The 61,880-nt window shown below is 30.8% G+C and overlaps 2 protein-coding genes across 3 annotated transcripts; one reads left to right on the top strand and one right to left on the bottom strand.

Annotated features, from left to right (window-relative positions):
- Positions 1–5,188: 5,188 nt before the first annotated feature.
- Positions 5,189–40,756, bottom strand: LOC129971146 (plancitoxin-1-like). 2 transcript variants are annotated; one of them, XM_056084642.1, is made up of 7 exons: positions 40,619–40,756; positions 24,646–24,829; positions 22,040–22,112; positions 21,804–21,959; positions 19,580–19,786; positions 16,333–16,592; positions 5,189–7,264 (listed from the first exon to the last, which is right to left on the bottom strand). In XM_056084642.1, the coding sequence occupies exons 2-7, from the start codon at positions 24,748–24,750 to the stop codon at positions 7,160–7,162; spliced, it is 906 nt and encodes a 301-aa protein (XP_055940617.1). In that variant the 5' UTR covers positions 24,751–24,829; positions 40,619–40,756; the 3' UTR covers positions 5,189–7,159. The 2 variants fall into 2 exon arrangements, with proteins under 2 accessions (XP_055940617.1, XP_055940616.1); XM_056084641.1 differs by lacking the exon at positions 40,619–40,756 and adding an exon at positions 26,230–26,696 and having other exon boundaries at positions 5,190–7,264.
- LOC129971144 (cytochrome P450 2J5-like) lies at positions 40,651–60,904 on the top strand. Its single transcript, XM_056084640.1, has 8 exons — positions 40,651–40,901; positions 46,248–46,372; positions 46,546–46,652; positions 49,626–49,927; positions 51,438–51,556; positions 52,505–52,760; positions 54,551–54,741; positions 58,390–60,904. Exons 1-8 carry the CDS (start codon positions 40,651–40,653, stop codon positions 58,566–58,568), a joined length of 1,530 nt encoding a protein of 509 aa, XP_055940615.1. The 3' UTR covers positions 58,569–60,904.
- The last annotated feature ends 976 nt before the right edge of the window (positions 60,905–61,880 follow it).

Raw genomic sequence — 61,880 nt, 5'->3', positions numbered from 1 at the left:
TTATTTTAACTCAAAATTATGTATTGATTGATTATATAGCTCAATTGTCAAAAAAGCTTTTAGAAGTGACATGAAAAATATTTTATATAATGTCATTAAATGTGACCGAGATTATCTACTGTTGTTAATATCAAAATGTTATTAAAAAATTCAATAACGAAAAAAGTTCTTAGCATTAAAAAAAAATATTTTATAAAAAGCTAATTGCCAAGTTTTAAAAACAGAAATCTTCTATTTATTCATCATTATTTAATGTTTGGGTCTCTTACAACAGAGAAAAATTGCTCGAAAGCATTTTATTGTGAATAAGTACTTTGAACGACAATATTACAAATTATCAGCAGTTTTGACGTTTCCCAAGTCCGCGGATTATCTAAAATCACATTATTGCTAAATGTAAACAGCTCCACCTTTCACCCCTTTTTGAAAAAAATCCTGACGCATGCACAAAGGCGTAGAGGGTTTTCGAATCCGTGAAAGAACAGTAGTGGGTGCGATAACTCCAAGGCATTTTCCGTCCATCCCATCTTACCCATCCTGCTTAAAGACTGGAATTTCCATAATATCTCGAACACTATAAATGTTCAACTAATTATTTAAAGAATAAATCACATGAGCGTTTTGTGCTTCATAATATAATGCTTTGGACATTTTTTCATCAACTCACTGAAATCTAATTCCGCACAAATTTAATTTGGTCTAATTCTATAAATATTTTTAATTTACAAAATAATCAATCAGAACTAGAAGAAGAAGAAAAAAAAAAAAAAAAACATCAACCAAATGATTATGGTTGACGGGGGAAAGAAAGGGACCTCCTCAAGTCTATGTAGTTATGAACCTGGTTAAATTTACTGACATATTAGAACTTCATACAGATGCTGTTGATCGTTGAAGTATTCTGAACCAAATCCCACAAAATAGTAAACAATTTAGTAGTAAAAGATGCCATTTAGGTAGACATTTATGATCCTATCACCCGCTTATTAACAATAAACCACTATTAGTAAGAGTATCGGTAGGTAGCCTTAAGACCATAAGAGACAATAAAAATATCTTATCAGCCTAACTAGCATATAAATAAATCATTTTTAAAAATCTATGGGAGTCTAATTACCACATATTCCTTTGAAAAGATTGATTTTTTTAATTAATCGATAAACACTTTTATATTACAAAGATGCAATTTTATCATTTTTATGCAATAATTTTTCTTTCAATAATTACAAAAATTTACAAACGAAGTTTCAAATAGACATTTTTTTTTTTTTAATTTTAAAAAGAAATTGGATTATCTAATGTTTTATAACAATAAAATACACAAATATTCTTACAATATATTTCTGATTTTTTAAGAACTTGAAAAAAAATATTTGAAATCTTATCAATTTACACCTTAGGTAAACTATTGATCATCAAATAAAGAAAAAGTTTGTTTAAAAAAAGTTTAGAATACTACTATTAAAATTCCAAATTATGGAATTCTTACATAATTAATTACATATTTTTACATAATTGCGGTAATTAATAATTATCCATGCATTAATTATTAATTAGGGCATAAATAACAATATATAACGTAGGAGGATAGGATATCCGAAATTAAAAAATAATTCATATTGAAATTATACTATTTAAAAAAATTAGAATGTAAAGTTAAAAAAGGATAAATAAAAATTCCATAGAACAAATTCAATAACTTTATTCTCTACCGCTATTTTGAAGAAATGTTTTGACTATTATTAAAAGCCACACAAGGCTTAAATGTGCAAGGGGGGAAAAAAAACAGTCAAACTCGCTGTTTGCTAATTAGACAATTAATTGGTTCGATTAATAGAATAGTTTATCTCAGACATACCTTGATAGAAAAGGGTGAAATAAATTTGTTTCTTTAATACTTTGAAGAAACTTCGTCTTCGGAGTAATAATGGCATGAATTAATCTCGACGATTACTGCATTGAATTAATTATTATACTAAAAATCTGTAGGAAAAATTAAATTCTAATTGAGTAAAAACATACAACTTTCTACATGCTTCACAAAAATAGTTGCAAAAATTTATTTTTAAAAAAATTGAAATTTTGAAATTTAGCCATTGCAGCGCTGCATTTGCCATCCTACGCATGCGCATTCACTACAAATTTCTGTTGCCACAAAAGCCATTACGAACGAATTAAACCATGTTTACGTCAGTTTATAAATATTTAAAACGTCTCAGTTAACTGAAAATCTCACCGGCATTAAAATACACCCTGCCATTCGTTGTCTGAATGTGAAAGAAGTTGAAATTCATCGAGAAATTAGTAAAAGGATGAAGAAAACTTTATGAACGAAGGAACGAGAAGAAAATGGATTACAGAATTTACAAATGGTCACACCGTTGATAAGAAATGAAGCGGATCATATTTTGTCGTGTAAACAGTCTCCCCAAATTGAAAATAATTGTCCTTCATCATGGTGATCAGCACCACGACGATAACCTTAGAGCAGCCGTGTGACACTGGTTAACCTTATAAAAATCAGGCGGTAGATTTTTATGAGGTAAGAATTCAAATAGTAGTACTATACGACATAGACGTTAATATTGGCGGAAATTTTTGAAAACTACAGCTTTCATCTAAAAATGAAAACTGATTTAAAAAAAGGAATGGTTATGGGTTTTTAATTTCAAAACCTTACTAATTAATAAAAAAAGAAAAGAAAGAAAGAAAAAGAAACTTCCTCTAAAAAAAGAAACTTCCATTCACTTTCTTATCTGAATCTTTTCCTATTGTTCTCATTTAAAAATAAAAGAACCTCGTGATTTCACTAATTTATTCAATTATCTAATAGATAAATTATTACCTAAAATATATTTGTCGTTTCTTAATTACTGCAAAAATAAATGAAGCACTTTGTTACTATGTTCAGTATGTAAAATTATACTAAAAAGATCCTTGTTCTTAAAACTTTTAGAAATATGTTAAAATAAAGAATTTTACACCATTTTTTGCATCGCAGTTGCTGTTTCTAGAAGGATCATGTAATTTTGAAGAGATGATACCCGGACTGGTACGCACTTCTCCAAACTTAGATCCATACTAGTATTTTTTTTTTTTTTTTTTTTTCTGAACTTGAACTAAGGAGATAAGGAGAAAAAAAAAGGGGGGGGGGGAGATTTGTGGAGAGAGTTTTCAAATCAAACTCGTAACAAGGCAAAAACTTCCCACTGAATATATTCATTGCGTCTGTGGTTCGGTTCATCTGTCTAATTAAATGACACATTCTTTCGATTTCAACTGCAGGAGAAAAGCGGTCATCTAATTAGACAGATAGCTCAATACAATTAGATAATAGGTGTGAATCACAGGCGAATCACCACGTTTTGAAGAATTCACAGTTGCTATTTCTGGAAGGATCATATAATTTTGAAGAGAACGATATCCGAGCTGGCACCCACTTCCTGAAATTTCAATCCATACCAGCAGATCCCCCCCCCCTTTTTTTTTTCTTTTTCTTCTTCTTCTTTCCGAATTTGAACGAAGAAAAAGAAATAAAAATTGTGGAGACAGTTTTTGAACCAACTATGTGACACTGTAGGATTTCCCACTGAAAACATGCTATACCATCGTTACGGTTGTAATTCGAATCATCTATCAAATTAGACGATACATTCTTTCGATTTCAACTGCAGGTGAAAAACGGTCATCTAATTAGATAGGTGGTTTGATAAATTAAATAGCAGGTGTGAATCACAGCAGCTAACGGTTGGGTAAATACGAATTAGCAGTAAGAAACGGGATACAATTAGTAATTAATCTGTATTACAATTAGTTAGCAACAGATGGGTGGTTTAATACAATTAGCAAGTGTGAATCACAAGCGAATCACGTACCAGCAGTATTAGCATGACCTCTATGCATTATCATTGTGGAATACTTACTTATGAGCTGGTGATGATTGTGTTTATTTTATTATTAATATGCAAGATATTCACTCTAATCGTAGTTCAACAGCCAATTTCTAAATCATTGGAGGTAGGCAATGATAATAGAGATAAGAAATTCAAAGTTATATAACTCGGTCAGTTTGGGTCGTTGAAGAGAAGAACTACCTTTTTTTAAGATGTTTGTATGTCATATGAATATTTTACTAAATAAAACCTATGAATTGTATAAAAGTTTAGACTTTGCAATTAAAGATAATTTATATTTTTTGAGAATTTTTCCCCGTTAATCATAAAAATATCTCCTTCTTTTCATAGATTTGCTTCAAAATTCTATTGATTTTAGGAAAAAAGCAACTTGCCAAATTTCATTTATCAAGCTGAATGCGCTTTGGCGTTCATTTATTCAACACCCAAGAAGCAGCTCAACTTTTCTATTTCATGAACAAACCCAAATAAATAAGCATCATTATTCCACTGAAATGATCTAAAGTCGTCTAAAGTATGGATTTTTAAAGAATTATAATTCGATCAGTTTTACAAGTTTTTTTACAAAGACAAGTTTTTTTTAAGTAAAAACTTAGAGTGCCAAATAATATGACTAAGAGGACTGAGGTTGTATAAAAACTTTTAATGTTTTAGATTTCAGAACTGAATTTATCAACTAAATAATAAAAGATATAATACTTTATGTCAGTTAAAGATTTTTCAATTAAAATTATATACCTACAATTAATGGTTAAATAACTATCTTTTGGATCATGATTAGAAGACACATCTTGTCTAAGAAAACAGGAGCATGGTCCGAAGAGTAGGAAAAATGAGCATCGGGAGTTTTTGGATTTCATAAAAATTGAATTTATTCAAATACATAACATGCATATAAATCTTATACAAAAAGCTACAAAATCTTTTAGTACTATACTGACATACTGCAATTCACGAGCAAAATATTACATTTAAAAGTAAATACTTGGGATAATGGTAGAAGTTGGTTTTTCTTTTTATGTAAATAATTCTTAGTTCATAAATCTTTACAAAATATATAACAAAATTTAATATACATTCTCCTTAATTTTTCGATGAATATAGAAATTGAATATTAATATAATGCACATTCACATGATCAACTAATATAAATATTTTTCTAATTTCAGAATTTTATTTCTTTTTATATAACAATATAAATCATATAATAGACTTTTTTTATAGAAATAACAAGAAAAAATTAAAAATGACAATATCATTAAATTTCCATAAAAAATGAATGGATACAAGATTTTTTAATAATAAGAAATTATTAAAACAATGATGAATATAATATTATAATTTCTTATATAAGTTATATAATAACGAAATTCGTAAAATAAAAAAATAACATGAATTTGTATAAAAAGGTCTTCATTTACACTTAAATAACGTAAAATTATAAAGCATACCACAATGAATTTTCTAAAAGGATACAACAAATATAAAATCCCTTAGGGGTTTTTTTAATTTATAATGAATACATAAGATTTATAATGAATACATAAGATTTATAATGAATACATAAGATTTATAATGAATACATTTATAATGAATACATAAAGATTGAACCGTATAGCACTCACATGTGTAACTACTGTACAGTTCAATATTGATTTAATTCATACAAATTTAATACATTTAATTCATACTAATTTATATGAATCCAATACAAACAGTTTGATGCTAATTTGTATGAATACTTCCACTATTTATAATAAGTAATATAGATTTTTAAAAAAAGAAATCTTTTAGTAAATTACAAGAAAAAAATTCTAAAACAGTCAGTCATTACCAAATTCCATGCTTGTCTGCTTCAAAATTTTGAAATGAAAAAAAGATTTATTAAAAACTTTTCCAGCAAAAAAAAAAAAAAAGTTTTTTAAGCAAATTTATTTCAAATAATTAATTAAAACTGCCAAATAACTATTAAATTCATTTCATTTTATGAATTAAAACTCCAACTAATCCTTTTCTTTTGGATGCAATATCTTCGATACAGTAAATAGATATAACCCACAAAATGATGTTATAATGTAAAATTTATTTTTCTTTTAAAATGCAATCATTATTACACTTTAATTATGAAAACATGATTTATAATATTCAATTCAATTAATGCTAAATTTACATGCACAAAATTATTTTTAAATACGATGAAATCTTTTAGATAAATTTGAATCTTATAAAGAATGAAAATATTTTTTTTAACTTGCGATTCTTTTATGTTGAAATGATAAGAAAATCTGTATTGAAAATACAGATTTTTTTTTAAATTATACTATTTTATTCAAATATAGCATTATATACCAAATATACCATTAAGAATTGAAATAATTTATTTCTCATAATATAATAAAAATTCATTTCTCTTAGTAGAATAAATATAATTTAATTCTAATATAACATTCTTGTGCTTGTGGTTTTAAAAAATAATTTTTTGTCACCTTTACATCATTAAATATTAAATAAATTAATAAAAAAAATGAGATTTCTTCATTTGAGAAATTATGCAAAACCAAATAAACATAAGCATAAAAAGCTTCTTGAAAAAAATTATCTATATAGCCATACAAAAAGGAGTAAGCCTTCTTAATAGATAATACTAAACTATGCTATATAGATTTTAATAATTATATGAAAAGTACAAATGAATCATCACTAGAGTAAAAAATATAATGACTAAAATCTCCAAATCATATATATGTTGCACACATACACAATCAATGAGTAATTAGAGAATATATAAATATATATAAAGACATCAGTACATGGTACTTAGTTCTAGTCATATACAAATAAAATGAGCAATCATTACAGTATAACACCAAGACTAAAATACGATAATCAGGTTCACAACAGCAAAACCAAACAAAAATAACAAGTGAGCAATCATTAGTTTCTTCAGAAAAAAATCTATATAGTCATACAAAAAAGGAGTAAGTCATCGTAATAAGATAATACCAACACTAAACTCTGCTATTTAGATTTCAACAAAATAACAGAACAAAAATAACAAGTAAATAATCATTAAACTAAATATATTGAGATACATTGACTAATATATAAAATAGATATATTGACTAAAATATGATATTCAGCTTCTCAAAACAATAACCATATAAAATAATAAGTGACAATCACTATGACTAATTATTATAAAGAAACATGACTAAAAGATGATGACCAATATTTCAAGGCATGTGTTATATCGGACAGCGATCTGAATCAGCGATCAGAGACTGATAAGCTCTTCTAATTTTTGCTGACTGAAAACACAAGGCACCACCTCCACGGTTTGCTTGGGAATCCTGAAATTTAAAAAGGGCATTTAAAGGAATTGCGATTTGATGCCAAGTTTTTGTCATAAATAAGAAGGCAATTTATTTATTAAGTTCTGATGGGCTATAAAAAAAAGACAAGGCATCAAATTACAACATTTATTATCAAAAAAATGGTTACTTTTCAGCTTAATTGCCTGAAGATGCAAACATTTGTCATATCAGTAAGCCAGATTTCCGATATACAGGGCCTTCGAATACAGGGTCTTAGAGCTCCTTTGAAATTCCTCTTTTATCTAAAAGATGGCCATCCTAGTCAGATCTTCAAGTCAAGGATATGATAATCAGTTAGTTCTAAGCTGTATTATCGATGAAGAAGTGAAGAAGGGCAAGCTGTTACTCACCTCCGACTCACTGGAGGGAGAGTTTGTGATGAATAGCTTATAAGCCAGTTAACAGCTACGCTACCCGAGCGAGCAACTGTTTTGGTATCATGGTTATGTTATTGGACTGCGAACCACAAGGTCCCAGGTTCTATCCTCGCGCATCACATAACCCCCAAAAGTCGATCACATGGTTCGAAAGAAAAGATGAATATTGGAAACCTAGAAAACGAGTATGCGAAAATGACGACTTTTAAAGGGATTGTGTTTAAACATTCTTGCTCCATACTCTTTCCTTTAAAGGAAACTGAAAAATTTTCCGACCAATGAAGAGCTTAAGACTCATCTCACATTGTTAACGGCAACGCTCTTCAAAGAGGAGATCAAAAATCTAGTCTGCTATATGACAAATACCTCAATCTTTATATCGATTAGATAAAAAAAAAAAATATCTATGTTTGTGCATAACTTTTGGTAATAAATTTTGTCATTTTGTTCCCAACTCCCTTTTTTTATGGCGCCACGGAACTTGAAAAAATAAACTGGTCCATATATAAAATTTAAAAAAAAAAATGCATAGATGCAAATGCATTTTTAGCAAATTGATACTTATAACAAAAATCATTGTAAAAATTTCATTCCCTGAGATCAATTACAAAATGTACAAGTGGTAATTTCTTACTATGATTATTCTAATAAATTATTTATTTGGCAAAATAAAATGATAAAGTCAGAATAATTGAATTAAGAAAAGAAGAATTAAGGAAGAATTGAATTAAGAAAAAGGACCATCTCCATTTTTGCAAACTTTATATATATTTGAAGAAAACGTAAATCAGCAATTTTCTTTATTTAAAGGTAATTACATGTCATGCAAAAATGTCTCCTTATATTTTTATGATTATACAAGACACCCAGAAAAAATATTACTGTAAGTGGAGATGGCCTGTTTTCAAAATAACTTGGGGTTTGTGAAAGATTAAGACCACTTTAAATTAGAAAGACATGCAATTTCGTGAAAAAATTACCTTTGATTAAAAAAACATCATTGTAAAACTTACTGAATTTACATATTATTACGAATTTATTTTGCGTCCCTGTACAGTAAATCTGTTTAAAAAGATAGTTTTACAAAAATTACAATGGCTGCTGAAATGGAGGCTGAATCTATGACTCCCGGCTTTGACGACAAAAATAAAATAACATTCGAAAATCTTACAATAGTTCCATTGGAAATCGAGGTCCAACGTCTACTCTAAAACATTTGACACCTCTCATTCAGCCTATATAAACTCAAGAGTCGGAGTAGTCAGTCTGTAGACGAGTCAAAAGATGTCAATCAGGTGAATCGACATCAAGTGAGTAGTTGATAGAAGTCTCTCTTTGGTATACTGATTTCATGCGAGTTCTCTCTAAGCTGTAAGGTTTGTTGCTGCTTGTGGACTGCTGTTAATGTAAATGCTGTTTTATTACGCTCAGGTGTGTTTTGCCTCAATGCATTCGTGTTTTAATGTGGAATAACGCATTTTTATCCATTATGGGATCAGTTCATGTGACGTAAAAGTCATCTACTTCCGCGTATCACATTTAAACTCTCATCCGCAAAGCTTTCGTCAATGAATCTGCCATTAACGTCCTCCGCACAGTATGAAGCGGGTCTTTAGTTTTTACATTTGAAGTTATAATTTTGTGTCATTTTCTTTCCTCTTATTATCTACTAGCCGCCTTTGGCGACCAGCCGGTTCGCCAATCTTAATGTTCGTTAAAATTTTCATAATTAAATATTTTATGCAATTCCTACTTTAATAGCTTCTTCATCAAAATATTTTAAAACTTTAAATTTTGATAGTCATATAATTCACTCATAGTATTATAAAGGCCTTCAGTCATAACGTAATATGTATCTCTCTAATTTTCTATTAGCACCCGTAGAATTTATGCTTTTAATTAAAGTGGAAAGAATTAATCTGCAATTAATATAATAATATTTTTTACTGAAACAAAATTTTTTTTTATAATCTGATTAATTTTTATTAATTTACAACGCTAGATACGGTAACGCAAATACGTGAGTTTTTCTAAGCCAGTTGGGGTAACGTTATGCAGATAAGAAATTTTTATTTCCTTTATTCTGTTTTATTTTAATTCAAAAGTATTTCAGAATTAATCTGAAAGATCGATTAATTAACAATGTTTAATTTTAAATGCATCAAACATTACGAAAATAAACAGAATCCTTTGAAATAATCAGCCGAAAAATCTTAAGCCTAGGCTCATTACTGTTGGGGGGAAAAAAATTGAACTCTTACTCATTTGGTGGTAGGGAAAATGAATAATTTTTTGTCGAGAAAGTTAGCTTTTAATTAATAATTAAAATTCTAATTAAAAATTCAAAAAAGGGACCCCAGGTGCACATTCCCGACCTCTAAGGTATACATGTACCAAATTTGGTAGCTGTAGGTCAAATGGTCTTTTCAGTGGAGCGCCAACACACACACACACACACACACACATTGAACTTGATATATAAGTATAGATGTTTTTTTAAAGCAAGCGAAGAGGGGAAAAAAACTATTCTAAAAAATTGGGTAAAGTAGGTGTTCTTATTAAATAAGTAATTTTTTAAAAAAATGAAACGAAAAAGGGGAAAAGTTATTCTATAAAATTGTGTAAAGCAGATGTTCTGTTTTAGAAACTTCTTTTCTCTTTCAGCTGTGTTGCCATAGAAACCGGCGCAAAGCTGTTTACACGTTTATGTTTATCTATTCAGATTTTATAACATCTAATCAGAGTAACGGTGAATATCAGTGTGTTCGTGTTCGTCAATAAATGTTAATTTTTTTAATAACATGATTAACGAAAACAGAGTCACTGAGCATTTAAACCTTATTGGAACTAAAAAATATCTTTCTTAATTTATGTAATATCTCAAGAATTTGTCGACAAAATTTTCTTAGATTCATCATGAGCAGATCGATTAATTAACAATGTTTAAATTTAAATGCATCAAACACTAAGAAAATAAAACGAATCGTTTAAAATAAACGGTTGAAAACAGGTTTTAAAAAAACTACTTAAAAAACGATGTACTTAAAACTATAAGCATATACAAAAAATATATAACTAACATAAATACAATTTACTTACAAAAGCATGCAACTAACCCAAAAATAATTTAAATCATCCATTGATAACGTTGTCATGGCAACAATCAGAACAGAATGCGCATGCGTGAATTTTCTTCGCCGGTTACGTAACGCAAATACGTGATTTTTTCTACGCTAGTTGGGGTAACGCTATGCGGATTAGAAATTTTTAATTTCCTTTATTCTGTTTTATTTTAATTAAAAAGCACTTCAGAATGAATCTGAAAGATTGATTCATTAACAATGCTTAATTTTAAATGCATCAAACATTAAGAAAATAAACAGAACCGATTGAAATAATCCGCCGAAAAATTTTAACCCTAGCCTCATTACTGTTGGGAGAAAAAAAAACTGAAGCCTTTCTCGTTTGGCGCTGGGGATAATGGAAAATTTTTTTGGCGGAAAAGTTGGCGGTGGGGAAAATGGAAGATTTTTTTGGCGGGAAAGTTAGTTTTTAATTAATAATTAAAATTCTAATTAAAAATTCGGAAAAAGAAACCCCAGGTGCACATTCTCAACCTCCAAGGTATACATGTACCAAATTTGGTAGCTGTATGTCAAACGGTCTGGCCTGTAGAGCGCCAACACACACACACACACACACACACATTGAGCATTGAGCTTTATTATAAGTATAGATTAAAAGGTGAAATACTATTGTGTTGCTGGATGCTTTAATGCAAAACACAAGAATGATATTGTCATGATAAAACGCTTTATAAGTTTCCTTTCAACAATCCAGACTCGGTGAACGTTTGGGTTGTTACCATTGGGATAGAAGGTTTAAAGCCTTCTTCGAAGTCGATGCTATGTTCCGATCACTTTGAAGAAAGTTCATTCAGCATGTATCTATTTACTAAATATAGGAAACTGAAACCCAAAGTTATGCCAGTAATTTAAAATACCTCTGAAGGAAAAGAGACCGATCTTCAGTGTTCTTATCAACATTATCAGAATACATCTCGATATGCGCAAAATAGTTTAAAACTGAACAGATGCGGTTTGTTTGGTATCTGTCACGTGCGCGTGAAATGACCTCATTGAAATTCTTGGACTTTTCATTATACACACATTGGAAGGAATTTCCCTAAAAATATAACAGACAAAATAAGTAAAAGAGAAATCCATTGTTGTTCAGGACTTCGTTCTTTATTGCTGTAGATCCATCATTTATTATTCCATTGTTGAAATTTTTTTAACATTACAAATCTGTAATGTTGCGTCCCAGTACAATTAATTCAATCACTGTAAAGACCGTTTTACGATCAGCTCTGTTGGCTGATGGGGTGCCGCGTCAGTGATCTCAGAGCCTGGAGACAAATTTGGCGACTCGGCGATGAATTTAGTGACAAAATAGATATTACAGAAAACTTCCAGAATTTTAGCAATTCAACCAATAGGAACCGAGATTCGTCTTATTGATCCAGAACTTTCTCTGCCCGTCTCCCGGGAACTATAAAAGGCCAGCAGTCTCAAGCTGCTGTGAGTAGTCAGTGAGTCGTGGATCGAGTCGTCGAAAGGATAACGAAGCAACGGCGGAATAGTCCAGCGAAGAACAAGCTTCGTGCGGAGCTCAAGCGATTGCTGAACTGAGCTGTGTGCCGAGTCCTGTTGTTTATTTCAGAAACAGCATCGTGTCGTGTGTGGAGCAGCCAGTCGTGCAGTAGTGAGTCGGCAGTTGGATTCATCTAAAACGAGGAGAACTATGGAGAATTGCAGACGTTTGGAGAGGCCGCAGAGTGAATTCCCTCCTTCTGCTAAATTCTGTCTGACAGCTTTGTGTGCTGTGGTTACCATTGCTATCAATTACTACTTGTGAGCTACTGTGTGTTGTAGTGTGAATCTGTGCGTTGCCTGTGTTCGTCTCGGCTATACATTTGTCGTCTGTGCGCATTCATGTCTTCGTACTTAATAACAGTCGTCGTTCATTATTGAGGCTTGCTGATTATTTTCACGCCATACACCCACTACTATCGAACCCGATGATTTAAGGACTTGGTGGAATTAAAATTCCTTAATTATATATAGGGGCATAACTTCTTTATGTCTTATACTTCTTACTACTGATACGAAGTTTTTCATGGCAGACAGATTATTTTCTAGATTTGGGATGGATGGCAGAAAGAAATCTAGTTCTTGTCTTCTTCAATTGAAATATTTCTTTCAAGATGTTATAAATATAAGACTCCATTACAGCAGTTTTTTTTTTTTTTTTTTTTTTTTTTTTACTGGATTAAAATTTTAAAAGTTGTGATAACCAAGCCCTATACTTCAAAACTTTCTACTCATTTCGCTTTCTGAACTTTCTACTCCTGAGAAAAAGTTCTTTCATAACTTTGGTTGCAGAGAACTTTCTTTTTAAAGAACGCTTAAAACTTGATGGTTACATTAAGTTTTATAAACAGTTATGTGTTAATATGTAGCATACCTTGTTTTGAATTTTCGGAAAATTCTATTAAATTTAGGTAGGAAGAGCATTTAGATGACCCGTTTTCAAAATGAGTATTGAAATGAGATCTATCTATAAAAGCATTAATGAATGAAAAATGTTCCGTTTTCATATGAAATATAACAGTCGATGTAAAAACGTCGAAACCACTAAGCAGTGAATTTATGAAAAATTGGATATCATCCCAGTCCAAAATGGCCTATTCAATTGAAGATAACAGAGATTAAATATGCGACTGATTCTTTTGAATCCTTTAAAAGTTCAAAAACAAAATAGGACAGCAGTATTTATCAACAGAAAGGCAAGCTTAATTTTTCCACGATCTGGTTTGCAAACAAATATTTTCACATGCCAGCGCACAGACTTTTACTAGTTAATTTTTTTTACAAGCCCTCTTTTATAAACAATTACAACCTTGCTTACCCAATATTCAATATACATATATATATAGCAGTGTAGCAATTGACAACTTCGCTCTTTATTGATGTAGATCCATCATTTATTATTCCATTCCCTAGTAGCACACATATATTGTTACGAAATTTCCAGGTTCGTTTCGATAGTGGGAGTTATATGGTGTGGAGAACGCTCAATCAGCAAGCGGCAGTAGAAAAAAGAATAACGAAGTTTATTTACACGAAGACACACAGGACAGCACAAAGACGACAACTATATACAGCACAGAAGAGATTATCTTCAGCCGAGACGTGCAGCATACAACAACATCATACAACAGACTCTACTGCAGACAGTAGCACACAGCTTAGTTCAGCACTAGCTTCACTCCGTCGCTGCTCCGCTCATCTCTGGAAGGCCAGTTCTTTACCGTCGCTTCCGACGACTCTTCGACTTCACTGGTCCACGACGACTCTTCTCTGTCGCTACCGACTACTCTTCGACTACTCAATTCACCACCACTCCCCGGCAGCTGCAGCTCCTTTTATAGGTCTTAGGAGGCGGGCTAGAAGCCTCTCAACCAATCAAGAACGTTCAAGGCGTATCTCCGTTCCTACTGGACGGATCGGGAAAATTCTCGATGTTTCGGGTATAATCTATTTTGGAGCCAAAGTCGCCAAGTTTGTCGCCAAGCTCTGGGACCTATTACGGAGCCGACTATGCTGGGAAGCAGCAGCACAGATTCGTAACAATATTGTACAGAATTTTAATTTTATGATATAAAACAGTATTCACAATATTGTTTAATATTTAATAATATATAATATCATATAACATTTCACAATATTGTGCTACAGACTGTGCTACCTGGGTTGTTGAAGTTTTTTATGAAATATATATATATATACAGGGTGTCCCTGAATTCATGAGCCAAACTTTAAGGATATGTAAAATAGATATAAAGAAGCATTTTTGTATAGCAATGTGAGGTCGAAAATGAAAAGTTTCGGCGGGAAAAACAAGAAACGCTGAGGAAATGAAGAGAAAGCTCTTTACTTGCATAATATTTCAATAAATGCACAAATGTGCCACCAACGACATCGATACAGGCTTGATAGTGTCTAGCAAATAATTAGCGTATACTTCTTCTACGATGCCAGGTGTTCCATGAACAATTGCAGCGGTGACTGAAAGTTTTGCAATGACGTTTTTATCAGAGTCATTGGCGGTCTGGTAGACACTACATTTTAGCCGTCTTGCTTGCACTTACACTCAAGAGCCAAAACATTATGACCACCTGTCAATAACGAGTTGGCCCACCTTTGGCGCGCAACACAGCTTCAACCCGCCTTGGCATGGATGCCACAAGTCCTTGGTAGATGGCCGGAGACAGATTGTACTAAATGTTTAAGCAACGATCACGCAAATCCGAGATATTGCGAATTGGTGGTCTTTGAACTCTGAGCTGCCGTCCCATGTCATCCCAAAGGTGTTCTATCGGATTGAGATCCGGTCAGTTAGGCGGCCAGGACATTAACTGGAATTCAGCATCATGTTCCTGGAACCACTCCAACACAATTTTAGCCTTGTGACAAGGGGCGTTGTCCTGTTGGAACATTCCATTTCCAGCTGGAAAAAACAGAGGCCATGTAAGGGTGTAACTGGTTCGCAATGATGTTCAGATACCCTATAGCATTCATGGTATGCTCTACCACAACTACGGGTCGCAGAGACGCCCAAGAGAACGTCCCCCAAAGCATAATACCGTCACCACCGGTCTGTGTATGACCTACTGTACATTGAGGGAGCAACTGTCCGCCTGGAAGACGGCGTATCTTGACACGGCCATCGGCGTGATGCATGACAAACCGTGATTCATCTGACCAGGCAACTCTCTCCCACTGATTCATGGACCAGTCACGATGTTCCCGGGCCCAGCGCAGGTGCAGTTGGCGATGACGCTTGGTTAGCAAAGGCACAGGAGTGGGGCGTTTGCTGCGTAGCCCCATATCCAACAGTGTAAGCTGAACAGTGTGCTCCGATACTATTCTACTTGGCCCTGCATTGTATTGGACTGTCAGCTGAGCCACTGTCTGGCTCCGTTTTTGCTTCACCATGCGAGACAGTCTCCAATGACCTTTTTCTTTGATAGCGTCTGGACGTACAACACCATGTCGCCTACTGCTGCTTTCACCGTCATTCATCCACTTTGCATAAGTACTAACAACTGTATATCGCGCACAACCCACGAGTCGTGCAGTTTCGGAAATATTTGTTCCGAGCCTTCGAGTCATTACAATCTGCCCTCTATCAAAGTCGCTTAGATCCGCAGCCTTTCCCATCACACACAGAAGTGAGTGAAAGAGTGATTCTTCAGACTCTCCAGCAGCAGTTAAATACCACTTCCACCTGATCACGTGACTTCCACGTCATCCAGGCGAATTCATTGCAAAATATAGGGGTGGTCATAATGTTTTGGCTGTTGAGTGTACTTACACTTACTTGCTCTACCTATACTTTTCATTTAAACACCAAATTGATATACAAAAATGCTTCTTTATATGTATTTTACCTGCCCTTAAAGTTTGGCCCGTAAATTCAGGGATGCCTTGTATAGGGCAATATGTAAGACAATTGACAACAAATTTTATCCGGAAAAACTACAACATACCAACAAAAACATGAAGACAATTTCAAAATAATAATAATAATAATAAATCATACCATTCTATTCATGTCTCCAACACAAATCCATCTTTTGGACGAACTTAAAGACACGGCCCACTTACTATGGTCCTCGGTGGATGAGAAGACGAGGTCTTCATTTTTTCTTCCCATTTTCACAGTCATTTTAATCTGAGAAATATCGATAACAGTATAACTGGAAGTGCAATTTGGCGGTAAAAATCCACCAGAGCCTCTCCGCCAAGTTTCTGTTGCCAAATCGGCCTTCAGTTCTGGAGCAATAATGCTGCTGTAAACATCTATGGAAGCAAAAGACCAAAGTTTCGATATAAATACTGCATATTATGAGACTACCAAACTTTTTAGAAATGAATAAATTAGCAAGTGTAAATGGCACTTAGAGTACTATTTTTTAGGCTTAAAAATTATAGAAACTCTCTAATGTTTTGACTCATTAGTGTTGCCTTAGATCGGTGCCAGAGGCATCTATATCCTTCCTCCTGCTACACTGGTTCCTTTACTACGCCACTGCAGAAGCTAGTATCGACTACGTAGTTCTAATTATAATCGAAACACATTTTTAACAAGAAAACATTCGAAATTTGTTACCAATATAAGCTTTTTTTTCCCTGTAGAATATGGATAATATTTACTGTAGATAATCTTTTCAAATGCTAGGAAAGGTTAAATTGCGATTTTGTAATCCGTTGCGATTAAAATAATATTTAACTAAATAAATGCTGTCGAGTTTTGCATTCAGGATCATAATATTATAAATATTAATATGTGTTTTAAAAACTAATTAATTTGAAAAAAAAAACTAAATTGGGTTTTTTGTGTGTGTGTGTGTGTGTGTGTGTGTGTGTGTGTGTGTGTGTGTGTGTGTGTGTGTGTGTGTGTGTGTGTGTGTGTGTGTGTGTGTGTGTGTGTTTCCTGTTATGAAGATTATATTCGTCTCGCCAATTATCATGAAATCTTCAAAAATATTTCTTGTAGAGCTTTTGAAAGTAGTATGTAAGATTCTCCATGTTAAAATAAAAATGCAGGAATAGTCTCAGCAAAATTGTTTCACAAATTTTTTAATAAAGATATTATCCTCTTTTCCCTGCATAAAATTGTAGGTAACTCAACAAATGCCTTCCGTGGCATTGGCAAACAACAATTACGAAAAGTTGAATGTTGACCTGAATCTAGCATTTTTATTAAATATATCCTATAATCCTTGCTTTTATTTTTTATTTATTTATTTTACCGATTAATTCCTGGCATGTAGATACTAATACTCAAAAATGGAATTTGTATTTTAAACGTGTTTCTTCCAACTGATTGAAATCAAAATTTGACTATAACTACAATTATAGTCATAAGATCAAATATCAGACTTCGTTTATTTTATTTAAGTCATTGTAATTTTGATTAATTGCTTTCACATGAATGCGACCATACCTACTGACAGATACAACACTTCAACATAGATCTATCGATACTTAGACAGATTTGGTTCAAAATTTAATAAGAATCTACATTTGAGATGCTAAAACTGTGTACTAAATTTTATTTCTCTAGGATCTTTGTTTTGCAACTATAGTTTCACTTATGTTATGAGTGCTATTTCACTAATTATTATTATGTTATTTCACTAATGTTAATAATATCGAAACAGTACTCCCTTCCTCAAAGATTGCACGTTTCGACACTTTCAGCTTTTTGCCCATTATCTGTTTGGGTAATCTGTGATTCTACAAATACTCTTCAGACAGAATTAGATTCCATAAATACATAGAGACAAAATTTGATAGCGCAAAATTGTATATTATATATATATATATATATATATATATATATATATATATATATATATATATATATATATATATATATATATTTAATAGCTAATTTCCGAACCATTAGAGATAGATAAAATTCGAATTGAAAGAATGTTTTTAATAACTGGAAAAATTATTTTGTTTTAATAAATAAAGATATTTTAGTACATGTTATGGATTTTAACTGTTTATGCAGTTCGTCAGTATTATTAGCCATATTTAGTAAAAAAAAAAAAAAAAAAAAAAAAAAGACATTTTAAAATATACGATTAAAGAATCTCATTGTTTTATGATTAAAATTAGCTGAGTAATAGCTATTGAATCTAAATAAGCATCATATACAGAATTTGTTTAAAGAAACAATTATATATATATATATATATATATATATATATATATCTTTGAAGCTGTTTCGTGGCCGAAGACAGAGAAGATCCTTTGAATTTTGCTTTATTTCATTTCAGGAGGCATAATTTAGGCACAAGTAAGAAGCGACGAAATACGTCAATCTACATCACAACACAAGAGAGAAAAGAGCGAACGAAATATCTATCTCATTGATTATAATATACTGTAAGATTCTGATAGGGATTTCTTTACACATATCGATTTAGGTAAGGGAATTATAGGGATCTTTTAAAATAATTTGTTTAGATTGACAAATTTTTATCCCTTCACTCGGAGCATGAGAACCGCTGATTTAAACATTTTACAGATTAAGATTAATTAAATAAAAAAGATGGAATCGGATCAGGAAATAAGAGAACATTTTAGAATTAATTTAATATAGGTTAAATTAAGATCAAAATTAGGAAATTAATTAGGATTTAATTTAGATTTAGAGATATAATTACATATACAAATACACATTTAGTGTTAACCCAACCGAAAAAGCTGTTTGAATATTATTGTTAAGTGTTTGGCTTTTCTAGAATTTGTTTTTCATCAATCAGAAGCATATAATCAGAAAATCAGAAACATATAAAAGTTTGCTAATAAGGTTTTTAATTTGCACAAAAATAAATGCGCAAATCAATAAATTTCCCAGTGTATTCCACCAAAACAAAAGAATAGGCCATTTATAACTCCTTGAGATTATGACATTGCTCCAAATCAAAAGTTTAAATCAATTTCTTAAAAGGACCAAAAAATATATAAGCAGATGAATAAAAATTAATCAAATGTTTTAAAATATCTGATGAAAAACACCCCCTTCCAAGTTAAAATTTCATTGAAAAGAATACTGAAAAGATGTAGAGCTTTTAATGGATTTTTCAACTGAAAATCTTTCTAATTTTCATCACAAGTGCCATCCTTCAAGCAAGTTAACTTTTATGACTAAAAACAGTTTTTTTTTTCAGTACTAAAAACTAACAAGTTAAATTTCTAGCATAAAAAAATCTTTAATTACGATTGAAAATTTATGAGAAAAATTTAAATACATTTAACTTTAGTCTCACCTTTTTTAAATTGGCCATCCTTAGCAAAGCTAATAAAAGACATTTTACCAGTACTTTTCAGAGGAGTGATTCTTTCAAAAGGTTCTTTCCTATTAAAAGAAGGTTTACTAGTAAATAAGGTTTTGGTTTTATCATCTAGAAAGGAAGCGGCGTCATCTGTAACTTGGCTTTCATAAATCTTTGGACTACAATGCAATAACTGATTACCTGGAAAAAATTACAGTAGAATAAGCTGACATTAAAAGTAATTATAATACCCAAACCTTGTATAATTTTACATTACTAAAGTAAATAAGGAAAATAATTTTCTAAACCTTCATATTATCTGATTTCAATGTTCTAGTTCCGTATCTCCCATCACTTGCTATTCCAAAACATCAATAATGTAAACAAATTAATTTTTATTTTATTAATTTATTTGTTTATCTTACGGACTCACAGACCAGTGGCCTACATATAGTAAGTAAAGCCCAGATCACACTATGATTTTTTTTCACTTCCAATCTTTCTCAGTAGCTTTAGTAAACATGTAAGGTGGATGATCTTATTTTTATTTGTTTATTTTTGCTCCTCTATCAGAGCTGGCTTTAAAAAGTGACATAAATGATTGGTTTCTGTCTTCATTATGCCCCAAAAGACTAGAGCTCTGGAATTCTATGTTCTCTTTGTCCATCCATCATTAAACCACAGTTTAATTGATATCCAATGATATATAATATTCTACAGTATTTAGTTCATTTTGTAGTTATTTCACTCCAATCCAATTTGTAATTACAATTATTCATGGAAATTTTCAAATGGCCATAGCTTTAGAAATGCAAATAACTGTAAAAATAAATGTTAATTTCAAATAATAATAATTCATAAAAACTTGAATTGAACTCTCATATTGAGCACTTTATGAATAACTTATAAAAAATTTGTAAAACACTCAGAAACACTAATTTTTTTAAATTCTGACATTATTGTGAAGGCCATAAAACTGAGTAAAAAAAAGTCATTAAAGAATTAAAAAGAAAATTGTATATGGGTAGGAATTATAATGCTAGATTTTATCAAAATGTTCAAAAATTAAATAAAATGATAATTATATGATAGTAACATATAATTCTGTGTTCATAACTAAAATATACATGGGTGAATTTTGTAACACATCATTCAATCTAGATTAAAACTTATCAATATATTTTCATACAAAAAGCATAAGAATCAAGTAAATATCTAAGAATGTAATATTTTATTATTTTGACATGATGTATTATATTACAATACATATACAACTGAGTCCACATTTAATGAAATCTCATTATTCTATTTAAAAATTTTATTATAAATAATATTAGTTGCATAGAAATTTTCAAATTGAATTATAGCATAAATGAGGGGGTGGGACAAAGATTGAAATGTATCTATTCACTGAATTTAACACTGAATATCCTAAATAGAAAAAAAAGTATGTGATCCTGTTTTGAACAACTCTGTTGTAAAGAAAATATCTTTTATAAAAATTTTCACACTTTTACATAAGGATTGCAACATGTCATCTATACCATTTTATTGGAAATATAATCTCTTTCAAACTATATAAAATGCCATTAACATTTCTTCTTGAGTACTATTTTAATAACATTAATTTCAATCACTCATTGTAGAGTCTTCATTATATGCTGTCAATTGCAATATATCATTTTTTGCAAGTTATTTAGTATCACAATATCATATTTTCTTCAATGACTCTCATATCTTTCAAATGCCACTATTTAAAAGGATGTCAATCTGGTAGGAGTTTTAAGAAATGAAAAACTGTTGTGAAAAAAAATAAAAAGTAAGTAATTTAATATTAAAAAAAAAATCATTTTTGCTTTATGGAAAATAAATATATAAATGTCATTCAAAATCAAAGTTCTGTAGAAAAATTTAGGACATGGAAAAATTTTCTTAAAGGGAAGTTCATTAAATTGAGAAACTATATATATATATAATAGAGAGAGAGACTATTTTAAAATATTGTTTGTTTATTCATATAATTTTAGTGAATCATCGTACTCATACATATAATAATTTTTTTTTAACTTCTAAATGAAATAATATAAAAAAAAACATTTGAATTTATTGATATTAAATGATTAAAGGTATGATATAGGCAATAATAAAATATCACATATATAAGATTTGTGAAAAATATAAAAGGAAAACAAAGCAAATAAATCAAACCAATACTTACATATTTCATTCAAAGAAGTGGTATTAAAAGACACACATAAAATGCTTTGTCCATTTACCATGGCATTATTTGGATATCTATATTCCCTGGTTTCACCAAATTTTGGTATACTATGGATTAGCCAAAATCCATATTTACCCTTAAAAGCAACAACCCCTAAAATTAAAATAAAATTTAACCTACTGTTCTTTTATACATACTTAAACTATATATATGTAATCAAGGTAAAACCACACCTTTTAAGTGTCCATTGGATGTACCATTGAAGCCAACAGGTGGATCGTCATTGTAAAACAAGTAAGTAGCTTCCTGTAATAAGTCATCCAAATGATTAACTTTTTCAAGACTGATTTTTTTTAATTAAAGATTAAAATATAAGATGTACTTTCAGATTTGAATGTAATAAATCATGCATATACAATAACATCACATAATAGATTAAAGAACATGGGACTTTAGCAGTATTTATTATTTCAATATGTTTTACTAAGTTCTTATTGATATAGGTATATTAAGAAAATATCCTTCAAAATATTACTAAAATTTTGCTTAAATATCTCATTTAAAACTATGCCATATTCAACCCTTTCCTAAGATGCTGCTCCAACAGATTTTTATCCTATATGTATTAGTTGATGCAACAGCATCCATTACAAATACATTAGTATTTCACTTCCCTCAAGTAGATAATCTATGGGATCTTTAATCACCCTATGAATAGATTCCTTTCTCTGTTTTGTTTCATAATTATATGTTTGATTATACTATTTATGGTTCATAAACATAATTAAGAATAGAGCCTACAGGCAGTTATAATAAATCAAGAAAGACAAAAACACAAACAAGAGTTTTGTGAACACTAAGTTATACTAATTTTTACAAGTTAAATATAAAAATAGTATTCAATCCATTTGTTTACAATTTTTGTTTAAATATTTAAAGGGGACAACACATTCATCTTTTCATAGCATGCAGTACACAATATACAAAAAGATTATTATTATTATTTACCTTTTCACACCATACAGATGTAGAATCACAATAGTACTTGACTATTCTCATAGAAAAATTCTAACTTCTTTTTTCATAATTCCCTGTCTTTTTACTTCCATAGTAATATCTACATTGGAACTCTTGTTTACAAATGATATCTAGGGATCCCATCTCATGGTAATCTTAACAACATCAATTTCATGCACAAATATAATCTCAACAATATTTCTCTAAAAATATCACATATTTTGAGAGCTTCTTATAAATTATTTTAAACAGATATGTTGCGATCTAGACTAAATTTATTGCAACATCCACAAGACTGACATTCTGCACTTTTAAAACACAGAATAATATCAAATTTAATTATTACATGATAATCACTGGTTAACTGCATAAGGGGTGAATTTGGAAAATGTGCATATAATACATACACAAGTTGTATAGGCTGTAAATGGAACACACTTACCAACGCTATTATTGCTAAAAAATATTTTTAACATTTTCAAAACAATCTTAGATTTTGATTAATATTCATCATATGGATAGATAAAAATTACAGTGATGCAATTTACATTTCCTGTTTTTCAGAAATTAACATATCATATTCTTCGGAAACAAAAATGTTATCATTTCAGGTTTCTTTTTGATCCAAATTTAATAAAAGTGTCAAATTGAATTGAATTTGTACATTGGTTACAATTTTAAACTTTAACTTTTTTTTAAAACTAAACTACTCTACTGTAGCTTTCATTCTTCCATATGCAAAAGATAAACAAAAAATGTTATTCTCTAAATGAAGAATAGTTAAGAATTCTAAAATTAAGGTTTAAATTAATGTATTATTTTGATGATCATAATTTCCCATTAATATTTATTCAATAGTGCAAATTCATGCAGAAAAACAACAGAAATCTTACAATAATATAAAATCAAAATAATTCAATGCTTGGAAACAATTGTTATCAATTTTATGCTTCTTTTAAATAAATTATTAGAATTACTATAAAATCACTATTGCTTATTTTGAATGATAAAGACACTAGATTACAAAACTGATAACAAATACAATGTACTATAAATATTAGAATTTCAACTGAGGCATAGAAAACATCAGACTTTTAACCTTAATATTACAAATAAAAAAATCAAAGATCTTATCAAAGAGTTGAGGTCTTAACAGAGAAATAAGAATGTGCATAGCAAAGAAAGCTATTCTAAAATCATATTTGTAGTTCCTTTAAAGTAGTGGGAGTTAATTATTCTTGTTTCTCCTTATAAACAATAAACCTATCCATCATATATGTTATTATGCAGTAGGATCAGAAAATAATAGTGTTAAAGGAGTGATTAGATGCCCATCAAGTTTGAAATGTAAGAAGGGTGATATCTTTCTGACTTAAAATAACAAAATGTGCAGCATTTTGTATACAGCAGAAGAAAAATTTAATATGTAGCAATGCAAATGATACGGCTCATAAGCAGCAAATTAACAGGACAATCTGTCTTTATAGGATAAGTAACTAAATAGATTGAAACAAACTTGTCAAAACTATATTGCATTGTATAATACATAAATACATTATATTAATAAAATTTCTCTAAATACATTATTGCCTGCTTCTTTGTTCCCTTCTTTAACCTTTTCCCATTATTTGCAATACCTCTTGTTTTCCCCTTCAGATTGAACGGCACTTAGCAAGTAGTTTCCCTTGATTTTGCTTTTTTCTAGTTTACACTACTATTTTTTTCCTCCCTGGAAAAGTGTAAAAGAGAATAATACAGTAAAACAAAGCAAAAAAAAAAAAAAAAAAAATACAAAAGTGAAAAACTAAAAACTCTGAACCACCTCTTTATTGTGTATAACAGGATGCAACGTTTTGGCAAGCATGGATGAATCGGTTGTTATACTCTGTTCAGAGAGTATCCATCGTCCAGGTGTATCAGAAGACATGTAAGCATATGCTGTTCCATCAGCAAGATTGGTTCCACTGTACCCTTGCTCAAGTTTAGGTATTTTGTAATTTACAAACCTGAAAATTAATTATTTATTAGTTGTGTTCAATTATTACATTATGTCATATGATACATAATGTATATATGAATTATTCTAATTTAATTACTTTTTGAACTATATTATGTATATATATATATATATGGATACTTAAAAAACTATAATACAAGATTTAAGTACAGAATATAAAATATAAAGAATCTAAAAACTGTAATAGTTATAAGCTATAAAATGAATGAAATATTTTTTTTTCAATGGCAGTTTTAGTATTAAAATTATCTCTTTTACTCTTTTCAATGATAAATTATATCTCTTACAAAAATAGAACTGAATCTTACTGCTGATCAAATAATGTGATATTGTAAATTCTATGCATTGTAGGGAAATATGAAATATTCAATTGAATTTTATTCTAAAACAATTCTATAAATAAGAAGTTGAGTTTTGAATTTTTTTTAAAATCATTTTTAAAAAGCTTTAAAAAATTCAAAAATCTCATTTAGAAATGCACTTTGTTATTCCCATTATTGCATTTATTGAGGAATAATATAAATTAATAATAAATAGAGAAAATGAAAATAAGAAAATTTTGAAAGTATATATAAAAAGTAATTTTTCAATTAAATTTTTCATAATTTCTTGCATCAAAAAAATAAACTACTATGATATTCAAAAATATTTCTTTGCAATTATCTTCATATTCTTAGAATTGAGTTTGAAATTTTAACCAAACATGTCACTATAAACTATTTACAAAAAAAAAAAAAAAAAAAAAATCATACAATAATTTTCCAAATTTTATTTAAAAAAGGTTATATAAAGGATGCTCTCAAACTTGATGGAATAATAAATACTGAAAAATGACAATCAGAATATATTTAATCAACAATAAACGTAAATTAAGAAGAAAAAATAAAAAGCAAAGAAATTAAGAAATGAAGGAACATTGAGGAAATGAAAAGTAACATTGTTTTGGCATTTTTATGCTTAAAAATGGATATATTTATATAAGCATAGCAAATACAAACAACGTTAAATAGTTTGACTGAATTACAATTCCTTAAATTTTTGGTGTTATTTATTTGGTGTTCCTTATAATTTAAACATTTTAATTACATATTTTTATTTTATGCTTATAAACCTATAATTTTTCAAACACATATTATTTGTTCATTTCAAATAAATGAAGTTTATTTAATATGTTTCAAGTGATCAATATATATATATATGAATAAGCAAATGCATTTTTTTAAAATGACATCTAAAGCATAATAAAAAGTAATTATTAAAGGTATTTTTAATTAAGGAAAATTAAAACACAGAAAATAATCACTAGTCATTATTAAAATAATAGTATTTAAGTACATTATACAAACAATAAAATTTTAATTCAGGGAAAATCGAATTTCAAACTATTACCAATCAACACTTTGGCCGTCTTCATCTTTACACCCAAATTCAACAGCAAAGGAAAAATTAACAGTCAGAAAAATAACTACGCTAATTACATAGAAGCGTATACATAAAGAATGCATGATTGTCTTTCAAAAGTCACAGCCTGTTTAAATATTCATTTTTCAGAAAGAAATATATATAAAGGCCAGAAAAGTAATTACATAAATAGATTACAACGTCAGAGCCCGTTACCGAAAAAGAATACTAGGTAATCAGGAACCGTTTGCAAATGCTAAACACATACAAAGATAAGGAAATTCTTATCTTCCTTTTTCATTTCTTTTTCCTTCCTTTAACTCTTTTTTTTTTCTATGTTTGTACGTGTTTGGTCTCGAAAATTTGGCAAAAGTGGAAATGAAACTGAAACATTGTTTATTTACATGTACGGGTAACTGAAACGCAAAGTGCGTTGCCATGACATTTGGATAGAAGTGTCGCCATTCTCGTGATGAATCTTATTGTTCGAAAATAGAATAAGACATTAATCTTCGCATTCTTTTTTTATTATTATATCTAAACATGTTGGGTAATTATATATTGCAGCAGGAAATGACAAACAAAAATAATTCAATGCTGACATAGAAGGCAATATTCAATGATCCAATGAATATTATTCCACAAAACTAAATTTGCATGTTTGTTCCGAAACTTGCAAAAGATTGCATAGTTATCAATATCTTTCTGCAATATTAAACAAAATTATAAATAATCAGCAGTGTTGAAGTGTTAATAGGATCTTAAAAACTGGTATTTCAGAAAATTCATTATTTTTATTGGAGTACAGGCCTTTGGAGTACAGGTTCCAAAATACGAAATCAGTTATCGATAATATCAACCAATCACAATTCGTATTCGTAAAAATACCTACAGTCATTTAATTTTGTATGTTGTTGTGACGATAAAATCAAGAATTTCGTTTCAATTTCACATTACAGTACTTAAATTTTCCTCTTACAAGTAAAATTTTCCTAAACATCAGAAAACGTAACCATGTGGTTTCAAAAGCGTAGAAAATTTTACGAAATCTGTGAAAACGGGTTCGAAACATTCCCTATTAGCACAAATTTTGAACGATATTTCTGCGATGCTGTTCGATATTCTGAATACTGCTCAGTGCTTTAATACTAAGGCAGAGCTGTACTAGTTAAGTTAGAAATAATGTAACGAAATATCTTTGATTTTACAAACATCAATTTTCAAGGGGAAAAAGCTAATGAAGAAATATAATTTAAAAATTCCATCAGGAGATACTCTTTCAAATCAAAAAGTTCGCATAGAAGAAATTATTTATTATTTTTTAATCACACTGTTCTGTCTGGGTTAAGCCGACCAATCGTTATGAAGTTTATAATGAGCTTCCTGAGATGTTAATTAATTCTTTAGATGTTAATTAAAAATGCCATTATCTTGAAAAATATAAGAAAACAATACAAAGATAACTATATACAATTCAAGCCTTTGCTTTCTGCGGACACTATTTAAAATTTCACCCCTCACAGATCATTCGCATCGTAAATTCATATCTTCTAAAGCTCATTTTAAAACTTGTGCTGAATTTTACTCTCTTAAATGATGCATTATAAGATTTCTTTATTTTTTTAAATTTTCTGCACATATTTTCTTTAAGTAGGAAAAATGTTTCACGGTTTATAATATATATATATAGTATATATAATGAATAATGGTGATATTTTTTCCTTCTGAAAATATTATAAAGAAAAATATAAAACATGAAAAATAAAATTAAGAAAACCACTAAAATGTGTTTTATCTTTTTAAATATTTCAATAATTTATTTCAATTCTCTGGACATTATTTTTAATGTCATCCATCCTGCTTCTAAAAATATTCTTCAAAAATCATTTCATAAATTTTTATCGAAATTTTCAAAAAAAAAAAAAAAAAAAAAAAAAAAAAACATAATAATTGTCCTTATTTTTCTCTCCGAAGAAATTGAAATTCAATATATATATAAAGAAAATGAAAAAGAAAACAGAATTCCAGTCAAGAGTGTGGAAAAGTAGCAGATTTTTTAAAAAAAGAGCTTGCAAAAAAAAAAAAAAATGTTTTTGAGACAAATAAAGAAATATACCAAATGTAGTATATACAGGTGATTTATTAACGCTCACGAAAATGACCAATATTGTTCGAGAATATTGTGAAATGTTGCATTTCAGCATGCACATGGTGCAAAAATTATAAAATATTTAATTTATAGGGGGCGAACATCTATAAATTAAAACAGGGTCATACCGTAGTGCTCCTGCGATCTTGGTAGAGCCCTCTCCTCCGCTACAGTTTTTTTTTTGTTGTTGTTGTTAATTTTTTACTTTTTCTGTGACCCTTTCCAGCCAAAAAAAATTTTCTACAATTTTTTACGAAGATGTCACAAATTTCATAATTTTTTTAAATAGATTTAATAAAGATCTGGGTCTTGAAAAATAATACTTTATATTGATGAGAAATATTATATACAGCAATATTTCAATATTAATAAATATGAAATGGCAGCAAATACAACACAAATCTTTAATGTTTTCTAAACGACTGAAAAAATTTAAAAAATCTCGATTTTTTGAATTTAACATTTATTGAGCACAGAGATTTGTTTGTTACATAATAAAATAAAATTTAAAGCAAAGAATAATAAAGTAAAGTATTATAAATTATTAGCTTCTTACTATGTATAATGTACAAGCTAAGAAATAAAAGAAAAGGAGGAGTATATTGTCACGTTTATAGGCTTAAGAAGAGAACACTCTTGAACAAAATCACTTTATTTAAAGTAAACCAAAGACCTCGGTTACTATAAATCAAGCTCTTATATACACATGTAGAATGTTCTGGAACATTCCTAGAACTAACTGAAGAGGAAATGACGTACAAGGATTAAGGAAATTATAATAATTGAATATTCCAGAAACTTCTGGAATAGCTGAAAGGAAAATAAATAAATAAACAATAAATTTATTTGCCGAGGATCGAACCAGCAATCTCTTTGCCCGCAGTCCGATGTCTTATCAACGAGTCACGGAGACATGTGGCTAGCTTTGTTGCGGCCTAAATCGTAAATATTTTATTTAAAAGTAGCTAACGATTATTTTAATAATTATAAATTTTATTTTGTAAATAATTGTAAAATTCAGATTGGCAACAGTGATACTTTTGGAACTTGTTGTTTAAAAACGATGCTAGAATGTTGAATGAAAATAAGTTGATGTAAATTTGATAATATTATCTATATGTAATATTTAGTTTTATAGTACGTTTGTCTGCATTTTATTTTTGTTGATGCACGAACACAACAATTGGTGACCCTGGTTTTACGATGACAACGGATAGCGAACATTCTACGACTGAAACAACTACTGTTATAGATGCCGAAGCAAATAAAGTAAGCATAAAAGTTCCACCATTTTGGTGTGAAAAATCAGACATTTGGTTTTATCAAGTTGAAGCTCAGTTTGAAATAAATAAAATTTCTACTGAAGAAACTAAATTCAACTATTTGGTTTCCCAGCTTGAACCGAAATATGTTGAGCATATATGGGATATTATTAAGGACACTAAGCCTAATAAATATGCCCTGGCTAAAGAAAGACTTTTAAATATGTTCAAAGAAAGTGAAAACAAGAGAATTCAGCGCATAGTTACTGGAATAGACCTTGGCGATAACAAGCCAAGTCAGCTTTTGCAGAAGATGAAAAATTTAGGAGCGGACGATTTTTCAGAAAAAGTGTTGAAATCTTTATGGCTGGATAAAATGCCTGATTTTATTCGAAATATTCTTCTTGTAAGTGAAGAAGGTTTAGACAAACTGGCTACGATGGCTGATAAAATTCATGAGATGAAATCGGAAAAGGAAGTTTGTGCTGTTTCGCCAAATGTTAACTATACTGATGCTTTATTTGCAAGAATAGCTGCTTTAGAACAAAAATTGATTCACTGCAAATAAATGACCGTTCTAGATCCAAATTTATAAATCATCGCCGAAATATATCTCGAAGCCGCAGTCGTTCAACTAAGCGATTTAACCAGAAAGGTAAATATTGTTTTTATCATTTTAAATTTGGCGATCGTTGCCGACCTGATAAATGTTACTCGCCATGTGCTTGAAGCGAAAAGGCGGGAAACTCCAAGATGCAACAGGATTAGCGGCTACCGCTGTTGCTGATATTAATGAAAGCCGTAAGTTTCGTTTATTTGTAAAGGACAAATACACAGGACTGCGGTTCTTAGTGGATTCAGGAGCTGATGTTAGTCTTATTCCTGCAACTCATCGAAATAAAACAACAGATGATTTTAAACTATATGCGGCGAATGGAACAGAAATTCCTACTTATGGAATTAAAATTTTGAACTTAAATTTAGGACTTAGAAGAGAATTTAAATTTCCTTTTATATTAGCTAAAGTTGATAAAGCAATAATAGGAGCTGACTTTTTGAATAAATTTAAGCTTTTAATAGATATTCATAACAAACAACTTATTGATGGAATAACTAATCTGTCCGTTCGACACCACGTAACAACAATATCTATTGATGATATTATTAGTACTTTGGATAAAACTTCTAAATATGCTAATTTGTTACAACAATATCCAAATTTAACTAAACCTAATTTAACAGTATCTAAATTTGAACATGATGTTGAGCATTTTATCACAACAAAAGGACAACCTACTTATTCCAAAGCTAGACAACTGGATTCCAAGCGATTACATATAGCAAAACAGGAATTTCAATACATGTTAGAAAATGATATTATTCGACCATCTAAATCACAATGGTCCAGCCCTCTTCACATGGTGCCTAAGAAAGATGGTTCCTTCCGACCATGTGGAGATTATCGACGTTTGAACGCTCAAACCATACCAGATCGTTATCCTATACCTCGATTAGAAGATTTCAACCACATTTTAAAGAATACTCGAATATTTTCTAAAATTGATTTGCATGAAGCATATTTCCAAATTCCGATTAATGAAGCTGATAAGAAAAAAACTGCTATTATAACACCCTTCGGCTTGTATGAATTTAATGTAATGAGTTTTGGTTTGCGTAATGCTCCTTCCACCTTTCAAAGATTTATCAATGAGGTATTTAGAGGACTAAATTTTGTTTTCCCATATTTAGACGATGTTTTAATTGCGTCGACTACAGAAGAAGAACCCGTAAAACACTTAAAATTAGTTTTTGATAGATTGCAAAAATATGGATTGAGACTTAATATTTCTAAATCTATTTTTGGAGTTAAAGAACTGGAATTTTTAGGATTTTTAATTACAAGTGAAGGATCAAAACCTCTTCCTGAAAAAGTTAAAGCAATTCTCAATATTAAACTGCCAGAAACTATTCATCAACTACGGACTTTCCTTGGAATGGTTAATTTCTACCGTCGTTTTTTGAAGAACGCCGCTAGTACTCAAGCCATTTTACACGAATACTTAAAAGGAGCAAAGAAAAAAGATAATCAGAAAATAGCTTGGAACAAGGAAGCCATTGAGCAGTTTGAAAAATGTAAAAAAGATTTGGCAAATGTTGCTGTGCTATCTCACCCAAATCCTGAATTACCTCTTTCATTGTGCACAGATGCTTGCAATACAGCAGTGGGTGCAGTTCTACAACAACTTGAAAATGGTAGATGGAAACCAATTGGATTTTTTTCCAAGAAGCTTAACCACGCACAACAAAATTACAGTGCATACGATCGGGAACTTCTCGGAATTTATTTATCCATTAAATATTTCAAACATATTCTAGAAGGAAGAAAATTCACAGTGTATACTGACCACAAGCCATTAATCTACGCATTTTTGCAAAAATCCGATAAAGCATCTCCACGCCAAATTAGACAACTTCAATATATTTCAGAATTCACAACAGAAATTAAATACATTACAGGAGAAAGTAACGTGGTAGCGGATACTTTATCAAGAATTGAGGAAATTGCCTTAATAGATTATGAACTAATTGCCAAGGAACAAGTACAAGATGATGAATTTCAAACCTGTCAAAAATCTACAAGTTTGTCATTTAAAAAATATCCCCTTCCATCTGGAAAATATTTATGGTGTGATACTTCAACACAGCATATTAGACCTTATATACCAAAACATTTTCGCATGAAGATATTTCATCAATTTCACGGATTGTCTCATCCGGGAATTAAATCAACAGTAAAATTAATTTCTTCAAAATTTATATGGCCAAATATTAAGAAAGATGTCCAGCAGTGGGCGAAGTCGTGTATTCCATGCCAAAAGTCTAAAATAACCCACCATTCAAAATCAGTATTGGGTGAATTTCAAAAACCATCAGGAAGATTTCGAGAAATACATATCGATATTGTAGGGTCCACTACCACCTTCAAATGGTAACACCTACTGTCTAACATGTATAGATAGATACACGAATTGGATGGAAGCTATTCCGCTGGAAAACATCTCTGCGGAAACAATATCAAAAGCTTTTTATAACAACTGGATAGCAAGATTTGGAGTACCTTGGCAGCTTATTACTGATCGTGGAACCCAATTTTCATCCGAGATATTTCAAAATCTGTCAAGAATCTGCGGCATTAAGCTTTCACATACTACAGCCTATCACCCGCAGTGTAACGGAAAGGTAGAAAGACTACATAGATCTATAAAGGCTGCTTTAAAAGCCCACAATAATGTATCTTGGAGTGAAACGTTACCAACAGTACTTTTGGGTTTACGAACTGCGATCCACGACGATACTAATTATACAATAGCAGAAATGGTGTATGGAGAGAATATCAAACTTCCTGGAGAATTCTTTGATGCAAATATACCACATATGTCACCAGGAACATTTGTAAATGATTTACAAAATGTTATGGAATTGATGAGACCAAAAGAAACTCAACAAAAAAGTCATCCAAAAATATTTGTGCACAAAGATTTAGAATCAACTTCTCACGTTTTCCTTCGCATTGATAGAGTACGAAAGCCACTCGAACCCTCTTATGAAGGTCCATATTTTGTTATCAGCAGTACACCAAAATATTTTACTCTGAGGATAAAGAATAAAGAAGTGAATGTAACTATAGACAGATTAAAGCCAGCGTATCTACTACCACAAGAAAATCCTGAAGAGCAGCTTGCAACTCCAACTTGTGTGAAGATTACACCTGCGTCCCAACCAGCTAAGATTCAAACCAAGGAAACTGTATCTCAACCTGATCTTAAACCAGCCTTAAGACAATCTCGAACTGGTAGAATCATTAAGACGCTATTGAGATTCAAAATTTAAATGTTGACTTTTTTTCCTCCTTTATGCTACTACTAAAATATTTACTTCCTACTTTCTAACGTAACGTTCGTTACTGGTAGGGGAGTATATGTTGCGGCATAAATCGTAAATATTTTATTTAAAAGTAGCTAACGATTATTTTAATAATTATAAATTTTATTTTGTAAATAGTTGTAAAATTCAGATTGGCAACAGTGATACTTTTGGAACTTGTTGTTTAAAAACGATGCTAGAATGTTGAAAGAAAATAAGTTGATGTAAATTTGATAATATTATCTATGTATATGTAATATTTAGTTTTATAGTACGTTTGTCTGCATTTTATTTTTGTTGATGCACGAACACAACAGCTTCGTTGCAATATAATTTATAGATGAAAACATGTGGATTATCATATTATATAAATATTACAATAATAAATTATATAAAAGCTATAACAAGTTATTATTATTTTTAGAGGAAAATATTTTTTTTAACTAAAGTGTGTTTTAACTCAAATTTTATGCATATTCTTGATTTGACCGAGGAAGCTTATTGATTATGTCATTGATGTAGGTTTTGAAGCTTTGTCTCAATCTATCGAAAATATACTAAATTTGATAGACTGTTTTTATGCATACTCCACTTTAAACAGTTTTTAATTATCTTTATTAAAGTGCATTTACATTCAAAATGTCAGGTGAATTGAATACGTTGAATAGATTTGGAACAATCTGTTTTAATGCTTGATAAGCTTAACTGGATATGATAGAAAAACTGGAACATATAAGAGATAAAAATGCTTGCAAATCTTATTTATTACTAGTCGCCTTTGGCGACCAGCCGGTTCGCCAATCTTAATGTTCATTTAAATTTTAATAATTAAATATTTTACGCTACTTTAATAGATTTTTCATCAAAATATTTAAAAACATCTAATTTTGATAGCCATATAATTCACTCATAATATTATAAATGCCTTCAGTCATAACGTAATATTATCTCTCTAATTTTTTTGTTAGCTCCCGTAGAATTTATGCTTTAAATTAAAGTGGAAAGAATTAATCTGCAATTAATATCATATTTTTTACTGAAACAAAGCATTTTTTTTATAATATGATTACTGATAACAGAGTCACTGAGCGTTTAAACTTTATGGGCACTAAAGAATAACTTTTTTAATTTATGTAATATCTCAAGACTTTGTCAACAAAATTTTCTGAAATTCATCATGAACAGATCGATTAATTAACAATGTTTCATTTTAATCAAACACTAAGAAAATAAAACGAATCGTTTAAAATAATCGGTCGAACACAGGTTTAAAAAAAGTACTTAAAAAAACGATGTAAACTATAAGCATATATAAAAAATATATAACTAGCATAACTACAATTTACTTACAAAAGCATGCAACTAACATAAAAATAATTTAAATCATTCGTCGGTTGTCATGCCAACAGTCAGAACATAATGCGCATGCGTGAATTTTCTTCGCCAGTTACGTTAACGCAAATGCGTGAATTTTTCTACGCCAGTTGGGGTAACGCTATGCAGATTATACATTTTTAATTTCCTTTATTCTGTGTTATTTTAATTCAAAAGTACTTCAGAATGAATCTGAAACATGGATTAATTAACAATGTTTAATTTTAAATGCATCAAACATTAAGAAAATAAACAGAATCGTTTGAAATAATCCGCCGAAAAATATTAACCCTAGCCTCATTACTGTTGGGAGAAAAAAACAACTGAAGACTTACTCATTTGGCGGTAGTAAAAATGAAAGATTTTTTTGGCGGAAAAGTTGGCGGTGGGGAAAATGGAAGATTTTTTTGGCGGGAAAGTTAGTTTTTAATTAATAATTAAAATTCTAGTCAAAATTTCAAAAAAAGGGACCCCAGGTGCACATTCCCGACCTCTAAGGTATACATGTACCAAATTTGGTAGCTTTATGTCAAATGACCTGGCCTGTAGAGCGCCAACACACACACACACACACACACACATTGAGCTTTATTATAAGTATAGATAAAAATAATGAAAAAAATTCAATACATTTTTATAATCATTTCCTCATCTCTAATTTTCTTGTATAAATTACGAGTAATATATATAAATTAATATATTACTGAAAGAATAAGATATATAAAGAAATTTAGAATTGAATTTTAAATAATATTTTGTCGAATGCATAACCAACTTCCTGCCATTTTGGAATTATACTATAAGTTTGGAAATTTCTAATCTCGCTAAAATGGGACAAAAGTTGCTAAATTTTGGAGTAAAGTGAAAAAAGAACCTGTAAATACCCATTTTGCTGTACAAATTGCAGCTACACACAATTAGAGCCAAATCCAAAGGAAGGTAATAATATAATGTATAAATATATGTAGCATGTTGACATCCATACTATATCAGCAAGTTTACTTTATAAACCGTTACCTAACTCATGCTTTTGATTATATTGTAGCCAAGCGCTAGGGCTAATTGTATCAAGCTTTTTTTTTTTTTTAGAATGTCACGTGAATTTTGTTTATTTTTATTTCTGTGCATATTGTTTTATGAATCTGGCAACATGCATCATTTTAAATTCCAAATTAAATTTAGTTACCTTATTTTTCTCTTTCCGTAATACTTATTTCTTCTATTTTTACATTCTTGCATATGCAGCATAAAAAAAAATATAGTAATCGTCAAAAAATTTGAATTCGAGATTTTTACGAATCTCCACATTTTAGACCTCCTTAAGTTCGAAAAACACATTTTTTGGAAAATGCCCATCTGTCTGTCTGTGACAAAGATAACTCAAAAGCGCGTTGAGCTAGATGGTCGAAATTTAGTATATGATCTTTGTACAAAATTTGAAAATTTCTATCAAATCTTGAGTAAAATCTTTTCAGGGGAAGTTCGTCTGCCCAGCTGTTCGAATATAATTTCAAACGATAATTACAAAAATATGAGAAGGCTAGATAAATAAAATTGGATACACATATTTAACATCAATAGTCCAGACAATTGTCAAATTTTGGGCCTCTTTCTTGATCTGCACCTTCAGAAACATATGAAAGCGATAATTCAAAAACTGAATAACTGAAATATATATCAAATTTTTATTTCATTTTCTGACTACAAGCACAGTTTTGTGTCAAATTTTTGTTTCAATCGGTTGAGAAAAACGTGTTTAATACATAAATTCAATTTTTTTGATATTATTAGCAGAATGCCAGGGATTGATCGCCAAAAAACTCGCCAATATTGGCACGATAAATGCAGTAAAAATGCTAAATTCACCGCAAAATTTAATATTTCGTAACTGTTATGCGCCAATGCCATGTAAGGTGTTTTCTGGCATGATAAGCTTATTAGAGAGTATGCGAGAAAGTTTTGGAAAGACCACTCGCACTGTTTTTATTTCGATTCTACACTCAAGTTCTTCGTTTTTTCTTTCGATTCTACACTCAAGTCATGCCAATTTATGTAGTGAACGAAATTATATGGAGACAGAAATTTTTCGTTTTAAATTCCTGACAATATTTTTAATATGTTTCTAATTAGCTGCTTTTGGAAACCAGTGTACGCTTCCGCAAGATTGACAGTCTGGCTGTTAAAAAATTAATAAAAATATATTTGACCTTTGATGTTTGATAGAACTAAAAAATATTTCTTTAATAAAAATTGAAATTTTATTAAAAAATTACAAAATTGATTTATCGTTTCCATTGCTTGCTTGCAAAATAAAGTATTTTATTATTAAGTATTTTGAACTAAATTTCTGCGTAAAATTAAATTGAACAGCAACAAATTTATAGATAAAAAAATTTGCAACAGATATACAGATAATATATATTGACTAAAAAATAAAACATGATTAATTAAATTAAATAAAGTAACCTGCAATAGAAACTAAATTTTTTAAAACAGCATTTAAAAAAATGCTTAAAAACATTGTTTAAAATAACTAACTGATAGAATCTTTCAAATAATACATTTTGTGAAGAATAAGAGATTTTTTCTGATGTCTAACAGAAGATAAAGTCAGATTCTAGGAATTGCAAAAATAAAAAAAACTGAAACATTTTAATCAGATAGTGAAAAAAAGAAAATATACATTATCTCATTACTGAAAGTAAAACTAATGCCAGAAATTTATCAAATGAAATAAATTTCACTTTTTATCGATCAGTTTGAGTTGAAAAATAAATTTAAAAAAATGTGTAACATCAACCGAAGTGTAAGTAAAAATGTACTTTGGATCTAATCTATATAAATGTATCAGAGAAAACAAATTGTGTTAATCGGGCTAGAACATTAAAAAATAATAAGGGATAGTATTTTTTTTTTCATTCCTTTGTCAAAAGATTCAATAGTGAATAGTTCCCAGGCAGTTTTAATATGTGTTTCAATTAGAAGAATTTTAATTTAAAAAATTAGGTTTATAAGTGTAATAATATCTTTTAATCTAATTTAAATCTTGATTAATTTCCTATTTTTTATCTTAAATTGTCTCTAACTCGTGTTACTTTTTTCTAACATTTTGTTTTACTTCCTGATCCAAATCCTACTTTTTATTTAATTGTTTCTAACACGCGTTCTAAAAAATTGATGATTGTAATTCGCATGCTACCAGCGAAAGGATAAAAATTCCTACCCCCACGGCAAATTTCCAAAGATATCTAAAATTAATTCCCTTTTGAATCGACGCGTGTCAAAAAAAATCCCTGAAAGAATCTCTGAATAAAAGCAATAAGAAAAACATTTCTCTCGTATTCCTACGTAAACAGACGTGTTTCACCTGTCCTCCCCTTTGTGCAAACCATATCCTCCCATGGAAAAATAAATTGAAGTTAATTCCAGATTTGTCTTCTATTCGTTCACTCATCTGCAAACTATGTTATATACATATATGCCAATCTCCTTTATTAGATTAAAAACATAAAGGAATACTCAAATTCAAAATTTTATTTCATAATTCTATTTAAAAAAAAGCGTCCTTAAAAATATAAAACATATATAATTGTAAAAATTCGTTCTATTAATTGAAAAAAAAGGAGAAATTATAAAGAATTATTAAAATAATTCATTTCCAATTTTGGAAAATTCATAAAATGGAATTTTCTGATTATGATGTATGTCGACTTCCTTTTATCTTTCTAATCAGATTGTTCTTATCGCTTTTTTTGTCAGTTTTTTTATAACAGTTTTTATTCCACGTGCTACTGTGAAATGCTACGCGAAAAACATCTCATATCTAAATCTGTTAAATAAAAACGGAACTGACTGCATTTTTATTGATGTCAGGAATATTCTTTTTTCTCTGTTTTGACTTTGAAACTGCAATATATTTCCTATCTGATACATATGTTTTCACAATAATGCGGGTGAACAGATGTGATAATGAGCAATTAACTGGTCAAAGACACGAATCTCTTGCTGACTAGCACATTGATTCTTCATTTACATCAAGTTATTTATATTTTTAACATAATTTACATGGTTTATAAGACCTTTAACATACAGTTTTGTGTTAATTGAAAGCATTAAGTAGATAATAACAATTGGGAAACATCATAAATATCATTTCTTATACTTAAAAATATGTCCCCTTCAATCCTGCTCTAGATCCCCTGAGCATATAAAGGAGATGATGTAGTGTAGGGAATCACAAATTGACTACACCGACCTGCTCGATAGCACACGGACAAAACTGAATGACACCGTTACCTGGATAGCAACATTGGCGAGAACTGTGGTTGAGTCCTAAGGGCCATCACCGGCCTCGGTACAACGCTTCCTGCTGGAAGTATGTCCAGTTGTTGATAGGAGGTAGCCGTCCCTCACCATTTCTGTACTCACCCGGATGGTGAGAACTAACCACCATACCGGGAGCTTCACCTCCTCAATTACGAGTCCCCCCGGTCATGGAACTAGGCAGTGTAGGGAAAGAAGCGGCAAACTCTTAAAGATCATGGCAGTCCGGAAGTGTGGGTGTTTTTCGCTTCAAATTCCGTGTGATATGCTTCATGTTTCACAAAATAATATAGAAAACTGAATGCATTTTGCACACCTTCCTTTTCATCAAATGGATTAAAAATTTGACCCAAGTCTAAAATTTTGGCTGCAAGACCGCATAACAAATTTTTATTTATCTAAGTCATTGCATTTTTCTGTTATTGAGTTCGCATACACGTAAATATACAGATCAACAACACAGATTTGATCCAACATTTAACATACATATCTAATTCGGTTCATGCCAAATTTTATTCATATATCTCTTTATATTTTTTTAGTTTAGTTTTAGTCAGATCAGTTTTAGTTATAGAATTCATGTGCTACGAAGAGACCGACATAATAGGAGGTTAAATCTCAAAATAATCTGAAACATGTAAATTTAATGAAATCTGGAATTTTTTGACGATTACAATATTTTCTTTTTGCATACTTGTGTATTGAGCATGTTTGATTTCATAATAGGAGATATGTTTAAATAAGCTTTTATCAAAAACTGAGCAACGTCTTACAAGGGAAAAATATCAAACAAATTTGTTTGAATTTTTAAACACAAAATAGTTGCATATTCATATGTTTAAAAAAATTGGCATTACTTGTCAAATGTCGATAAAAAGCTGAACGTTTCGAGGAATCCAAAAAAATTAATTGTTCAACAGATGGCCAAATGTTAATGAAAAATAATTATAACTTTTTTCGTTTAATTCGCATAAATTTCGAGAGTTTCATATAAATTTGAAATGTTCCTGGATAAAATTATCGATTATGCTAAAATAAGTGTAATAGATTAATGCACCCTACTCTATGTTGCAATTAAAACAGATAATTTGTAAACAATACTATGTCTGATAAAAAATTTTTTAAAAAAGTCCGATATTATTCCAATTTGTTTTTTAAAAAAAATATTAAAAACACTGCGGCGCTGTCATCTTTCAAACTGAGTCACCGGAAAGCTATTTTTTTTCGTGACTTTGTGATTTAGATAAACACTGATAATGATAATTGTTTGAACTGATAAGCTCCGGAAAAAGTTACTTTTGATTTCTGCAAAATAAAGCGTTTGATAAAAAGAACTGTCACTCACTTTTAAAAGCATTAACGAATACAAGAAGAACAATGGCGGCAATGGTGGACACAGCATTTGGGTGGTTTTCTGCATTGAAAAATCAGTCAGGAATTTCTGTTCTGAAAGAGATTATCGTCTGCGTAGCGATTCTTTTAGTGGTGTTCTGGAAGCGGAAAAAGAACAGGAAACATCTGCCACCTGGACCGTTTAATCTACCTGTCGTAGGACAATTGCCATTTCTTGGGAAAGAACCATTTCGAGGACTCCATAAATTGACTAAAAAATATGGCAGTGTGTTTGGGTAAGAGTCAGACTGTTCATTTTTCTTTAAAATTTAATTTCAGTACACATCTTGTCTTGGGAATTAATTTTTAGATTTATTCAAATAAGAAAGAATAAAATAAGTTATTTATTTATGTATTCCAATATATAACGTATTTATTTTTGCAGTTTTTGTCTAAAATTAAAATGTGCTTGAACGATTTAATATTATTTTATAAATTTAGATGTAGTTTAGTTTGATGCACTTTTAATATAAATATAAATTAATGAAGAACTAAAATACGATTTCGAATAATATAATTAATGTTCTGACGAATTTTGCATTCGTAGGGAAATAAAATTGTGACTAATAATGAATTATATTTCATATTTAATCAGTAATAAAAATGTATCAAATAATTCCTATTTTATTAAATATCTTTTAACTTTTTATTAAATAGTTTTTATCAAAGAACTTTTATTCTGTGAAATAAAGGAATTAAATGCTAGTTGAAAGCAGTTATGTAACACGGAATCAAACCCCAAACGCATAGTATGAGATATTCCAATTTTCGCAAATCTTATCAGAAACATTTCAAAACATTATTGATCTATAAGTAGTCTATTGTACAATGGATTATAATTGATCCAGTTTTAGATTATGAACTACGCCATATTATTGATAGACTTCATTATGAAACAAAATAAAACAAAATGCATTAACTAGTGATTGATTATAGATTATAGCACAATTGAGTTCAAATAATTTTACAGTTTCTTAACGATTAAAAAATACCAGATTGTTTTTAAAAAAAACTAGTAAAGGCTTAAAACATTATTTATTTGTCACTGGGGTAAAATGTAAGTGTTGAAACATCACTACCACTCAAGAAGGATTAATAATTCTAATATTCCTTTTCTTTTTATTTTAACTCATTTATTTTTATGCATGTAATGAATCTTTATACGCAAAAAAAAAAAAAAAAAAAAAAATCAAATAATCTGAATTATTGTCGTTTATAAATTAATTTTCTTGAGGATAAAACACAAACAATTCTTAAGGGGGGAAAAAAAGAAAACACCAACCAGAAAAAAACTGTACAACTTCTTTCTTATTTATTATTTAGAAATTGGAGATAATTGTAGTGATTGGATTTTGAAGCGTTAGGAAATAAACGTTCATAGATGGCGCTAGACCACTAGCGCGAGTGTAATTAAAAGAGTGATGTCATTCGAGTGTTGGCTCTTGGAGGAGAAGGAGTTACTGAGCAGAGTAACTCAAACGAATCTGCAATAAATTTGTCAAGTTTTCTATTTGCCTGTTTTTTCAAAGCACTCACGAACCAGCCACGACAATAATATTGAATGTTTGTTTTTCTGGACAAAAGCATTTGCAATGTAATTTGCCATAAATATTTTAAATAGTCAAAAGAAATTGTTTCAAAAGAAATTGTTTAAGTAACACAAGAATCCTTTCTTTCAAAAGAAGCACCTTTAACTTATACACATAATCCTAATTTTTCAGCCATAAAATACTAAATGTTTCTAACGTAATTGACAAAATTCTTCTTTAAATTGAATAAAATCTGCAATTTATTGAATCTCTTTATATCTAAGTAATTCAACTGTACTGGTTTTCCTTTTTCTGAGTTAATAATATTTTTACTTTATCATCAAATATATTTGGATAATCTTCTTCGTATAGCTTGGATAAATGCTAATATAAACAGAACAGAACGCCGTCTCATACCCCCGTATCCGTGACCATTCTGGTCACTGAACGGTTTGGTAGGCATGTTACGGGAATTTTATTTAATTAACAAAATATTTACAGTAGAAAAACGAAACAAAAATAACTATTTACAGAATTTACAATTATATAAGAAATTATATTATGATGAGACCGTTTACATAATTTTTCAACTTAGAAATATAATTTGTAGTAATAAACTTAGAAATATAATGCAGATTGAGAGATAAAATTTGTAAAAATATACATATAATCTGTGTTCACTTATTTTTTATGATATAGTAGATCAGGATGCAGTTAAAAAAAATCAGCTGGAAAATAATTTGAGAAATGGAAATGAAGACAATCTCTGTTTGATTGAAATGTGTGACAGGAGACTACGGTGCTTGTTTTTTCCCTTGGTCTCTTTTGGTATGAGAGTTGATGTTGAGTGCTATGGGGGCAAGAATAGGTCTCTATTTTCACTTATAAATTTGATTATACTGTGGATTTTTTGCCTGGAAAGGAAGATGCCGGCCACTCTTTTCAGCCATTCCTGTTCATGGCTTGGCGATGGTTTTTTCATATGCCAAGAGATTGTGAGGATGCATTCTGCAGCATAATGAAGTGCGGTGCCAATCCCACCACAACTGCACTGGTCACTCTAAGACAGATTGAACCTTTTGAGGTAGGCAGGAAAAGGGCCGTGTTCTGAGAAGAAAATAATTTCCTCTCTGTTCCATTTAGTGGGATTAAGGTTGACTGAAGGCAGGATATTAAAAAATTTTCTGCCTGTGACACCATTGCTCCAATATCCTTGCCAATATAAACAATACTTAAATAATAATTTTTTAGTTAAAGAGATTCAACCCATTTACAAAGAGACTTTTTTCCATCTCCTTCGTACCTTTTAGTGCTCTTTAGAAAAATATTTTTGACACAATACCATTTTAAACAAGGGAAGTTCCACTCTTCCTCGATTATAATTGGCCAAGCTATCAAGATTAGAATTTCAACATTTTGGACGATTTGAAACTGCTTCAATTACCGTCTCCAAAAAGACCTCAACGCTGGATGCTTTTTTATTATTAATTTTTTATTTTATTTTTGGGATTGTTTATTGGTTTAAAATTATAAAATTCAAATTTTCATAAATAAGATCTTTTAGTCGCAAACGAGTAAATTTTTCCCCGTTAAAATATTAGATTATTACATGTTAATATTAGTCTAATAAATATAATTAACAGGAACCAGAATCGTTTAAATGATTTTGAATTCCTTACTTTTTCAGCAATACATTTATTGACTCGAGAATATAAAAATATAGCTCCTCGCATTCTTTAGAGCACTTTCTAACTGTCAGTGTATACCTAAATCTAAGAGTTCAGAAATTAGATTTTGGACCATGATAATAGTAGGTCACTTTACATATGTTGGAGAAATATTCAAAAGACGCTCAAGATTTATTTAAAACTCATGACATGAGAAAGGTTGGTTTAAAAATTGTAGGGGACATTGGGTAATGTAATGTTCGGAAACTTCTCCTTTCCTCTCCCTATCTTCCAAACCCAGATATTTTTTATTTAATATCTATATAAGCAATTGAAACTCATATGCAGTTCTTCAACAATTCTCCACAAAGAATTAAAATCGTTTGAAAAATTTAGCGAAGAATGAGGTTTAACGCTGACCAGGATTAAACCAAAAGATTTCATTTCGGCAATTTTCGAAGATTGAGTTCTTTATGGCACTTCGATCAGTAAGACACCTGATCGAAGTTTGCGCATAGAAAAATTTTCACCAAATATCCGTTTATAATTTTTCGACCAAACGAGCAGGAGTGGTGTCACCCATAATTCTCGTATACTCTCTAATCAACTTGTCATGCCAGTACAATAATTACGAAATATTAGCTTTTGGCATGAATGTAGTATTTTTACTGAATCTGTCTTGTCATCGTTGGCGAGTTATTTGGCCATTAATCCCTGGCATGCGTTAATAGTGTCCAAAAATCAATTCTGTGTTTTAGACAAGTTTTCTCAACCGATTGAAACAAAAATTTGACATAAAACTGCACTTGTAGTTACAAAATCCCATACAAAATTTGATATATTTAAGTCATTGTGTTTTTAAATTATCGCATTTACATGTTTCTGAAAGTACAGACCGACTGACAGTCAACCCGTTGTTGGATTTGACTGAAAATTTGACAGGTGTCTAAGCTATAAATGTTAAATAAGTATTCCGAATCTTATCTATCTAGCTCTCTTCCTTTTGTTATTATCATGTTAACTTATATTCAAACTGCCGAATAGACGGGCTTCCTCTGAACACATTTTACTCAAAATTTGACTGAAATCTGCAAATTTGGTGTAAAGACCATATTCTAAATTTCACGAGAATGTAAAAAAGTGAAACGGAAGGAAATATTTCATCTTTAATCGTAATTATTTTGACAATAAAAAAAAGGTGTCAGACGGTTTTTGATTGCTATGCAAATCTAACTGGTGCCCACTAAGCGGAGAAGATTTTTTACTGCTCATGCAAGCTGTCAATATCAGACGCCCAGGCACCGCCAACCACTAACCTAATATGGGAGGGTTATTTTCGTTTCTGAGTACTCACAGCATAGGCATACCTGTGCTTGTATGCTCAGTGTCACCTCCAGAAATGCTGACCACTCTACGCCAATTCCCTGAGAATGACCATTTCGCTTCGACCCAGCAGGTTAGCCATTTAAGTGACTAATCTACCAGCCTAATCAATACACTGGGAATCAAAAGTGCACCAATTATCTAATAAATAGTCATGCAAGATCATTATATGGAGTTTTGGCTGCCCATGAGAAGCAAGAAGCAACTCTCCAACTTAATACAGAGCATCCTTTCTTTCATCAAAAAGTACAAGAATCAAGCTGAAAGCAGAAGGGAATGAGACTGATAAATGGAAGGGGACCCAGGATTGGGATATCCGTGCCTACCTATAGAACGTGAGATCTCTGAGGTGCATTTTCTATGGAGAGAAACTATGACACTATACCAATGTTTACTGTTTGGTTGTACCACTGTTTACAATGTCGATCCTTTTTATTCCATATGAAAGCTCATGACAATCAGATACGTTATTATAAATGATTTCTGTTCCCACTATCTTCAGATTTCCAGAAAAATATCAAGAACATCTCTTTATTGTGCATTCTTTGAGGAGTAACGTCATAGAGTTCATCTGTTCCAATTACTTCACTGATTTCGGTAATTTTTAAATAATTTGAAAGTTCGTGCTGTTTAGATACGTCATCAATGGTCACCAGCCCTCTATCTTCTATAGATACCTTGAAATAAACCTTGTCACAGTATTCATTCTCAACAATTGGACCATTTCAAGAATTAATTATGCATCCTTACATGTATAGCTAAATAAGCGAGGAATTTTATGTTTATTTTTCTAGTATATATTAAAATAGTACTTTCATTTCATGTGATAAGGAATAGGTCATCAAAACTGGTTACCATCACTAAATTAATGCCATAAATATGGTGCTAGTTGCCAAAGAAGACTAGTTTTGTATAAAATGTTTTTGTTTTTTAATGTTATTGGCTCAGTACGATACGTTGATCCTTGAATAATAAGATAATTTTTACTTCCTTAATTTTTCAGACTATACCTGGGAAGAAACTACTGTATCATCCTCGGCGATTATAAGGCGGTAAAGGAAGCATTTAATAAATCGACAACAACTGATCGTCCAGAAGTTGCCTTTGATTATGTACCAGATGGAGTAGGTGAGTTTCACACATACTTGGAGCCTGTAAATATTTCTGAATTAATTGATTTTATGGTTTTTGTGATCCAATTTTATAATTCAAGGTACCACCACCATCAGTTCTATTGTTCAAATTCATTGTACAATAAAAGCATTTGATTGGAATCCTGATTGCCATTCTTTCATTTTCAGGTTTTTCAAGCGTGAATGGTCAAGAATGGGTTGAACAAAGACAGTACTGCGTGAAAGCGATGAGACGACTTGGTGTTGGAAGAGATAGTTGGGAAACACATGTTCAAGTAAAATTTTCACGTACATTTTAAATTGTTGTGATTTTATTCAAATATAAGAATAGAATAACTGTTAACCTATGTTTTCTAAATTCGTAGAAAAGGAAATAGAGCCTTAGTTTCTATTCTCTTATATATACGCTCATGTCCATAAATTAAGGATAATGCAAGTTCAGGAAAAGAAAGAGCCAGAAGAGAAACAAATGTGACATATTTGTAAAGTCTATTTATTAAAAAAAAGGTAAAGAGAAAAAAGGATGCTATATGTTTGATATCGTTGATAAAAATTGCGATTTTTTGCTCCCTGAAGCAAATTACAAAAAAAAACCTATTTACAAAAACCAATATTGCATGGTTGGTATGATGGTTAATACATAGTAGGTCTCCCAGACGATGCAATACAGTCCGTACAACACCTAGGCATGCTGAGTATCAAATTATCTATCTGTTCTTGGGGAATATTACACACCACTCATCAAGCAATGCTCTCCGTAGTTCTGGTAGACATGTAGGCGGTGGTTGACTGACTGCAACTCGTCGGCCAAGCATGTCCCCCACATACTCTACTGGATTCAAATCCGGTGAGAACTCTGGCCAGTCCATACGGATGAGATCCTCCCATCGAAGGCATTCGTTTACGATGTTTGCACGGTGAGGACAGGCGTTGTCATCCACAAACATGAATTCTGCGCCCATGGCGCCCCGAAACAAACATATATGTTGTTCCAGAATGACGTCTTGATAGATTTGGCCTGTCATGGTGCCAATTTGAACATGCAAGCTCAACCTGGACTCGTCGGAAAACATCACACAAGCCCACTGTTGCGGTGTCCATAATGCATGCTCTCTACTCCAGGCTAACCACAGGTGACAGACAGTGAGTTGCAGTAAGTGCAACACATCTGACAGGCCTACGAGCATATAGACCAATCTGCCCTAAGCGTCCGTACACGGTCTGCCTTGAAACTGCCGTACCAGTGGCTGAAGAGAGCTGACGAGACAGGTCTGATGCTGTGCTCTACCTGTTTCTTTTGACAGTAACTGCCAAATATCGGTCCTCATTCAGCGTTGTAACTCGGGTAACCTGTGCTGTAACGTCTACTCACATTACCATCATCTTGGAATGGTTGCCAAAGCCTGGAGATGATACTTTGGGCGATTCCAAGTTCCTCGGATACTTCCAGCTGGGTACGCCCACATTCCAGACTGCCGATAATTTTACCACGTAAAAAATCATCCAAATGCTTATAAAGCACTTGCGAACAATTTTACTTCTTTGTCTATATTCTTTATACAACACTCTCTCTTACACTTTCATTATTGTGACGTACTATTTGTGTCATCTGGTGGCTTCCTGCAATTTGCATATGATTTTTGAAGATGTGTATATTAATTTTGCGGATGATATATGTATTTTAGAGTTCAATTTCCGAGTGACTCTGAATTATCCTTAATTTATGGACATGAGTGTAAATATTGCAGTAATAATAAATTATGGAGAACCGCAAAAATTTCTGTTTCTTGTGCAATTTTATATGCTGTTGTTAAGAGTTAATTTTTTAAATAACTAGCCACATTTGATGACCAATTGTTCATCCTTAATATTAATAACATTAATTTAGTAATGTCAATAAATTTTGATGACCTTCATCTTATCCACTAAATGAAATTACTATTTTAAGTTACGCAACAAACATTGAACTTTCTGATTTATTTGCTACGCTTGCTATACTATATTTCAACACTTATAATTAAATAAAAAAAATTCCTCTCGGCAAGCTGGAAGGCAAAGGTAGATTCTTTCGAATCTAAATTACTATCTGGCAAGATAACTGGTTGATGTTGATAAACAGTCAAAATTTAGGGCTTGAAAATCACTTTACAGTCCCTAATTTCTCAGATATTGCAGTTATCGAGACACTTCAAATACAAAAGTTGTTCATCTTAATGAGAAGCTAATTTGGTTAATTGAATTTATTTTTCTATCTTCAATATTAAGAAAGTTATAGAGAAATGAAACACCAAAACCATTTCCACCCTCTTTGAGATAGGTGCACCATTTACGAACTCGTAAGAGATTTTCATGTTTCTTACAGCATATTTCAAGCCAGTTAAAATTTACATTAAATAAATATAATTCATAATTGATATTAGTTTTGAAATGCTTTTCATTTTATTTAGAAATATCATAACGCAGAATGGAGAAACTAATTGACGAATCAGTCCATAAGTTGAGGGGGGCTTTAAAGTTTTAATTTGAAATATCTTTCTCAAGAAATGGAGGATGAGAAGAGGCAGGCGTTCATTACTGACATATGTAGTGGCCATAAAATTTCATATTGTGATGAGCGAAGGATAGAACCTAGGTCCTTGTGGTTCGCAGTCCAGTAACATAACCATTATACCAAAACAATTGTTCGGGTGGAAGAGCTGTTAACTGGCTTATATGCCATTCACTACAGACTGTCCCTCCAGTGAGTCGGAGGTATGGATTTTAAGTGGTGATGTATTTATTGGCTGTTGTCTAATGGGCCTGTACCCAGTTGTGTAGCGAGTGTGTGTGGGTTACTGCGTCAAGTGAGTCTGACGACTTTGGTTTGCTGCGTCAAGTGAATCTGACGAACTTTGGTTGCGGGTAGATGGCGCCACAACAGCTGTACGAGGGTTAAAGGTTCATCGTCCGAGGTCATCAATTTAGGTGATTGTGATGAGCGAAGGATAGAACCTGGGTCCTTGTGGTTCGCAGTCCAGTAACATAACCGTTATACCAAAACAATTGTTCGGGTAGAAGAGCTGTTAACTGGCTTATATGCCATTCACCACCATATAAAATATAAAAATTGTAGAATTGAAACAAATGATTCAAGCTGCAGGGTGATGATTCCTTGATTTTGCATAATTATTTTAAATACACATATTAAAGGAGAACAAATAAAGCATTATTCTGAGACAAAGTTTGAACATATTTATATTTTTTTTCAGATAGAAGTTGAAGATTTGGTAAGAAAAGTGTCAATGTACGATGGGCGTCCATTCGATTTCTCCAAACTGCTGACAGCCAGCATTGCCAATAACATCTCCTCATACGTTTTCGGGAACAGATTACCGATGAACAACCAGAACATAGAATTTCTCAATCAGTGTGTGGATTCGGTTTCCCAGTTTTCTGCTCAAGTCGGCTTACGAATTTCTTTCCCATTCCTCAGTGACATTCTTATAGCTTTGGGCCTTACCAAGTATGCTTTGTATAAAAAGCATTTGGTGCGGTTCAATAAATTCGTTAGGTGAGTAGTATATTGTGGATTCTAAATTAATCAACGGGAGCTATCTCCAGAAAAATTCTCATATAGTATTTAAGAAAAACCTGATCCTCTTCCTCAAATTTCGCAGAAAAACTGATGAAATAAAGTAAAATGCATTCGGATATAATAAAAATAAAAGAGATATAAGCTATTAAAAATATTTGAAAATTAATGAAAATGGTTTAATTTCATTGTAAAAATGAAAAGTAGAATCGCAAACTATAATTTAAAAAATTGATAACTTACTGAAATTAGGGAAAAATAACTCGCAAATTAACATAACAACCAAATTGGAAAGGATTTTTTTTTTTTCGATTTAAAATAGTCCAAAAAATTATTTTTGTTACGTTTTAAAGGAGAAACGGTACAAAGTTTTAATTAATTTTTAACTAATTATAAATTATTAAATTTCAATATATATATATATATATTGTTACGAAATTTCCGGGTTCGTTTGGGTAGTGGGAGTTATATGGTGTGGAGAAAGCTCAATCAGCAGGCGGCAGTAGAAAATAAAACAACGACGTTTATTTACACGAAGACACACAGGACAGCACAAAGACGACAACTATATACAGCACAGAAGACGATTATCTTCAGCCGAGACGTGCAGCATACAACAAGACTCTCTACTACAGAGAGTAGCGCACAGCTTAGTTCAGCACTAGCTTGACTCCGTCGCTGCTCTGCTAATCTCTGGAAGGCCAGTTCTTTACCGTCGATTCCGACTACGACCTTCTCTGTCGCTACGGACTATTCTCGCACTCCACTGGTTCACGACTCTCTTCTCTGTCACTTCCGACTACGACTCAATTCACCACCACTCCCCGGCAGCTGCAGCTCCTTTTATAGGTCTTAGGAGGCGGGGCTAGAAACCTCTCAACCAATCAGGAACGTTCGAGGCGTATCTCCGTTCCTACTGGACGGATCGGGAAAATTCTCGATGTTTCGAGTATAATCTATTTTGGAGCCAAAGTCGCCAAGTCGCGAAATGGTCGCCAAGTTTGTCGCCAAGCTCCGGGACCTCCTATGGAACCAACTATGCTGGGAAGCAGCATCACAGGCTCGTAACAATATATATATAAACAAAGAATAATGCACATGAAAACAAATTTAAATGGTGCTAAAAGCAAAAATTGATGGATCGCATCAATTTCTTGGGGGAAAACATTGAAGAGAATATGCTATCAAACATATTGAAGATATTGAATTACCATTTAAACGTGTACTTTCGATCGTGTTTTGGTGCACACATGAAAAACACAGTACCTGAAATTTGGAGAATATTTGTATTTCATAACTATCTTCTTTGTAGGCCATATACATCTGTATAATCAGTCCTGTGAATCAATTACAATAACCCTGTATATTTTTGATTATCATTTCCATGACACCAATCTTTGACACAAACGTTACCAGAATTTTTATTATTCTTGGGCTTCTGATTTTGTATATGCTCTTTAGCAATTCATAAATTTATTATTTTTTTAAGGGAACAAGTAGAAATTCACAAGAAAAACACTGTAGAAGAAAATCCGGAAAACTTCATTGATGGCTATTTGATGAAAATAAGAGAGAATCAAGAACAAAAGCTTGGAAACTCCTTCAACTGTAAGTACTTCTATTATATTTTTGTCTCTATAATTTAAAAATAAAAAATATGATTGGGAAACCCTGCAGCATGATAAAAACTCTTATACTTTAAAGCATTCTATTGCAATTGCCATTAATATTTTCTCAAGAAATCACTCTTCTAATGGTGAAGTTTTTATAAAATAACTTGTATTATCAGAAATATACAGCACTTCTTTACATCCCCATCCCATTAAGTGGGGAGGCACCTCGCAGTTGAGGATGAGAAGCTTCCGGTATGGTAGTTGGTTCTCGTCATCCTGGTGGATACACAGTAAAAGGTAGGGGTCGGCTGCCTCCCATCAATGATGGAACATAATCCTCAAGGGAAGGGTTGTGCCGTGGCCGGTGAGGGTTCTTAGGATTCAACCACAGTTCCCGCCAGTATTGCTGTTGCGGAGGTCCGGTCATTCAGATTTTTCCTTATACCTGCGGGGGGTCGGAGTAGCCGGTTATAGGTTACTCCTCAACTCTTTTCACTTCAGAATGACTGAGACTATAATCATAAAAGCGTTATCTATGTATATCTACGTTATCTATGAAACTGAACTGCATAACATTACCTGGCAGCAAACCGCTACGTTAGTATAAGAAATCTTTCTTTTTGGGTTTAAAACTGCTCTCCTTCATCCCCGATATACATTTGAATTCTTGTTTAAATTTTATTTTCTAGTTTTTCAGATCATTAGATTTCGAAACTCTACAATGTTGCAGAAAAAAAATCAATCCTAAATGCTTAAATATTCAAAGTAAATTCCATTCAATGACATTTTTATCCAGTTACTGTACCACACCTTTCTTGCAAAATTCATCTTTTTCTCTTTTTTTCTTTTTCTTTTTTTTTCTGTCATGTATTATGGATGTAAGAATTTATTCAGGACTTTTGAAACACTCTGCATTTCTTAAATTTCGTGATCATACTTTTAGATACAAATCTGTACGGCAACATCCAGGCCATTTTCGTTGGAGCCAGTGACACCACCAAGACTTCGCTGAGCTGGCTGCTCCTTGTCATGGCCTCAGATATAGAACTTCAGAAAAGAGTTCACCAAGAAATCGATACTGTCTTAGGAAGAGAAGGGAAAATCCAGTGGAGTGACCGATTGTCTTTGCCATACACGTATGCTGTCATCATGGAAGGTCAGCGATGGGTGACCATAGCACCTATTAATACCTCTCGAATGTGAGTAATAAAATTCTGATTTGAAATATGTTTATACTATGAGGTGATTAATTTATCATCTCTTGAAGGTCCTCGAATCAGAGACCTGTGAAAAAATTTCAAACACTTGAAACACTTTGTTGTTGTTGTTGTCGTATCTATGCATACAGTGCTAGTGCAAAAGATTAGTCCTCCAAAAGCCTTGGTGACAAGATCTGCAAGTTCTGGAGCCCGATGACTATGGAGGATTTCGATTGGGGGTGCTCCAAGTTGAAAGAGGGAACCGATAATGGCCTAGCAGTCAAAAACATGATCTGGAGTTAGTTGCGAATGGGGACAGTACTTGCAGATGGGATAGGATTTTATATTGGTTCGGGAGATCTTCATGCCTTTGAAATGTCCAGTACGTAGCCTAGCTATTTTAGAGGAAAGGTTTCTTGAGCAGTTTAGATCGAGGATTGTTGCCTTGCTAAGATGCCTTCACCTAGCGGTAGCATTCGCATCTGTACAGGTGACTACTCGAGGTTGGTCTTCGTCGCGTGCTTCCTTGGCAAGGGCATCTGCACATTCGTTCTCCTCAATTTCAACATGAGCTGGGATCCACTGGAGAGTGCAAGGTATATTTAGTAAATGGAGAAGGGCATTCATTTCTTGCGTTATTGTTGTTTTGCCGTTATGTATGGCTTCGAGTGCTGATTTTGAGTCTGAGAAAATCACAATTTCTTTAATTGAGTCGTTTAGAGAATGAGAGCGAAAATGGGTAAGAGCTGAAACACTTTGTTAATCCCAGATGTAAAAGCTCTACCATAAAAGGAAACAAGATGCTTTTTGAAGTTTTTTTCAAGGAATGAATTACATTTCTGTTTCTCTCCGAGAAAAATAGGAATACCTCACTAGCCAGCCCTATCTACCATTGAGAACTATTTGGGGCTAAAACCCAATTAGCTTGTAAATTTTAAATAATTTTGTTAAGAGTGCAGTTATAACTTATTTCTTTCTATTCATGTTTCTTAGCCATGCTAAGCTTTAACCCATTAGGGCCACTGGTTGGTTTATTCTTTAATGCCACGAAAATTAGAGGGGTCATCTTGTGTATGCAGATAACTTAAGAATTCCTGTTTCGTAAAGTAAATATTCTAAAGAAATTCTCAATCGTTTTAATCCAGAAATCAATTTATTTTTCTCTTGATATATTATTCGAAATAGATACAAGATTAAATTATTTTTAGATATGCATTTTAAGCAATTTTAATTCATGGCCAGTGTTAGGTTGTTCAACATACGCAGTGTAAATTACGGAAAGTGTCGGGGTAAAATTAGAATATGAAACCACATCTCATGTTTCGTACTTTCAAAATGAGAGAATCCTCTGATTTTTTCAGTAACTTTTAGTGTTAATTCAGTAACTTTCTGGGGTTTGCAATGCTGACGGGTCTAGACAAAAATAAAATTTCTTTTATACTTCTCCTAAAATTGAAAGATATGTTTAAATTCTAGTCATTCTGATATGTTGGTGCCGAAGGTTCTCATTGAATCAAATGTTTCATCCACTCTAATTTTGATTTCCATGCCTGTTGTCGAAATATATAAACTTTAAAATTTTTAATATCTAACAGTTTGGATTTTTCTACTTTCCAAAATTTGTTGTTGTTTTTTAAAAAAAACCTTAATAGGTAGTGAATACTACACTTAATTCTTGGGATACATATTGGCGACAATTTCAGAGGTTATATGAAAATAGATATCAGCCAAATTTATTTTAAAGCTTCGAGTAAATTAACCTTTATTATATGCATGTATCTTCTTCATAGTGCTATGGAAGACATCAAGATATGCGGATATGACGTACCTAAGGGAACAATAATCTTAGCTAACAATTGGGGACTTCACAACGACACCAAGTATTGGAAAGATCCAGAAAAATTTCAACCAGAACGCTTTTTGTTGGAAGACGGAAAGAAAGTAAATTTGAAACCTGAAAGTTACGTGCCTTTTTCGTATGGTAAGTTATTTCATGATTCATCTATTCAGCAATTGAAGAAAACTGAAAGAGATAAATGACGGGAGATTCAAAATCATACAATTAAATATTTTCGAGGTTATATCTGTTATGTTTGCCAGTCTTTCCATATTTTTATGTTTTATGACGGTACTTGTCAGTTGCAAAGGCGACGAAAAAGTGCCGAGAAAAAATTTCTCCAATTTGGCGATTTCAATCGTATTGAATTCGTATCAATAATATTCAATCGTATCTCGCACTTGGCGAAATTTTGAGTGAAAATTGGCGAGTTAAGGATAAGAACCGTATTTACGTAGATGAAATCATTGTAATTGTAGAATATTCTATAGAGCATAGCATATTAGAAAGCTTTACGAAATGTGATAAAAAAAAAACTACAGGGAGAATAAAATTGATAATGGCGAGTTTAGTATCGCGCACTTGGCAAAATTTTTCTTGGCGATCACTTATAATTTGGTGAAATTTATTCTTGGCGCTGTTAAAACCGAATTATACCTTTACGACTTCTCAGTTATCGAAACTCCAACAAAATCAGCCAAATTATCAGTCATGAAAAATGGCAGCATCGAAAAACACGGAGTTAGAACGCAGCGTAGATAAGAACTGTATTCACCTAGATGAAATCATTGTAATGGTAGAATATTTTACAAAGCATGACATATTGGAAAGCTTTACAAAATGAGGTAAAAAAAATTACAGGGAGAATAAAATTGGTTATGGCTAATTTAATAATAATAATAATAATTTTAAAAAAAAGCTCCACATGAAGAAATGCTAACAACATTTGATTCAATACAAAAGACATTACAGCTTCAAGAAAATTTAAGATAATACATTTCAATCTTAACAAAAATTGTAAAATTGTTTATGAATGATGTGTTCTTTTTACAAAACTTTTCTATTAAGGAGAAATTCAAATTTTTAAAAAAAAATTATTAAAATCAATAAAGTGAAAAAGTAGATTTTATCCATAGTTTTTCCTCATTTTCATGACATATTTCTATTTAATAAATATTCTTTATAATGAAATTTATAATGATTTATAGGTAATATATATCTATATTTATCTATATCTATATCTGTACTTATAATAAAGCTCAATGTGTGTGTGTGTGTGTTGGCGCTCTACAGGCCAGACCGTAAGACCTACAGCTACCAAATTTGGTACATCTATATCTTGGAGGTCGGGAATGTGCCCCTGGGTTCCCTTTTTTTTCAATTTTTAGTTAGAATTTTAATTAATTATAAATTAAGCAAAATTTCGCATTTTTCCACTATAACTTCCGAAAATATTACAGCACAAAATTCATTTTTACATTATGTTGAAGATCAAAAAGTAATCTTTTCAATGATACTTAGGTTTTAACCAACTAATTAAATTTCTGTTTTTAATGAATTTTTTAAAAAAATTATACTGCTATTATAAATGTAAAAGTTTGGATGGATGGATGTTTGTTACTCAATCACGCCACAACGACTGAACGGAATTGGATGAAATTTGGCTCATAGAAATTATTTTTTGGAATAGGACATAGGCTACTATTTATCCCAGTTAATCGAGTGGCTAATTTTTTATTAATTAGAAACTAACTTTCCCACCAAAAATCTTTTCATTTCCTCACTGCTAAATGAATAAGACTTCAATTTTTTCCCCCACGCTACTGAGGTTAGGCTTAACATGTTTTCGACCGATTATTTCAAATGATTCTGTTTATTTTCTTAATGTTTGATCCATTTAAAATTAAACATTGTTAATTAATCGATCTTTCGGATTCGTTCTGAAGTACTTTTGAATGAAAATGAAACAGAATAAAGGAAATTAAAAATTTCTAATCTCCATAGCTTTATCCAACTGGCGTTGAAAATTCACGCATTTGCGTTGCCATAACTGTTTTTGAAAATTCACGCACGCGCAGTGTGTTTTGATTGTTAACAACTGTATTTTCAACGGATGCAGACTTGGTTTTGATTAATTGGTTTGCTGTTTTGTTTTATTGCAGGTACACATTGTAAAAAAATTGTTTTTAGGTTAGTTGTGTGCTTTTATAATTAAATTATATTTATATTAGTTATACATTTTTCGTATATGATTATAGTTTTATGTACATCGTTTTTTAAGTAGTTTTTTTTCCCCTCACGCTAACGAGGTTAAGCTTAACGTGTTTTCGACTGATTATTTCAAACGATTCTGTTTATTTTCTTAGTGTTTGATGCTTTTAAAATTAAACATTGTTAATTAATCGATCTATTCATGATGAATCTGAGAAAATTTTGTTGACAAATTCTTGAGATATTCCATAAATAAAGAAAGTGTTCTTTAGTGCCCATAAGGTTTAAATGCTCAGCGACTCTGTGTTCAGTACTCATATTTTTTTAAACAAATGCTTTGTTTCAGTAAAAAATGTTCTTATATTAATTGCAGTTTAATAATTTTCACTTTAATTTAAAACATAAATTCTACGGGAGCTAACAGAAAATTAGAGAGATGCATATTACGTTCTGGCTGAAGGCCTTTATAATACTATGAATGAATTATATGACTATCAAAATTTGAAGTTTTAAAATATTTTGATGAAGAAGCTATTAAAATAGGAGTTATATAAAATATTTAATTATTTAAATTTTTACGAGCATTAACATTGGCCAAACGGCTGGTCGCTAAAGGCGGCTAGTATGATAAATAACAGTTCTTACTTTAAATGATTTACAATGAAATTTTATTTTAAATGAAGTTTTTAAGAGACTTCTTTGAATATTGATATGAGTGTATATTTTAATTCTAGATCTAGAAGCCTATGTTTACACAAAATCGTAAAATAATGAACAGGAATTATAATTTTGAACGAAAATTAATATATAATAAATAATATTAAAAAAAATTCTAAGCCTTCAAGACAAGTTTTTAACCCAAGAATGCACGACTTTTTTTTTTATTCAAAAAAAAATGCATATGTGTTTTGAATAGCTGCATATAATTCAGGAAAATTATTTGAAACATTTTTAATTATTTTTTTGTGAAATTTAAAAATAAAATTTTAATGTGGCAAATGGCTACGTTATGAATTAAACAATATCCCAACGATACAAATCACATAATAACAATTCTGCAATAAAAATAAAAATGCCTTTTTTTACCAACATATTTTCATAACGCAAAAAAAAAAAAAAAAAAATGATAGTATTTTTAATGGTAGAACTATTTATTTAACAGCCATTTTGGTATTTTTTTCATGTTTCCATTTTAAATCTGATTCTAGTACCGCTGTTGCCGTACAGTGGTCTTTACTACAAATGTTTATCAAAAATGCATTTAAAAAAAAAGGATTTTCAAATCCTTTGGAACAATCGTGTGAAGCTTATGAAAGGAAATGAAAACCTGTAGCCAAATCACTGAACGATGCACTATAGGGTTGAAATATTAGAAATCAAATTAAAATTTAAATGTATTTACAATACTTCTTTCAATAACTTATGACTTTATGATTTTTTTTGCTCGGGGGGGGGGGGAGTCGCCAAATGTTTGACTAAAAATCTGTTCTACACTTTTTAATACACTAATTGAGTCATTTTTTATAACTTTTTATTATTTCTATTCGTTTAATATTTATATGGCAACTGTTCCCACTTTAGGTAAACGCAACTGCCCAGGAGAAGTAATAGCCATGATGGAAATGCTGTTCTATTTCGTGGCTCTCATGCAAAAATTCACAGTTCTTCCTCCTAAAGGTCAAATTCCAAGAATGCAAGGGACTTTGGGACTCACGTATCATCCCGTTCCTCAAGAACTCCGATTTGTACGCAGAGAATAACACTGCCACCAACAAATTATTCGTTTATTTATGTAGCGTATGAATACAGAGCACCAATTTAATGCAAAATATATGGTATGAGATACGAGATGACCGATGTGCATTTGGATACGAAATTTTGCACATGAATGTGGGACATTTAATCGATTCGAAGAATATGTGGAATATTTTTATTCGATTGGAGATATACTAGATCCATTTTTAATTGTGTCTATTTTACCTTTACATGAAGTTACTATGGAATACATTGGTGGATCCATCCAAGGATTTTCTCTGTGTGGATCTTTAAATGTATTTAGTATGGAATATATCTGTGGAATTTACTGGATTCATTTGAGATTTATGTTGTGTGAATTCTGAAATCTATATATTACACAATATTTTATTCGATTCGCCGGATGTATCTGAGATTTATCTATGCGTGGATTTTGAAATGAAATATATAATGGAATATTTTAATCCTATTTACAAAATCCATTCAAGATTTATCTTTACGTAGATTCTTAAATGAAATTTATTATGTAGAAATATTATTTGATTCACTGGATTCATTTCAAATTTTTATTTGTGTGGTTCCTAAATTAAAATTTACGTTGTTAAAGGTTTAGAATTCTGTGTTTATAAGTATAGTGTGTTATAATTAATTTTATGCATGAATTTCATATTATATTATAGATATAGTAGCACACAAATATTGTATGACATTGATCGATATTCGCAATATTTTTTTAATATTATGGAATATTGTTTAATATCATATAGTACCGCACAATATTGTACAATATAGTGTAACAGATTATGCTACCTGGGTATTAATTCAATAAACGTTTCGGATATGAAGAAAATTTATTACTGTTATCCTATAAAGAATTATTATCTTTGTGGAACATAAATGTATTATGCACAGTGTTTTATAATCATTTGGTTCCTCAAAAAAAAAATTACTAATGTTGATACTTATAAAATAATCTCATAATATAAACCTGATTTTCAATCTTACTTAGTTATGTTTCAAAATTAAGATATTTTATAAGACAATTCTGATGAATTTATCTATATGATGACACACTAACACTATAGACCTTAAAGAAATTCATAATGGTTATATCAAAATCGTATAAATTAAAGGCAAATTTTCTTAAATTAGAGATAACAATAAAGATAACCCTTTCATATTTTAAAATATTCAGCTTTCATAACACAAAAAATTTAACTTCAAAGAATTCACTAGACTTTGCTACATACTTATTTCTTAAGGTTTTAAAATTTGCTGAATAACTTTTTGCTTTTAATTATTATTACTTAATTACTTACTAGTATTTCATTTCCATATTTTTTCAACTTTCGTTAGCAGCAAAACTTTTATTCGAAGAAAGAAGGTTGATGAGAATTTGTTTCCTTTTCAAAAAGACATGACGAATGAAGGGTTTAAGGAACTTTTATGGAGAAAATGATTGGAAACGACAGTGCAAACGGAAAAACTGATAGAGTGTCAACTATACAGAATGTTTCAAAAATCATGAGTCAAATTTTAAGGGTAGATCAAGCTTACAGTAAGAAATCATTTTTTCAATAGAATTTGGAGCTGGAAACGAAATGAGTATTCTTTCTTAGTAAATTCAATAAAAGAAACTACATAAACACACATTTAATGGAATAAAAATTTAGAATAGCTGAACAACTAATTTGCAAGAATAATCACACTTGGAGCGTATATCGCTTTAGACAGTAAAATACTTTGAACATTTATTTCAGTTCTGCAAAAGTTTCTTGATGCTGTATCTTACTTTTTATTAATTTTATCTGTCATCCTCGGTATGATTTGTAATTCGTGCAGTTGGGTTGTTGTGCTATTGTAAATTTATACTCCACTAAATCTATTTTGCATGTCTTATCTTTTACGTAATTCGATGAAAAAGGGTGCAATGATCTCACCACTTTTTACGTTTCCTACCCCTTGTTCTAAAGCAAAAATAACTTGTTTCTGTTCCCTTCCATGTAAACGCTTTTGAAACACCCTGTATAATTTCAAGGTCTTTACTTCGAATTTGGTTCTGACGTGTACCATTTTGAATAAATGGTACCTTGTCATCGTTATTGTGGGGACGATTCTTAAAGAAAGAACAAATTTTATTATCAAATAGGATATTGTTGGATTATGTTTTCAAATGTGAATGATTGAAATATGAGTCCGTTGTTGTAAAAGTCAATTTTATTTTATTGAATCCTTGTTATTAGTTATGTTTTAGGATTTGTACCAATGTATGCAGTCTCGATCGTGATTATAGAAAATTGTATAATTTTGTAATTATTAAAATAAAAGATCACAAAAAATACTTGGATGTCAAAATTCTACTTTATTTTTTTATCCATTTTATTTGAACTATGATGTAAGAACCTTATGTAAAAATTTATTCTCTCTTAATTAAAATAAACTGAAATAGATTATATTTTTAAAAAATTCTTTATATACGATTTAGTTTTAAACATAAACGTACATGTCTGGAATGATTCGTTTTAAAATTTCTCCAGATTTGATCGAATTTCAAAATTTTATTGCATTTTAAAATTATAAGCTAATAAATTTGCAAAGCTATCGAATCAAGGTGCAAAGGAGCTGCATACCTGGAACATTGGACCGTCACTATTGGATAAGAAATATAATTTATTACAGTGACTTATTATAAATCTAATTTATTCTATTTATCAAATAGACCAGACTGCCATTATATTACTTCAAGTAAAATAAAATAATGTGAAAATAGCACCATTTAAGCAATGCCTTTTATTGTTATTAAAGAAGATGTACCCGTCAGTTATCCTGTTAACCACTTACCTGCCGAGGATAACTTGCGAAATTCTGTCCCCAGTGCCACGTATATATACGTATATAGTTATTTGCGAGACGTATATATACGCCAGGGGCAGTTAACACATTGACTTAGTGAGATGTATATATACGCCCGCGGCAGGCAAGGGGTTAATAATATCTCGGATCTCATTGTCACAGATTAATTAAAAAATGTTGTAGTAAAAAATACATAAAGCAGCTAGTTTTTTAGAAATCTATATATTTAATATTAAGACTGCATACCAAATCTCATCGCCCTGGCTCAACGCGGTTTTGAGTTGTTGCGTTCACAAGCTCAGGCATAATTCCAAAAATATATGTTTTCCGGATTTGATGAGGTTTGAAACGTGAAAATTCGTCAAAATTTCAAGGTCGTTATTTTTTTTGAAGAATGCAATTTTTTTATGATTATAATACCTTATCTTAGTATACGAGGAAGAAAAGAAAATAAAACCAAACGT

The sequence above is a fragment of the Argiope bruennichi genome, chromosome 6 (assembly GCF_947563725.1).
Source record: "Argiope bruennichi chromosome 6, qqArgBrue1.1, whole genome shotgun sequence".
NCBI lineage: Eukaryota > Metazoa > Arthropoda > Arachnida > Araneae > Araneidae > Argiope > Argiope bruennichi.
Note: the sequence above shows the minus strand (reverse complement) of the source record. Positions and strands in the feature narration are given on the sequence as shown.

Bases quoted from the DNA above. Each gene is read 5' to 3' on its own strand.
- LOC129971144 (XM_056084640.1), top strand. From the start codon at position 40,651: ATGGCGGCAATGGTGGACACAGCATTTGGGTGGTTTTCTGCATTGAAA. The intron at 46,373-46,545 runs GTGAGTTTCACA...TTTCATTTTCAG, and splicing joins TTATGTACCAGATGGAGTAG to GTTTTTCAAGCGTGAATGGT. The intron at 51,557-52,504 runs GTAAGTACTTCT...TCATACTTTTAG, and splicing joins GCTTGGAAACTCCTTCAACT to ATACAAATCTGTACGGCAAC.
- LOC129971146 (XM_056084641.1), bottom strand. From the start codon at position 26,345: ATGCATTCTTTATGTATACGCTTCTATGTAATTAGCGTAGTTATTTTT. The intron at 22,113-24,645 runs GTGGTTCAGAGT...GACTTATTACAG, and splicing joins CTGTTATACACAATAAAGAG to GAAGCTACTTACTTGTTTTA. The intron at 16,593-19,579 runs GTGAGACTAAAG...TTGCTTCCATAG, and splicing joins GGATGGCCAATTTAAAAAAG to ATGTTTACAGCAGCATTATT.